The following is a 69517-nucleotide window of genomic DNA, read 5'->3' on the forward strand; positions in this document are numbered from 1 at the left end:
GCTGGGCCAGATGACTTCGGAGGGGAGAACAGAGGACTCTCCACACTGGAAGCGTCCAACGTGTGCCGTGGCAGCAGAAGCGCTGGGCAGGGACCGGCCCAGGGTCACTGGGCTTGTTAGGGGCAGAGCAAGACCCAGAAACCGAGCCCCCTGATGCTATCAAATCCACCCTACCCTGCGATCTGCAAATTCTATGATTTCCCAGGCTGCTCGCTGGCAGCACTCTCCTCCGGAATCCACTGAGAAATGGGCTCTCGAGACTGTTTCCTGATCTTGAGGCGTCAGTGGTGCCCAACGGTCCCACCTCAGAGCCTTCACACTTACTATTCCCTCTTCTTGAACCTTCCCGCGATGGCTCCCCACCCCCTCCCCCTGCAATCCTGCAGAAGCCTCCCTGGTCCTGCAGGATTTCCCAGCACGGGGCAGCAGTACAGGCGATCCTGAAGGTCAGGACATTACCACTGCCGTACCTCCTTCCACAGCCAACTTGGAAGGACTCCCCAGCCCTATGCCAGGAGAGGCCAGCATGGCTGCCAACACCCACGCTGTGGCGCCACAGCCCAACCCCCCCCTCCCCACCCCATGCAATGGACTGGGCTGCATAGGATAGACCCACCTTTCCTGCTGGGATATATGGCCCAGGCGGAATCCCCCTTTCTTCTTCCTGGCTCAGCTCGGATGTGAGTCAGGGAAGGTCCCGTTGACATTTTTCCTCTGCCCTCCTCCCTGGCTCATGAGGGCATGAGCAGGCACAGCCTTACGGGGCAGGGAGGAGGGGTGGAGCCAGTTAGAGCAAACGCACCCCTGCTTCGCCTGGTAAGGTCATCCAGGAGCCTCAAGCCAACAGGCATTCCTTCCTCCTGTCCCTCAGGCCCCGGCCTGATGCTGGCCCCAGACCCAAGATACAGGCTTCACAGTTAACCCCAGTGTGGTCCCTGCCTCACTCAGGGCCAAGTTCACACAAGAGGCAATCAGGGGCTTAAGTGGCTGCCAGAGAAGGCCAGCCGCCTGGTTATTAAATATTAAGTGGCAAGAGCCTGGGAACGTATAATTGCAAATGAGACTCTAGAGCAGATGTTGCCAACAGCTTGGACCAGTGCTCACAGTTGGGACCAACAGGGGATTTCAAGTCACCAAGCTGGGCTGCTGGCAACGGCTCCACGTTTACTGGGCACCTGCTGGGTGCAGGCTCTGAACTGGACGCTGTCGGCAGAAAGAGTGAGCAGACGTGGTCATTAACTTCAAGGGGTTCCTGGTCTGGTAAAGAAGACAAAGTAAGCAAAGACCTTTGACCTAGGGTGGTAAATTCTGGGCCACGGGTAATCCCAGGGGAGGGGTGGAGGCCCAGGGAGACACCTAGAAGGAGGCGAGGAACAGAGGCTTCAGAAGGGCGATTCTGCAGGATGCATCCGACCTGTTAGTCGTTCAACAAACATTGATCGAATACCTACAGTGTGCCAAACATTGTTGTAGGTTCCGGGAAATAAAGTAGTAAGTCAAACTCTCTCTCTCTCTCTCATGGCACTGAAAACTGAGTGCGACCTTCCCTTCCGTGGATGGGTAAGAGTTTGCATCACGACGAAGAGGCAGAGAGGAGCAAGCCCCACGCCGATTTGGAGGCACGAAGAAGTCAAACAGATTCGAGGTGGGGAGGGAGGTCAGGGTGGCTGGACACACGTGGAGGGAGAGATGGGATGGCTAGCAGTCAGGGCCTGAAAAGCTGCCACGCGCAGAAGTTTGGGTGAGTCCTGGAGGAGATCAAAGTACGGTAGAGTGTCCTCCCTCAGAGACAGTCCGTGGCTCCCGGCGATAGGACTAGCCTTTTAGGCTGCCATCCCAAGAAGCCATGAAAGGAAGGTGGCTGGTTGGCCACCCCCTCCACCGCAGGCTGGGCTGCTGAGTCCCCACGGCCAAGGGCCTCAGAGGAGCCCCACCCTGGCTCTCCTCACACCTGCAGGCTATTATGCCAGCTCCTGAATGGCCGAAAACATATCCTGGGAACATAGGCGCCTTTGTCTCTGAGGAGAACGCAGTCCTAGCGGAAGGTGACAGCGGTAATATGAGAGCCCAGATCATTCAGGAGACAAGTCCTTGCCAACGGAAGATTCCAGTTCAACGTCGCCCAAGAATGTCTCAGCTGATGGGCCTCTCTCTCTCTTTCCGCTGCCCAGCCCAGAGCCAGAGGGTGGACGGGACGAACTTTCAAGGTCATTCCTTGGCCATGATTCTATACAAAGAAAAGCAAGAGAATGGGGAGAAAGAGAAGATCTGTGTTTGAAGGTCCTAAGATCCCAGGAGGATTAGAGTCTGCGAACGTGGTTCGAAGAGGCTGGAGCTGCAGGAGGCTGAGATTCCAGAACCCCGCAGATCTAAAATTCTAGCCTTCTAGAATCCTGTGATCGTAAGACTCTGGCTTGATGAGAGGGAAGCTACCACAGACATCACATCCTCTCCATCGGATTCATGCCTCTGGAGAGAAGCCCGCACCTCGAACTCCAAAACCAAGCAGGCTCGTTTTCCCCTTTCTGCCTTTAAATTGTCTTCATGCTCCTTCGTGTCTGCTCATCTGCACGCCCCCTCCACAGTCCCTCCTCCAAGCCTGGCAGCCCACATTTGCCATCTGCATATAACCCAGTGATTAGCACAGCCGCTGCTTGAGCAGGAGAGGAGGGGTGTGGAGCCCTTGCTGTCTGCCAGCCAGACGGCCTTCCGTAGACCGGGCTGCAGGGACTCACTCCTGGCTCCCCAGTAGGGCTGAACAGGGGAGGGGAGACGCACAGAGAAAGGCCCACGAGCCCACAGACACACAAAGACCCAGAGAGACGTCCACATCACACACAGGCATCTGCAGACCGCGTGCACTCACACACATTCAAACAAGCCAAACGAACAGAGGCGGACACACGACCCTACGGTGACAGCCCCCCTCCCCACCGCCAATACACATAAACACGAAGATCTAGAGAAAGACATGCACAGCACACGTGGGTATTTGCAGGGAAACACACACACATCTATAGAGGCCGAGCCACACAGAGCAACACAATGGCATGCTCACACATATATAGACAGACACACACACACACAAACTCAAAGATGTGTGTTATTTAGACTGAGACCCCCACCCCCCCCCACCCCAGAGGGCCACAGCGCTGTGTTGTTAGTGGGTGCGCCCTCCAAAGGAGAATTGCCAGGAAAGGCATCCTTCCCAACCCCCTCTCATCCCTCCGCCACCGCACTCCTTCAGGGGACGTTACTGGAGACCTACTATGTGCACGGCCTGGCATTGGGCCCTTGGGAGACCCCAGAGCTGTGACCCGGTGCCAGGGAGCGTGGGAGCAGCTGAAACACACACGGGCACTGAGGCCAGGAAACCATCCCCAGAGCCTGTACAACACGCACCTGCCCGGAAAGGGGATGAGCTCCCCGTTGCCAGAGCCAAAGCTGGTGTAACAGAGAGGTTTGCGTATCGGATGGGAGACCGGCTGCTGGGGGCGGTGGGGGGGGGCAACCGATGGCCTTTAAAATCCCTTCTGGCTCTGATAGTCTCTATCGATTCCACTGGACTTCCAAACGGCCGTCTTCAACATTTTGATCATGGTCCCGGTCAGTAAAAACGTTTTAAACACGCACCCCCAATGTGTGCCCGTGTGTGCGTGTGCACATCCTTTTAGAGCACTGATACGCTTCACGGAACACACAGACGCACAAACAGAAAACCCTGAAATAATGAGATGAAACCACATAGATCGCTACCTACAAGGACAGGTAGGGCTGGAGGGAAAGTGATAGAACATTTATTGAGTGCCTCCTGTGTGCCAGACTTTTGATATACAGTCTTTCTTTGAATCTTCAGAATAGCCCCGTGTAAAGAGGCTATCATGGGTTGTTTCTCTCTCTCTCTCTCTCTCTCTCTCTCTCTCTCTCTGGCTCCTGTGGCACAGAGGGTGGCAAGTTTGGGGCCCTCAGGCTGGGAGGAAGAGGCTGCGAAATTTTGTCCAGAGCCTCAAGTGACACCCCGGGAAGATTTAGGCTTGAAACTGAGCAGCAGGTGGGATTGAGGTGGCTTCCAGGAATCCGTCTCCAGTCTCCACCGCCTTCCCTGTAGCTCCTGGGCCCCATGTTGCTCTGAACAAAAGCCCCAAAGCTGTTGTTTTTGCCGATACTCCGGCGTGACTCTGTCTCTCGATTTCTTCTGGAAACTCCATTCCCTGAGCAAGACACTCAGGGCCACACTTCTCCTCCTCGGCAGCTATCACTACCTACCGAGTATGCGGGTGCAGTTCCTCAGCCATGCGCGTATCTTCCACCCCCACTGGAACCCCCTCCCCCCCCAGGCCAGAGCAGGTGTTCAGGAAATACCTGTGACTGAATGAAGACCCGCCATCTTCCCTGGCTCAGCAGGGCTGTGGGCCTGTGGGGTCTGCGGTGAGGCCAGAGGCCTTGCCACTCAGGTCTGGCTTCCTGGGGCCACCCTGATGCTGACCCCTAGGCCTCCTCCCAGGCCCCCAGCCCTGCTCAGCAAAGGGGCACCATTTCCAGGCAGTCGGGGAGCCCCCACTTCTTTCCCAATTGCCCAGTTCTCTCTGGCAATTTCCCTGTTTGAGACTTTAGCCAGAACGCAGAAGGTCTTAACTCCGGGCCATTGCGCCCAAACCCCTGCAACACCTGTTGACTAATCCCAGTCGCTGGCCTGCAGCGGGGGGCAAGGAAAGCCTGAGAGGGTGGTCAGGTTAACTTGGAGCGTTTCCCTCTGACGCTCCAGTCTTGTCTGTTCCGTGGGGACAGTTGCTACTTTCTCGACTGGACAGGGCCTGACGCTCAGGGAGAGAGGACACTTTGGCGGTGGATGTCAGGTGCGAGGCCAGGCACTTAGAGGTGGGACAGGGAGGAGGGTGGGTTACAGGCGAGGAGGACACGTCGGGGGTTTGGTACGGAAAGGCCTGGTTCATCACCTTGCTTGCCACCAATCCCGTGTCACCAATCCCGTGTCACCAATCCCGTGTCACCCAGGCTGGCTCTGCCCCTCACGGAGCCTCTGTTTGTGTGGCCACACAAACGGGTAGGAGGGCGAGGGCCCGGTTCCAGGCAGGCGAGGCCCCCTTCATACAGCACGGCCGAGAGGCTCCCACGGCCTCCCATCCCACCGTCCTCCTTGCTCCAGAGGCCGGGGCCCTGTGGAGGCTGACGTGTCCACCTGCGGCCCCGAGGCCACAGAAGCTGAGTGGAGAAAGTGGTGTATGTTGCTTCAGTTTTCCTGAGAGCCAGGCCGGTTCCTGCCCAGGGACAGATACTTCCTTTCTGGAACAGGAATGGGGCCAACTGGAGTCCCGGCCTCGCTGCCCGGGAAGGAAACCCAAGTTCAGTGAGGACATCTGTTCCTCGAGGAATCCCAGGCCAAGCAGGGCTGTCCGTCCCCATGGACGGAGCTGCTGGCCGCTCGGCTCCCTCCTTCACTTCGTCGACCTCATTTACTGAGGTCCCTGCCCCCTGTAGGCACAGCTCCGGGTGCCGGAGAACAGACTCAAAGGCCCTGCATGGAGCTCCAACTTGAGAGGGGGAAAGCCACAGCAACCAAGAACTATATAGTATTTACATGCTACCAAGAAAGAGAAAGTGGGGTGAAGGGATACAAAATGATGGGGGGGGGGGGTGCCGCCTGGGTGGCTCAGTCGGTTAAGCGTCTGACTTCGGCTCAGGTCATGATCTTGCAGTTTGTGGGTTCGAGTCCTGGGGCGGGCTCTGTGCCGACAGCTCGGGGCCTAGAGCCTCCTTCGGATTCTGTGTTTCCTTCTCTCTCTGCCCCTCTCCATCTCACTCTCTGTTTCTCTATCTCAAAAATAAATAAATATGTAAAAAATTTGTTTTTAAATTTTTTTTTTTTTTTTTTTTTTTTTTTTTTTTGAGATAGAGACAGATAGACACATGCCTGCGTGCCTATGGCCAGTCAACGAGCCCAGGTCCAGATGCCACAGAGGGGCCCGGAAATCACAGAGCCAGCCCTGCGGTGGGGAGGGACACCCAGAGATAGCACCGTGGGGCCCCAGACTCTCAGTAAAGGAGAAGTCAGAATGTGCAGAGGTGGGGAGCAGGGGCTGGGCGAGGAGCACCCCTGGGTTCAAAGTCGAATTCTGCAGCTCAAAAGCTTACTCTTAACCTCTCTATGCCTCAGTTTTCTCATCTGTGAAATGGGGATAAGAATTGCGGTCACGTGAGGCGGAGTGAGGCGCATGACAGAATCCGCTGAAGTCCTTCAAGCCTGGGGGCTTAGCAGGCGCTCCTGCATTTTAGCTAGGTCAGTATTACTGTCGGGCAGAGTCCGCATTTGAACTCAGGTCTCCCGATGCGCGCCAAAGCAATCAGCTTTGTGGCCTGACGCCAGCCCTTCCGTCACCACCCTGCAGGGGACCCCCACCCAGGGGTGTTAAGGAACGCCTGGCTCCGCACAGCTGGGCTCGGCTCCTGGCAGAGCCAGATTCCCAGAGCCTGAGGACAGTGTTTAGGGCCTGACAGCGTGGTCCCACCCCTAAGGAGCTCAGGCAAGCTGCCTGCCTGCCTGCCTGCCTGCCAAGATACTTAAGTCGCTGACTTCCCTTGGAAAGCACTAATTACAGCATGGCTCCCCCAGGCCCCGGCTGGGTGATCTATCACAGCCCCTCAGCTTCAGGGCACTGGCTGCAGTCTCTGAGCCACCGCCCGTGCCCCCTCTGCTCTCCCTGGGCAGGGAGGACAGGAAACAGAGGGGTAGACAGACCCCACCCACAGGAAAGCTGGGACTAGGCTCTGGAACGTTCCTGTCCTGTATTCCGTAGCACCAGAACCACCTGGGGCCTTGTCAAAATGCAAATTCTCAGGCCTTACCTAAGACCTCTGGGGGTGGGGCCCTGGGATTCCTGCATCAACAACCCCTCCGGGTGCTCAGTGGGAAAACCACAGCTCTGATTCCCGTGTGGAAAGGTGAGGTACTGTGGAGAGGCGATTGTAAGTGGGGCTCTTTGACACGCAGGCTCAGAGAGACCCTTCAAATCCAGGATCTGCTGATTTCTCGCCCCGCCCCCTCGGGCGGCTCACTTTTTTTTTTAACTGAATACACATTTGCTGACAACCTACTGTTTACTGTTGAAGGCCCTGGGGCTTCAGTGCTGGGAGAAAACAACAGCAACCAGCAATATCTTTTGCTCTATGAACTCATCCCTTGCAAGAGACCTTTTAGTAGGTACGCTTCCATGAATCGCCAGTCTGGGCAAGTGAGGCACTGTCCGTGCAGCGCTGACGTCTGAACCCCAGGATGTGCGTCAGCCAGGCACTGGACCACGGTGGGCCAGGTTGACCTGTGGCTACTCGAGAAAACGGACAAAATGCAATGAAGACCCCCCAACGCTGGCAGGTCAGGAGGCACGCTAGGGAGACAAAATAAAGCTGGGAAGGGGCGGAGCGCTCTGGGGGTTGGAGAGGTGGCTGTTGTCACAGGGGGGGGCCACAAGGTGACCTGCGATGTGGGCAGAGACCTCCGTCTGCAAAACAAAGGCAACGCTTGGTACCTCTCCTAGGTGTGGTCAGAATATGTCACAGGCACTGGGCCCGGCAAGCAGAGGAGCTGCGGAACAAAGGGGAACCGCTATTAATCCGGGGAACTGAGTTCGAATCCTAAACTGGCTCAGCCGCTCACTAGCTGTGTGTCCCGGGCAAGTCACTCCATCCCCCTGAGCTTTAGTTTCTGCAGCTATAAAATGGCTTCGGGGAGCCTTGGCCATACCCCACGATACAGGTCAGGGAGCAGAGCAGACGCAGGGCAAGGACCCCCCCACCCCCACCCCACCGCCTGCCCCCACCATGCTTTCTCGCCAGCTCCTCAGGAACATCTCTCTGGGGCAGTTGGTGCCCCGGTCCAGGCTGCCCGGGAGTCCTCGCTATTTTTATTTTTATTGTTCTGGCTCCATGGCTGAGGCCTCTAACTCCAAATGGTTCCTGCTGCCCAGAAAACTAGGTGGTTGGCAACTCCAGCCTCCTAACGGGCCCCACACAAAGGCAGCCTGGCCGGCCTGCCCGCTGACGCCAGCCCAGGGTTCTGGGAAGAGGAGCAGAGCCCAGGCAGGGCCACTGCCCTGCAGAGCTGGGTCCCTGCAGGTTCCGGCATGCCCTGGCAGAATGACCCTGGTCCACTTACTCTCTGCCTCTGGGAACGCAGTGGAGTCGCTGGGGCTTCCGTGAGACCGATGCCCGCCAGGGGAACCTCACACGCACAGGGCGCCCCCCCCCAACCCATAGAGGCAAACTCCAGATTTGCTCCCACCATGGCTGCCTTCACATCCCTGCCACACTGACGGCCGCCCCCCATGTCAGGGTCGGCTGGGTTACTCCCATTTCACAGATGAAGAGACTGAGGCTCACAAAACACATTTCATTTCCCGAGTCCTGGACAGCAGGGGAAGGATGACACCTGCCTTCCAGAACGGACGCCTCTGGCTGCTGAGTGGAGAGTCGATGGGAGAAGGGGAGGCCGAGGGTGGAAAAAAGGTGCCCAGGTGGGAGGTGGTGGAGACGCTCAGAAGCGGCTTGGTTCTGGAGGTGGAGATAGGCATCGCTGACAGGTTGCGCACAGGGAGTGACAGAGAAAAGCAAAGCACAGACGGGCCGCCTCTGGCTTCCTTTCCTGAATCTTGCAGTCTTCCCTCAAGTAGCACGTCATCAGAGGCCTTCCCCGACCTGTCTCCTCTTGTGGGCACTCCTGGGCCCCTTCCCTGCCTTGCGGGCAGGGGTTTTTGTCTGTCCCCCCCCCCCCCCCCGCCCCAAGTGCTGTATTCCCAAGCCTAGCACAGTGCCTGGCACACGATAGATGCTTAAAGAGTATTGGCGAGTGCATGAATGAATGGCATACGTAGGAAGGAAGTTCGATTTGAATCCAGGGCAACCCAGGAGGCCTCCCGTGGAGGTGGCTGGTTCACCTCAATGATCTGCCACAATCGCTCGGGGTGACCTCAGGCAAACTGTCCCCCGACCCCAGCATACCCAGCTGCCCACTGGTCTGCCCACTCCCAGCCCTGACCGTCAGTCAAGGGTGATTTTTCTGTGGTCTCTGGATTAGGAGAACAAGGCCAGACCCCCCCGCCACACACCGCTCCCCGCTTCCTGGGGCAGAAGGGGGGATGAAAGGGGCCCCAGTGTGGGGAAGGCCTGTTGACTGTCTTTGCCAAAGGTGCTATACATAAATAGCAGGTGGTTCAATTATTATCCTTCCTTAATCCGCAGTTTCTTAATCCCGGGGAGGTCTGCGTGTGCGTCCCGGGGAACGGTGGATGGCAGAGCCTTCTGGAAGCCCAGGCCCGGAGACCGCCTCGTCGCTGACCTTCAAGCAGCAGCTTTTGCTCTGCCTTGTACCCCAGATAGATTTGGGTGATGGATTTTTCCAAGAGCCTCAGCTGGTCACCTTCATGGTCTCTGCCCGATGTGGCCTGTGGAGTTAGAGACTCTCTACCCCCCACCTCAGACATGAGGAGGCCCCCCAACACCACCTCCTCACTGGCGTCCCGATTCCACACTCCCCTCCCTCAAGCCCCACCATCCACTCTCCACCAGAGTGGCCTTTTAAAACACATAAATCAGACCTTGGAGCTTCCCCTCTCTGCACTCTCTGGTGACTTCCTATCTGCAGAAGAAATGCAGGTTTTTTTACCAAGGGCCGCGAGGCCACCCGGCCGGACCACTCTTCCCCATCCTTGCTCTTTCCCTTCCAGCCAAGTGGCCCCAGGGCCCTTATACATGCTGTTCCCTCTTCCGGGAACAGCAAACCCCCAAATCTTCACCTTGCTGCCCCATCTGGTGGCTCAGCTCCCAGCCTCTCGGAGAGGCCCTGACATCCGAATGAGCCCTCATTTCTCACTCTCTACGCTCACTCTTCTGTTGTACATGAATTATTTCCACTTGTCTACTTATCCGCACCCCCCCCCACACACACACACTCGCATGTAAATTCCTTGGGGACAGGGACCTTGAATGGGTCATTGCTGTACCTCCCCCGCCAAAGAAAAGAAAATCCCCTTGTACTTCAGACACGGCTCAGAACCCCGTGGGGTCCCAAGGACTGTCGCCAAACAGTTTACTTATTTATCAAATGGTATCTAGGACTGGGTACTCACTAGACACTTTTCGAAGTACTATACACAATGAATTCATCTCATCCTCACAACAGCCTTTTTAGGTCCATTCTCCTGTTAGTGTCACTGCCGATGAGGAAGCTGGGCCACAGAAATGACAAGGTATTTTCTCAAGTCCACACCGTCACAAGCGATGGCTGGCGGGATCAGAACCCCGGGGGCCTGGTCCAGGCCCTAAACAGGTATACCCTGCCTGCCCGCCTGCCTTACTTAGCACAACACCAGGACCAGGCATTTGACGAGGAGGCTGGGCTGGGGGTGAGGGTAGGGTCACCCTGCGAAGGTCTTTATTTAGCCTGGGAACCGGGAATTAAAATCTCGTTTTTTTACCCCAGGCCTCGCCGTGTGGCCTTGCACAAGTCCCCTCCCTCTGTGGGTCTCAACCCCCTCTCTATTTGCAGGGCTGGTCAGTCTTCCACCGTGCTTCATTCACGTCCTCTGAAGGGCCTTATTTCCAAGCCCCAGTCCCTCCGTGAACAGAGGGTCTTGGAACCCTCGTCCACCCACCTTTGCCAGGTGACCAGGGCACCCCCGCTCTCTATCGCTGGCCTGGCTGCTGTTGGGAACACAGCTTTCCCTCAAGGAAAAAGAGAGACAGAGACAGAGAGCCGGGGAAAGAAAGAGAGAGAGAGAGTAATTGCTTTTTCACCAGGAGGCTCTGTCCTCTGTCTCCAGGCCTCTAGCCCCTGCTCTCCTTTCCCCTCACCTTCCCCCCATCTGTCATTTTCCTGGAGTCCAGGCCTTCAAGTCCCATCTCTCCCCCACACCCCTGCCTGGGCCTTCCCCACCCTCTGAATCGGCCCTGCCTGACACCGAGGCACCTGGCGAGAGAGCCTACTGCCCCGGGAGGCCCCGACGCATCCCCTCCGGTTTCTCGGCCACAGCCCCCCTTCTCGCTCCCTCTCCTCCCTGCTTCCCTGCGCCTCTTTTCCAGGCGGTACTGAAGTCCTTCCTACACACACGCTATTTTTGTACCATCACTCTCTCCTTCCTCTCCCCCTTCCCCCTACATTCACTTACTTCCTGCTTTTCCTTCACCTCGGCCCAGCTCTGAAAGAACCGGGGCCCTCGGGCGCGCGCGCGCCCACCCTCCCCCCCCCCCCCCAGAGGGGCCTTGAGCTTTAGGGCACAGGGGCAGGGCCACTCGGGGAGGGGCAGAAGGCAGACACCCTCTCCCCTTCCCGCCCCCCCCCCTCCATCCCCACTCCCGCGCCGCCTCCAGCCGCTCGCCAGCCGGCGGGAAGCGGGGACTAACCGCGGCCGGAGTCCCGGAGGCGAGGGGAGGGAGGTCGGTCGCAACTTCCCCAGTCCACCTTAAGAGGACGATGTAGCCAGCTCGCGGCGCTGACCTTAGAAAAACAAGTTTGCGCAAAGTGGAGCGGGGGCCCCGGCCTCTGGGCAGCCCCGGCGGCGCTCCCACCGCCTCCCAGCCGTCTCCGGCGGCGCAGGTCCGAGCTCGGCGGGCGGACGGAGCGGAGAGGGGGCCGGGGACAGGGGAGCCGGGAGGGCGCCGCGCGGGCGCCCGAACCGGCACAGTGTTGCAGCCGGCGGCCCGTCCGGTCCCGGGGCGCTCGCGGGGACCGCTCCCCGGGCTGCTTGCCGCGCGGGCCCGGCGGGGCAGCCGGGGCCGCGGCGCGGGCGAGGGGGCGACGCGGCCCTCCTCCTCCCCCTCCTCCCTCCCCCGGCGCGCGGCTGGCGGGCGACGTGGGGCCGATCGGCCCGAGCCCCGCAGCCTCCCGGGGCGGGCGGGAAGGAGGGAGGCGGGGAGGGCGAGCGGGAGGGGGGGGGGCGGGCTGCCGGGAGGGCGGGGGCAGCGGCCGGGACTGCGGGCCCGGAGCGAGCAGAGCCGAGCCGCCGGCGCCGCGAGGAGCCCGGGCGGGGCAGGTGGGCAGCAGCGGGGGCGGCGCGGCGGGGCTCGGCGGGCTGCCCCTCGCCCCTGCGCGCGCGGTCCTCTCCTCTCTCCCGCGCTGGCGGCCGCGATCTGCGCGCCGCCTCGCTCACTCCTCTCCCGCTCGCTCTCTCTCTTTCTCTCTCCCCCTCTCCCCGCTTCCCCGCTCCCCCTCTCTCGCCTCTCCGCGTCTCTGGCTCTCCGCCTGGCTCCCTCGGGTCTGTTTCTCTCTCCTGCCGCCTCTCCCTGGCCGTCCCTGGCTTTATTTCTCGCGCGCTTGGGGTCTCTCCCCCTCTCCGTCTCTCGATCTCTCGGGGGGGAGGAGGGGTTCTCCGAAAATCGCGGCGGTGACGGCGGCTCCTAAGCCGCTCCAGGCGCCTGTTCCGGGGAGGTGGGGGGGGGGGGGGGGAAGCCCGGCCGGGAGGGGAGGTGGTGGGGGGGGGAGAAGAGGGGGGAGCCTTAGTCATTTCCCCGCTCCAGCCTGCGCCCGCCCGAGCGCGCACTCACGGCCGCTCTCCCTCCTCGCTCCGCAGCCGCGGCCCATGGAGCCCGCCGGCCCGGCCCCCGGCCGCCTCGGGCCGCTGCTCTGCCTGCTGCTCGCCGCGTCCTGCGTCTGGACAGGTAAGCACCCTTGCCCCCCGCCGCTGCCGGCCGCAAACTGCGGGCCCAGGCCTGTCAGAGCGCCACTGGGAGCCCCTGGGCTAATGTCCAGCGGTGGTAAGGGGAGACATATCTGGAAGCAGGGTTACAGATGCAGAAACTGAGGCCCAGAGAGGGCCAGCCACTTGCCCAAGGTCACACAGCCAGGGATAGGACCCACTCGCCCTGGACTCTGATCGAGCCGGCATTGTGCTGGGCTCTGTGCTGGGCACTGGGACATACCCAGATGAGTTGGCTGACCCGATCCCTGCCCCATCTGATGGGGGAGGCAGGCTGTCAGCGGCTTTTAGAGTTAAGTGCCCCTGGCTTCTCTAGAAAGAGCTCTTTCCCTGGACTTCTGCTCTCCACATGTTTGACTTCAGGGTCTGAGAGAAGGGGGTCGCCGCCAGAGCCGGGGTGGGGGGGGGGTCCCCCAGGTACTGCCTGGGATGGAACAGAAACAGGCTGTTGCAATTAGGGAAGAGTGAGCTCTCCCTCTGGTGCACAGAGTAACACAGTGTTGGTGTGTGTATGGGAAAGAGAGAGGAAGGGAGGCCGCAGTAACTCTGGGATGAGCTGCTGTGATCAACAGATCCTGATGTGAAAGCTCGGCGGATTGTCCTTGTGTTTGCCAAAGCCTCTTGCTGTCCTCTGCCCCCCCCCTTCCTCCTGCCTTCCCCAGGCTTCCAGGCAGCTCCCCGCAGTTCAGGTGCTCTGTGGGGCTGTTACCTGTGGCTCTGAGCATGTCTTTTTGTTGGCCTACATCAAACACCTGGCTGTCTCCAGCAGGCGGGCTCTGAAGGCTATCGTGTGTGTTCGCCAAGGGGTGAGGTCACCATTCAGGAGTCCTGCTTCTTAAAGGGGTTTTGCAAAACCCTGGGTCTCCTGGGAGGGCACGGGGGGCGGAGTAACGGCTTTAAAGGAGTTGGGATTGGGGAGAAGAATGGGGATCTTGTTTTTTGGCTCCTTGGGAGCTGTGTTGTAGGCTGAGGGGTCTGCACCAGCCGCCTCGAGGAGGGAGGTAAAGATGAGCTCAGTACCCACCTCCCCCCCACCACCCGCCTTTTGCATTTGCCTAGAGACTGGTAACCATCTGATAGCAGTGAGGAAGGGAGAACTAGCAAAGAGTGGGTGGAGAGAGAAGGGGGGGGGAGACAGCAGCTTCTCTCTGCCCTGCAGTTTCCCCAAAACCCCAGGAATCCACATAGGCATCCCCCCCCCCACCCTGGGTGTTCCCGTTACGTTTGGGTCCTGGCCCCGGGCGAAGGAAGCCCTGATACATTTCATGTCTGTCCGATCCGCTCCTTCCCGCAGGAGCCGGCCATTTATACCCTGCACAAGTCCTGGTTCCTGCCCCGCGTCCTTCCTGGCCTGGCCTGGACATGCACAAGTGTCTCTCACAAGTGCTTCATTTTCCTGACATAGGGAACCGGGCCCAAGTCAATTTCTAAATGTCTATCCCAGACCCTTCTTCAACCAGGACCCTGTGGTTCGGTTTCTGGCAAATGACCAGTGACGCTGATTAACAAGCATTCAGATGGGCGGCCTGCCTTTCCTGGGGCGCCGGCTGGGAACACCAGCCCCCTTCTTGTGAGCACATCTCCCCTTTTTGCCTATAAAAACAATCTATAAAATGGCAAAGATTAGGCCATAAAACTTCCGTTCCAATCCATTCAGCATCAATAGCCTGAAAAAGTGGGAGCAGCAGAGGGGCCAAGATTAACTTTGAAATAAATAAATCTTAGGAGGTAGGAATAAATTTCTTAGCTGAGGGTGGTGGGAAGGGGTGGGGTGTCGCCGTCACATCGCGGAAGCCTCGCGGCATCCTTCACTCTGTGGCCTACGGGGCTCCCGGCCACACTCTGGGCCCCAGGACGGAATCACCTGGTCTGCCCGAAGGATGGGGCTTCGGGCCCCTCCCTCGATTTCTCCCAGCATGGAATTTATGACAAAGCAGAAGAGAGGCAGGACAGAAGGGCAGGAAGGTAGGAAGGAGGCAGTTGGCCAATTTTCCAAGAAAATAGATTTGTTTGAGTGAGAAACTCAAATGTCAGGCATAGGAAGGCGGCGTTAGATTGAGTGACTATTAGTGTCTCAGGCAGCACTGTCAGCCCGGGAGGTGTCACATGATTGCTGGGGCTGCACATGATCACTCTTTGCAGGGGGCCGGTCATGTGAATTATCTGGGTTGGGGAAGGCAGGAGAAGAAGTTTCTAAAGATTGCTTTTAGCGCAAATGCTGCCAGAGGGAAATTCTAAAAAGACGCCAGTGAAGTCACCAACCTGTGTTCTTGGAGCCAACGTGAGGCCTGTTTCCTGAAACGACCTGAGCTGAGGGAGATTTGGGGACTGGGAGCAGGGCAAGGGGCTCAGGGACAGCCAGGCAGCCTGACTCTGAACCTTCAGGCTCCCTGCCTTGGCCCCACCGAGGTCATGGGACTTCTGGGTCCCCTGCTGGGCAGACCTGGGCGAGCTCCCACTCGCCCCTCACTCTGGCCTTGGAGAAGGCCAGGCCGAGTTGGGGTTCAGGTGTTGGGGGACAGCTGGGCCCTCTGGTGACTTTCTGATTCCTTGGCAGAGGGGGACATCCTGGTGTCTCCCGTGTACTTTCCTAAATGGTGACGGTAATCTCACTTCCTCTTTCAAAAGAAGAGAAAGGGGGCGGCAGGCACTTTGGCCCCAATGGGCTCGGGCGGTTGGAAGTTTCTTTAAAGCCATGGTGTTCTCTGGGTACTTTCTGCCCGTTAATTATTCCTTTACCAATTCCTTGGAGACCTACGGTGTGACTCATTCCTGTACCTGTCGTCATTCAGCACATATGAAGTCCTGATTGGAGCCACGCGTTTGAGAGAAGGGAGGCGAACCCATGCCTTTGAAAGTTAACTGTAATCCAGGCTGTGTGCCGACTGCCTGTCTCTGCCATCATATCAGTCAGCAAAAGCAGAGCACGGGCTGGCCGCTAGCCCCCTTTTGCAGATGAGCCAAACCGAGCCCCAGACTGGAGAAGAAACTTGTCCCCGGAGTAAGCGGCAGGGGGCTGGGAGTTTGAATCCAGTCCTCCTGGCTGGGCAGCCTCTGAGGGAAGAAGCTCACTAACTCCATCAGGGCGACTTAGGCCAGGCTGGGGGAAGGGAGAGGAGCCCCCTCTGGGCTTCGACAGAGGACGTGTGAAGGGTTCCTTCTAGGGCAGGAGTCCTCCACTGAGTCACGGTGCTTTCTCGGAAGGCACGCTGAGGATGGAAACACCAAGCGACAGCCCTTTGCAAGTGACAGCTCACGGGAGTGACACGGCTTCCACCAGAGCCCCCCCCTCCCCTGCTCTGGGCTGCCATGCTCCGGAGCCCCCAGAGCTGCAGTCTTCCTCCTTGCATTTTCCTGGTGCCCTTTGAGGCAGATGGAGAGGGGGTGTGTGAGAGGAAAGGAGTCTAAAACTGTTGTGTGGAGCCCACACACGCTTGCTCCCTGCTTCCAATGGCTCCGTGCGACAGGTTATTTTCTTATTTGTAGAGTCTTGGACTGATGGAAGGTTCTCCCCCACCCCCTCCCTCTGTTTCAAATGTGCTCAGATTTCTGGCCTGTCAACACAATGCAGATCATGTCGCTCCCGCCTCAAAACTGTTGAGTGGGTCCAAGTTTTCTCCAAAAAAAAAAAAAAAAAAAAAATCTAAAAGAAAAGAAGCGTGTGACAGCGCTGGGCTCCCTCCCTGACAGGCCTGGTTTCCCAGCCACATGTTTTCCAAAGCGCTGACCCGAGGGGCTGCAGGAGAACCTCGCGTCCTCCCTGCAGACCGCAGCTTTCCCGGCCCCTCAAGCACGTTAGCTAGCACCTAAGGCCCGAGGAGTTGTAGGATCCCAAGTTGGACCCTGTTTACTCCAGCGTTCCCCAAACATATGAACACGAGGCGGTTGGCTTGTGTATCGCTCGTTACCATGCGGCCTAACCCAATTTGGTAAACGCTTTGGTACCCATCCATGCCCTCAGCTCAACTCACTCATCTCTGCGCCTTGGCTTACGCTGTTCCTGCCGTCAGAGATGCCCTTCCCTGCACCTCCTGATCGTCATGTGTCCAAACCCGTTCCTCCCCCTCGGTGCGTGCTGGCCTCGTGATCCGAGGGAGCTCTTCCTTCTCCGGACCTCCCCCCCCAACCCGGCCCAGGTTCCATCTGCCCCTCACTGAGGCTACTTGTTGCTTTCTCCTCGTTTTGGCTCCTGCTGCATACATGGCTAACCCTCGCTTGGCGCGGTGGTTCTGCAGCCGTAGCAAGCGGAGCCCGGGTGCGCAGTCGCAGGCTTGGAGCCAGAGCCCTGGGTGTGAATCCCAGCGCCACCGCGTACTGGGCGATTCACTGTGCTCTGCGTGTCCGTTCCCGCATCCGTAAAACAGAGCTGCTCTGTTTCTGTCGGTAGGTGCACGGGTAATGCTTGAAGCCGTGCCTGGCGTGCAGGGAGCGCTCAGCGCGTGGTAGCCAGCCTCGTAGCCATCATTGTCTTGTTCTGTTTGGATTTCCTCATCATTGCAAACGCGGGGCTGAGTTTCGTCAAGTGCCTAGCACAGCTTCCTGCGCCCGGTGGGTGCAGAACAACAAAAGCTTCCACGGGAGTGAATGCCGTTCGGTCCGGGGTTCTTTTCTTTTTCCCTGCGGCTTTTGTGCCGTTCTGGGGAATGGACAACTTGAGCGGAAACCCAGGCGAGTGTGATTTAATAATCGTCTATTCCTGGGACTGAGGCTGTGGGCGCGGGCTGCCTCTAGGTGTCTCTGTCCGGATCCACAGGTTTGGAATTGTGCATTCCCGGACCCGGAAAGCCGGCAGAGGCCTGGAGGGGGGCAGTTCGTGCTCTCCCGGAGCGCCTCCCTCTGCAGCCCAGAGAGAGCAAAGGACTTGTGGGCTCACACGGCAAGAGCCACTGCAAGGCCTGGGTGGGACGCCAAGCGCCCTCTCTTCCAGGCCAAGGCTTTTTAAAACTGGGCTGAGCTGGAAGTTTCCATCGTTAAAGCCAGAAATCTGACGGGATCCCGAATTCCGTGGAAAAATACTAAAGTAATAATAATGGGAACCATTGTTTCCAGCCACTTACTGGGCTCAGCACTTGGTGCGTTTGATCCCAGCGGTACGGACAGTTAGCCCGGGTGGGGTGCACAGTTATCAGAGCGGTTCGACCCAGGGGGAAACGGGGCGCAGAGAGGTCGAGTGACTTGCCCAAGGCCTCACCGTAAGTGGCAGAGTTGGGATCACAACCCAGAGCAGCCTGACTGCAGAGCCCCTGCTGTTAAGTGGGTATCCCTCCGCCTTGTTTGACCGGTGGGGAAACTAAGGCCCAGGGGTGCTGGCATCCTGCCGTCTTGGTGCTCGTCTCGTATTTCTGTCAATCAGCGTATCCTCCCGGGAGGCCGAGGTGGCGGGTGTTCCCAAGACGGGTTTCCGTCCCATCCCGGAGAAGGAAGCATCTATTTTCACAGCTGAAACTGCTTTCCTGTTAACTTGGGCGTTGCTGGGGCAGGTCTTCTGACGGAGCCCCCGGCAAGATGGATTTTCCCGGCCAGGTGTCTTGCCAGGCCCTCGGTCCAGAGAGATGCAAAACAGCCGAGGTGGAAGTCAGACATGATACAAATCGGCTCTTTGTGTCTGTGAGATTTCCTGGCACATCCATTTGGGGGCGCAGGGTGTTAGATGGCCGCAGATTGGCGCCGGGAGCCGGGAGGGGATCAGGAGGGAGACAGGGAGCCAGGAGTGAGCGGTGAGCCTCAGCCTGGAGAGCCGACCAGAGTGGGGGGTGGGGGGGCCGGTGCCAGGCCCGTGTCTGTGGCCGCCGCTCTTGAGAGCCAACAGTGTCCTCCAGAAATGGTAGAAGGAAACAGTGCAGTATGTGCTTAGGGATGAGCGGAGCCTCGAATCCGTGCTGTCTCTTCCTTAGCTTCTTCATTTGGAAAATTTCAAACCTACACAAAATGGGAAGGAGGGATGCCTCCTGGCTTCAAGGCTGGTCTGTGATTCCTGTCTCACCTGGCCCTCACTCTCCTGGGGGTGGGGGACCGGGGGCAGTTTGGGGGAACAAATGCTGGGCATCGGGTATCATTTCAGCCATCACTACTTTGCCATGCATCTCTTGACGTGCCCCGCTGTCTAACGCTCCCAACGTGCCAAAAGGCGTGGGGGTCCTTCATCCACATTTTACAGATAAGGAAACCGAGGCTCCCCAAAGCCAAGTTGGGCTCCTCCCAAGGCCACGTAGCCAGCGAGAGTTAAAGCCAGATCCCAGCCCCGGTTTACTCTTACCCACTTTGCAACTCTTCGCTATTCTCGTCACAACCCTTTTAATTATAAATATTCATTCAACAAATATTTTGGAGCATCTACTATGTGCCAGGGTGGCTCGACTTGCTGGGTATACAACCGTGGATAGACAAAAACACCTGTTCTCATGGAGCTGACGTCCTAGTGAGGAAGGAAAACAGACCCAAGTAAATACTGCATTAGGTAGAGACAGGTGCTGTAAAGAAAGTAAAGCAGGGCAGGGGAACAGAAGATCGAGTGGGGACAGACGGAGGGCCTCTCTCAGGAGCAGAGGCCCGAATAAAACTGAGGGAGCAGCCATGGGGATATCAGGAGAGTGAGCCGCGCAGAAGGAATGACAAGTGCAAAGGCCCTGAGGTTGCAATGAGTTATCTATGTTCCTGGAATAGCAAGGAGGCCAGTGAGGCTGTAGTGAAGGGAGACAGGCAGTGTGGCGATCGGGAGAGGTCAGGGCCAGACCAAATGGGGTCTGGTTCATCGACCACCTTGACATCGAACACGTCAGGCCATTGGGATAAGATCATTACTCTTTGCATCACCGCATTAAATTCTCACTACAGTTCCGTGAGATGGGAACTATTATTATACCTATTGAGCAGATGAAGAAATTGAGACTCAGAGAGGTGAAGTGACTTGCCCAAGGTCACACAGCTTGTCGGTGCAGAGCTAGGATTTGAGTCCAGGCCCTCGGTGCCCTTGAGTCTGCATCCCTGCTGTCCTGCTTCCACTCCTGCCCCCTCCAGTCTTGTCACCCAGAGCAGCCAGGTGAATCAAATCCTCTTTGTTGCTGCTCCAAACTTTGAACGAAATCAAACCCTTGCCGTGATCCACGGGGCAGAGCATTTTCTGGGCCCCGTCTGTCTTGTGACCTCATCTCCTACCACACTCTCCTTTCTCTGTGGGCTTCAGCCACAGCAGCCTTCTTTCCGGCCTCAGGGCCTTTGCACACGCAGCTCTGTCCTCCTGGACTACCTTCCCTGGTTTTGCTTCCTTCGGGTTGCAGCTATAATCTCGTCTCCCCAGAGATGCCCTTCCCAACCACCCCATTCTAAAAGCGGTCCCCCCTTCGTAATCTCTCCCATGGCGACAAGTTTGTTTCCGAGCCCTCCTAGCCATTCTGTATTTGTGTCATTATTTCAGCCTTCTCTCCCCCGACTAGGATGTAAGCTGTGTCTGTCTTAGTCCCTGCTGCGCCTCCTGGGACCTTAGCACAGGGGCTGGCAGCGGTAGGCAGGTTAGTACGTACGGCTGAAGGAAGGACAGGTGGCTAGTAAGATCCCTGTTTTCGAGAGAAGGCTCCGAGCCACGAGGTCACCCGGGCCGTAACCCTGGTCTGAGAGCGGAGTTGTGCCCTCACCACGACGCGGTTCCGCTTCTGCGTCTGGCTCCCTGGCCGCGCCACAAACCCCCGCCCCCCCTTGCTGTCACAGGGACCCCCTAAAACATCAAGAAGTCCAAGATGTCAGTGGCAGCCGGGGTGGAGGGAGGTGGCCAAGAGACCCCAGAATTTGTGCTTATGAAAATTCTGGCTATCCTGAACCGCTCACCCCGGTGTGGACACCGTGATGGATGAGCTGGCAAACCATGAAACGCGACACAATTAGTGCCTCCAGTGTCGCGGCCGGGTGGGATTTGGAGCGCCCATCCTGGGGCCAGCGTCTCCCAAAGAGCCATTCGTCTCGTGAGGCCGCCTGGTGCGGAGGGTAAGGGTGCCGGTGGAGCGCGACTGATCCGCAGCCCCAGGACCTGGGCCAAGGGGCCGTAGCTCCTTGAGCTTCAGTCTTGTCGTCTGTAAAATGGGAGTAGGGACAGCCCTGTCTTGCTGGGTTCCTGTGGCGGTTTGGCAAGGCCTAGTGAGGGCTCCTGGTAACGCGGGTGTTTGACGCTTTCCAGCCGTTGTTACTGTCACTGTTACTGCTGCACGGCCATCATGTCATGGTTGGGGGCTTGAAAGAGCATCCTTCGTCAGCAGGACGACCTGAATGAAACCCACCACGCTGCCCCTGTCAGCCCCAATTTCTCCTCCTGGGAAACAGAGGCTCACGTCCTGCGGGCTCCTTCCGTCCAGACCCCCCTCTCTTGCCCTTTCCCCCGATGGATGCCCTCGGGCCCCTCTCTAGCAGTAGAATGGGCTCCGGGGCACATTCCTGAGTTCGAATCCAAACACAGGCCACTTACTCTGGAAGCATGTGCTCCGGGGCAAGTGCCTTGCCCTGTTCTGAGCCTCAGTTTCTCCATCCGCAAAATGGCAACTGTGCCACTGTTCCCTCTCGCGTGGGGACTGTTGAGGGTTAAGGGAAGTAAGAGCTGTGGAAAGTGCTTTGTGAGCTGCAAAGAGCGCTATAAAAGGCATCAGTGAATAGTGTCAGCGTGGGGAAAAATCTCATCCAGAGGCTGTCTGCTGTCGGCAGCAGGGTGTGCTGAAACCTTGGCAAATGTCGTTTAATAAATGCGTGTCGCTTTTAAGGGGGCCTTTATCTCGGCTGGGGAAACGCGTGCGCGTCCTTGGCAGCCTGAGAATCCAGAAGCCTGAGCTGGAGGGGACCCCGTCGTGGCGGGGAGAAGCGGTCGCACACAAGTTTCGGGAGCAGCTGTCTGTTTGAGTCCTGCCTCTGCCCCTCCTCTGCCTCTCAGGGTTTCAGCTTCCTCACCTGGGGGAGGGGGGTGGTGACAACAGCCTCACCGGGGCTGTCATGACAGTTTAGTGAGGGCTTCCCATTACCTGACCTCATGCACACTTTGCACCCGTGAGAGCGCGGCCGGGGGGCACCCGGGCCTGGCCTGGAGGAACAGTGGGGCCTGCGGGGTGGGTTCTCAGCCTTTCCAGGCCCCACCTTTGGGCCTCAGTTTCTCCCGCTGCAACATGGGAAGGTAAGAAGAGGGCCCTTAGGTCATTCTCCCAGCCTCATCTGGTCCACCCAGGCAGGGTGAACACAAAGGGGGGGTCAGAGCACGTGTATTGATAGTTCCTTCCCTGCTGCTTTGCAAATGGGGCCACACTGCAAGCAAATTGCTTCAGCACCTCCCTGTCCAGTCTACACCCAGCAAACACTCGCTGAGACCTTTGGCCCTCCCCCCCCGGCCCCCCCCCCCCCACCGCCCCCCCCCCCTCCCCGGCCTCCTAGTCAGAAGGAGGCCCGGCCCGCCTGGTCACAGGTGCAGCAGGGAGTAGTTTCATGCGGGTGTCGAGGCAGAGCCGGGTCTGGGCTGGAGAGAGTCCTTCGCTTCTCAGGCTTAAAGCTGTGATCACCCATCATCCCCCCCCTCCTGAAATATCGGCTGCACAGTAACGGCTGGCCAGCGCCGAGCGCTTTCCTCTCTGCCGGGCACAGTGCTGAGCTCTTCACGCGCAGTAGCCTGCTTCCTCCTAGAATAACCCTAGTGTGGTCATTATTATGGTCATCCCCCGTCTACAGATGGGAAACCACAGGGCCAGAGGGGTGAAGACACTTCCTGGGGTCTCGTATGTGGCAGAGTTGGAATCTAAGCCAGAACATGCCTGCGACAAATACCAGGCAGTGGCATAGACTTGGAGGATACAGCAGGGCACAAAACTGAGGCTCTGCCCTCCAAGAGCTTATAAGCGGAGCTAATGAAATTGACAAATAACGGTGTAATACGTCAGGTGGTAGGTGATATGTAGGAAAATAAAACAGACCAAGGGACCTTGAAGGGGGCGGCATTTCACACAGGGTGGCCAGGGAGGCCCTCTCAGGTAAGCCTGAAGGAGGCAAAGGAGCCAGAGTGTAGATATCTAGGGGATGAGAGTACCGGGCAGAGGCAGTGACCAGTGCAAAGGCCCTGAGGCGAATCTGATGTGATTGAGAGCCAGCTGTAGGGCCCTGGCGGCCACCAGAAGGATTCTGTGAAGGCTGCAGGAGGGTTTGGAACAAAGGAGGGATGTTACCTGGCTTAGTTTTTAAAGGCTCCCCTGGCTGCAAGGGGAGCGTGTGTTCTCTCGTGTGTCTCATAGCGATACGACTACAGGAAGGTCAGTTTGCATCCAGGTAAGGGAAGGTGGTGCAGAAAGGTGGCCAGAAGAGATCAGAGTCCGGCCAGATCTTGGCACGATCGGCACGAATCGGCACGAATCGGCCAGAATCGGCACGATCTGCTGGTGGATGGGCTGCAAGGACATGGTGGGGAAGGGGGACCGTTCTCAGTCCAGTTTTCCAACCACTACCATCTGCCTTGGGGAGAGAGACAGTGGTACCCCCTTTTTTACAGGTGAGAAAAGGGAGGCTTGGAGAAGAGTGACTTTGCCAAGTCACCCCTGTAGGGACGAGACATACAGGTCTTCTGGCCCCGGAGCCCAAGCCCAAGCCCAAGCCCAAGCCCATTGTTGGCACCTCAGGAGTTTCCCTGCTCTGTGGAGCGGGCTGCTGGGGTCTACCCTCTCCCCGCAAGGATATGGCACCATGCCCAGTGCTCAGAGTTGCCTGCAGTGGGGGTGGAGGAGAGAGTACCCTGGGCACCCTGGGCACCCTGGGCCCACCCCCATTTTATTTACAAGGCCACGTGCACCCCGTTTGTGCTGGCTCTAATGCGACTGGTAGTGCCCGCCACGGCATCTGGGGAGTCTGTCCGATGGCTTTGCCCAGCGGTGCCAGTCGACTGCTCCCGGCGATGGTCTGCTGTTCAGATGGCGACTGAAGCCATCCTTTAAGGTGCGAGGTTAGCCCAGTCCCAGGCTAGCCCTATCCCAGCTTGCTCGTGGTCAAATGAGCGTGTCCCAAGGACTCCGCTCCGGTCCCTCGATTGTGCAGACCCCTTTTCCTCTCCTCTGCGCCTTTGCTCCTGCGGATCCCCTTCCCTGGAATGCTTTCCCTTCTCCCCAGCCTCTGTCAGCCTTCCCGGCCCGGCCCGGGGGCCACCACCTCCAGCGAGTCTTCCCACATCCCACCCCTGTCCCGAGACCCCGTCCCCAAGCCCCTTTTTCACCCACTTATCTCTCTCTAGGTGGTCACTGCCCATGTCCAGGACTCTGCCCCACACGGACAGGGACCCATCTTGGTGTCCTGTCATCTAGGACTGGGCCTGGCAGCTGAGCGAGGTTCGAGAGGGCTCGAATGAATCGGGCCACCTCGAGAGAGAATCAGGGCCTCGCTGCGGCTGTCGGAGCCCCAGCACACTGGCATCGAGCCCTGAGCTCCCCTCTTTAACTGCAGGATCCACAGCCATCCACGCAAGGCCCCCTGTGGATCAGCCCTGGGGGGCGGGGAGGGGGGGGCGTCTGCTCCCTGCCCCGGGGCACGAGTTCAGGGCTAGCACGGAGTAAGCGGGTGCTCAGCACGGTTCGAGCCCCCGGTCAAGGGCAGCACCCTGGACCAGCTGCCACGCCGGGTCGCCCACCAGCAGCTGATGGCAGGGGTGAGGGGAGCGGCTCTCCCGCCCCTACTCTTAGCAGCCTTGCGTATGGAAACTCACGCCGGCACCTGCACAGCTGGGCACGTGGGCACACAAGCGTTACACACACAGTGGTCCCCACACACGCCGCCATCCCTGCTCCTAGCACTCTGCCACCGCACACACTCATGTTCACACTCGTATGCACACTGCTCCCATCGCGCTCATGCTCCCCCCCCCCCCAAGAGTGTGCATACCCACAAGCACACGCCCATGCACACGTCCTGGTCCTGTGCCCCCCTGCCTGCGGGCACATCCACACCCCCATGCTCACCCCATGCTCACCCATCCAGCACCCCCGTGCTCACACCCCTCCCCCCGACATCTGCTCACACCCCCTGGGCACAGACATGCCCTCTCACGCCGCCGCCACGCTCACGCGCACCCAGGCCACCTGCGACTCAGCAACTCTCCCGCACACAGTCCACACCCCCTCACCCCACTTCTACACACTCTTGAGCAGCACTGTGGCTCCCTCCTGCCCACGCTCCCTTTGTACACGCCCCCTTGGGCCCACACGCATCCATGTGAGTGTGTGTGCTTTCGCCGGGCACACTCGGGCACACATGTGCACGCTCCAGCGGAGTCTGCTCCTTCACTCCTCCACACGCCCGCACTGCACAGTCTCACACACGGCCCGTAAATCGTAACCCGGAAGATGCCAAAGGCAGCGCCTGGCGAGGTGTGTGTGTGGCATCATAAACCGGCAGCCGTCCCCCAAGGCGGGTGATGATGATCGCGCTCAGGGAGGGGGTTGCTGAGCTCCAACCCCGCTGTGGGGGCCGGGTGTTATTTGGGCCTTAGCGGGGTACTTAGCCCTGGGCCCTGCCAGAGCTCTGGCCGTAGCCCCCCAGGCCCCTGGGCTCCTTGAGTTTGTGGAAACCTGCTTCCGGGGATGGGCAGGCCGCCACGTGAGTGGCAGTGAGCACCCATGTGGGCAAAGCCTGTCCCTGGGCGAGGCACCTCCCAGCTCTGTTCTCGCGCCCTGATGAGGCAGGCTGGGGAGGAACCCTAGGCAAGTTTCAGTTCTACGTTGATTTGGTTTTTCCCATTAGAAAGCATCCATTCTTATTTTTTCACTTCCAATGAAAATTGTTTTCATCTTTGCTTGATCTCAAAAGCCATAGAGGAATGTCGTAAAAAAAAAAAAAAAAAAAAAGAATCAAATCTATTTTTGCGAGCTCGACGGTCAGGTCTCCGCCCCCATCCTACGGCCTCCCTCATACCATCCTGACTTATTTGTGGGGGACAGACTGGGGCGGCGGGAGCAGCAGGTCCCTGGGAGGGGGCGGGAGATGGGGTCAGAGAGGCCAGCAGGAATCACTTGTCTGAAGGGCTGGGGCTCATTCCAAATGTGATCATTTGAGTTATTTCTTTGAACTGTATCTTCTCCACTTGTGTGCGGACTCCGTGAGCCCAGGGACGTTGCACAGCCCTTGCTCGGGGCCTGGTGCACAGTAGGCTCCAATCATTCACCGCTGACCTGCACTATGCTGTGAGCCCCCCCATGTCCTGTGGACACTGAGTCCCTCCTATAACACGGGGCCGTTAGCACCCATTGTGCACATTCTCCTGCTAGAAAACTTTATTTTTTTTCCAAAAGGGGTAAATGTTCGCTAAAGGAGCAGATTTCAATATATTGTTGACTAGGAAGCGAAAAAGAAAATGTGCCAACCGCTGGCCTCCTTTCCCAGAAGTAACTCACCACAGCATCATGGAGATTCTCGTCGCAGACCCTTTTCTCTAGACATTCCATTGGTCAGTCACTATCTGCAGATTTTTTGTAATGCTTATTTATTTTGAGAGAGGGAGAGAGAGCACGGACAGGAGAGGGGCGGAGAGAGAGTCGAATCCCAAGCCGGCTCTTTGCTACCAGGGCAGAGCCGGACACAGGGCTCGAACCCACAAACTGTGAGGTCGCGACCTGAGCTGAAATCAAGAGTTGGGCGCTTAACTGACTGAGCCACCCAGTCGCCCCTCTGCAGGAATTAGTTGAGCATCTAGTCTGTGCCAAGCACTGTATCAGATGCTGGGGGAAAGTAGCAGTGGAAGGAAAGGAAAGGGAAGGAAAGTTCTTGGAAGGGAGGTTCATCTAAACAATAAACGTGTACGTAACATGACCAACATATGTATCACACGTGTACATTTTTCCTATTATAAAATAGAATACTGTAAATGTTTAACATTCATCTAGTAACATACCCAAAATAGAAGGAAAAAGCCTTCAGGTTTAGATGCGTGATCCAAAGAGAGTTGCATTTTACAGCCTTGTATATAGGACCTTGCTGTTGTTTATTTAGATAATAATTTTATTTTATTTTATTTTACAAAGTCATAATCGTACTGAAAGCATAGTTTTTCCTACTTTTTTATGGCACAAGTCGTGCGAACAGAAAACATGAAAGCAAAGTCCCTTGTAAATCTAAGACAGAATTAACCACTGCTAACCTTTAATATATATTTTTTCTTTCAAAACCTAGAAGTCTGAGATCTCACTGACTATGTTCCTGAGTGACTCTGATCTCATAATATAGTTTTGCATTGATAATTGTAATTCTACGCCGTCATCTTTCAAAACGTGTTATGTATTTATTTTGAGAGAGAGAGAGAGAGAGAGAATGAGCAGGGGGAGGGGCAGAGAGAGAGGGAGAGAGAATCCCAAGCAGGCTCCGTGTTGTCAGCGCAGAGCCCGATGCAGGGCGGGAGATCATGACCTGAGCTGAAATTGAGAGTCAGACGCTTCACTGACTGAGCCACCCGGGCACCCCTAACCCATCATTTTTTAAAGATTTTTTTAAAGTAATCTCTACAACCAGAGGGGGCTCGAACTCATGACCCCGAAATCAAGAGTCTCACTGTCTACTGACCGAGCCAGCCAGGTGCCTCTACACCATCATTTATAGCGGCTATAAACTTGGTCATCATGTGAATTCACCGTCACGGGATCGATTGGTCTCCTTCTCGTGGACATTAGGATAGTTCTGATTTTTCATTTTTATAAGAACACTTGAGTGAATGAAGTAAAATGTTTTCTCATAGCCTTAGTTATCTGCCTATGATTTCACATCATTTTATTTACTCATATTTATAACTATTTTATTCACTCGTATTGCAGTTACCTTTGCTGGTATTCTGGGAGATTATTATTGTGTTTTCATACTTTTTTGTTGTCTCTAAATGCTTTGCAGTGAACAGGTTTTATTTGCATAATCACAATATCATTTAAAATTATGCCATGCAAAACTGTCCAGATTACCAGTTTCCACGGCGATGGCTTTTTATTTCTGTCCGCGAACTCCGTGTAGGGGATAGGCCGTAATTCACTTAACCATCCCCTCTCATTGGCCGTTTGGGTTTTCCCCCAACTTTTTCAAGCTCGTCATGTGGGAACCCCACACCGTGTTTGGGGTTATGTCCTCATGGAACAGCCCCACAAAGGCTGGTGAACAGCTTTCACACCTCTGGTACTTCCTGCCAAACTGCTTTCCCGAGAGGATGTTCCAATTTCCACCCCCACCAGCAGCGTGTGAGAATGCCTGTTCAGCCGCCCTCCTCTCCCGGAGACGGTTCAGGCCCCTGGACGGTGGTTCTCCCTGCCAGGAGGGCAGGGGAGAGCAGGAAATGGTTTTGTCCGCGATGCCAGCACGATGACCCCAGGCCCAGAACCGCAGGAGTGATTTTTAACAAGCCCGGTTCCCAGAACAGAACCTGCAGAGAAGAAGAAAAGCAGGCAAGCGAGAAAAAAAAAAAAAAACCCTCTCTGCTGGAAAAAACACACATATACACAGATTAAAATAATATTTGGCACTTACGTCCCACTTTTAAAATTCTTCAAACGCTTTATAAACACTAGCTAATTAATTAAGCTGCCTAAATCTGGCTGCAGTTGGTAGAGAGCTCAAGAGAAGCTAAAAAAAAAAAAAAGGGTTGGGGGGGACCAGCCCTACCCAACTCCAGATTTTATTGTCGCCTGCCCGGGGTGTGATTACAGGCCTCCGGCTGCACCCCAAGAATAGCCCTGCTCCAACACGTTGCGCGCCTGATGCTGTAGCCCTCTCCTGCTCGCGCCGCTCCCCTCCCCAGCTGCTGACTCACAGCCTGCACGGTGTTATTGATAAGGATAATAATAACTGGCAGCTATTCTGCGCGCCCCGGGGGCCAGGCGCGGTCCCGGGCTCCTGGCTTCGCTCGCACCGGCTCCTGGATGCACCCACGGCAGCGCCATTCGACACCCGAGCAAGCGAAATCCCTCCTTCCTTCCTGAGTGTGTTCTTTCAACGTGTGGTTATTGGGGGCCCCCTGTATGCCAGACACGGTTCCAGGCAGGGGGTTGGAAGCAGTTCCTTGTGGATGCTACCTCCCGGCTGGGGGGAAACCCCACAATCGAGTCTGTAAATGTTATGTCTGTGGGGATGATGGGAACAGAATCTAAAATTTACCCAGCACCTACGAGGCCGGCACTCAGGTCCCACCGTGCCCCAGTCCTCATGCCTGCCCTGGGAGTGGATGCTCATACCCCACCTTATGGATGATGGAAGGGAGGCCCAGGGAGGGCGGTGCTGAGCTGGCGAGGAGGGGAACCCGCGCCTGTGCTCCCCGCCCCACCCCCAGCCTGCATTTCTAGCACTTGCTGGGAGAACCGGGTGACCCCTGGCCTGGGGAGTCAGGGCTGGGACGACCGGCCCAGGGGGCTGAGAGGCCTGTGCGGAGGCCCTGGGCTCGCCAGCAGCGAGGGCAGCCTGGAGTCCAGGGCCTTCCCTGCTTTGGGCGCCCTGCCCTTGCCGGTGGGTGGCACCAGGCCACGGGCGGGTGGGCAGACCCCCAGGTCTCTCTCCTGCCCAGTCAGAGCCGGAGGGGGCTGCTCAGGGCGTCGGCTGCACCCTGTCTGGTGTACGAGGCAAAGACGTACCTTTGGATGGGGACGAGGCAAAGACTGTCCCCACCAGGACAGGTGTCAGGGCGGGGCAAGGTCATACCGCAGGTCGGCGAGTGACCAGGAGGAGACACGTGGCCCGTCAGCACCTACACCAGGCTGCCGCCACTCCGTGTCTGCATTTCTTATTCTCCCTTCCCCCACTCTGTCCCCCTCTTTCGCTGTCCCTGTCCCTGCCTGCCTCTCCCTCGGCCTGTGTCTATCCCCCTGCCCTCTCTGTCTCCCCGGCTCTGTGTTTCTCCAGGGGCTTATTATGTGTCCTCTCTCCCCCGCCCCCACCTGGCTCAGAATCAGGCCCGGGCTGTGACCTGAGTATCTCAGCGACTTCTCTCAGCCACTTGACCCTGCCTTGTCACTTCCAGACTGTGTCCCCCCCCACCACGCCCCCACCCCGTGTCTTCTGCCCCACTGCTCTCCAGTTTTTAAATTTATTTATTTATTTTGAAAGAGAGAGAGAGAGAGTAAGAGCAGGGGAGGGGCAGAGAGAGAGGCAGAGAGAGAGAATCCCAAGCAGCCTCCACGCTGTTAGCACAGAGCCTGCTGGGGGGCTCAAACTCACGAACTGGGAGATCAGGACCTGAGCCGAAATCGAGAGTCAGGGACTCAACCGACGGAGCCACCCAGGCGCCTCTGCTCTCCAGTTTAGGAGTCGGGCCTCCCCCCGCCCCCACTGAGCCCGAGGAAGCCTTCCAGCTCCCTAGCCCGGGAGCCCTTGAGGCCTGACATGCGTCCAGCCCGTGTGCCCCAGCGTCCAGTACGGTCTGGCCTGGAGACACATCAGCCAGGGTGGGAGTGAAGTTCACACAACAGACCCTTGCTCACTTTCCTGTCACGGAATGACACACGGTAGCTTCCTGTGCCCCGCGTGGTGCTAAGTCACTTCTCTGTGTCATCCTGTTTTCAGAACAGAGCAGAGGGCTAGGGGGTGCCCCAGCCATCTTGTAGATTAGGGCACTGAGACTCAAAACCCGTGGATAAACTCGGGTCATGTGTGAGTAAAAGGCGAGCCAGATTTCAGACCAGGTCAGGTGGCTCCAAAGACCAGATGCTTCTTGTCCACACTGTCCCTGGCCGAGGCTTATTGTGTGGTGCTGCCGGGGATCCATCGAGATGGGGTCATAGTAACTGTTAGGCAGATGAGGAAACTGAGGCTCGAGAGCCGTGAAGGCGCCCGCTCGAACTAAGGCCGCCACTCCCATCCACGAGGAGCTGGGCAGTCAATCCCTTTTGGATCTCCTCGGTGGCCCAGGTGATGGCTGTAGTCACAAGGCAGTAAGGCCTGAGCCAGGATTCAAACCCAGGTCCTCCGGCCTCACGGCTTCACAGCCCGGATGAGCCCCAGCTGCCGAGTGTGGCTTCCTGGCTCGGGGCCTGCTTCCTGGGCCAGGCCCAAAAGAGAATCTAAGCTCCCCGTGGAGCCCCACGCACACCGTGCTGCCCCCCACCTCTGGGCCGTTGCCCAGCTGTGCCCTCTGTCAGGAACACGGCGCCCCTTCATCCTGGTGAGCTCAGAGCCCAGCTCAGACGTGACTTCTCCGGAGAGGGGCTCAGGACCTCCAGCCTGCTCCCAGCTGTTTCCTCGTCTGCAACAGGGTCCCGTGTCACAGGCTCGTCGCCAGGGCTACATGCCGTGTACACGCAGCGTGCTGAGCTCACGGTGTGCACTCGGTCGGTGAAAGCTGTTGTGGATAAACACTTGCGCGGACGGACAGGATCGCACAAGGATGCTAAATAGCTGTTTTGTTCTCCCCCCAGGTGTGGCAGGTGAGGCGGAACTGCAGGTGATCCAGCCCGAGAAGTCGGTGTCTGTCGCGGCCGGACAGACGGCCACTCTGCGCTGCATCCTGACCTCCCTGCAGCCCGCTGGGAAGGTCGAGTGGTTCAGGGGCACAGAGCCAGGCCGGGAGTTAATCTTCAGTTTCAGAGGAGACCCTCACTCCCCTCGAGTAACAAATGTTTCAGACGCCACAAGGAGAAACAACATGGACTTTTCCATCCGCATCAGTAACATCACCCCGGAAGACACGGGAACCTACTACTGTGTGAAGTTCCAGAAAGGGAACCCCGATGTGGAGTTTAAGTCTGGACCAGGCACCCAGGTCACCGTGAGCGGTGAGTATCGCTCCGTCCCCTGGTTGTGACGGCAAGTCAGTAAGAATGCCCTCCACTGTCTGAGCAACAGATAAGGATCAGGTGCTCTTATGGGTGCCCCTGAATCAGCCCCTTCCACGGATCAGGAAAGTTGAGGCCTGGAGAGCTTGTGCTATTTGCTGAAGGCCCCACGGCTGGTAAACGGTGGGAAAATCTGGAACCGCGGTCTGCAGGTTCCCAGCTCTTCCTTTTTTCAATCCTGACCAGCCCTCTGGCTCCAGCAATGAGGGACTGAAAGTCTGAGTGACTATCCCAGTCACAAGGCCCAACCACACCCCTGCCTCCGGAGAGACCTCCACTCGATGTGGCCAGGGTTCTCTTTACTGAGCACTTACTAAGCACCTGCTGTGTGCATTCTCTGTTCCGGGTGCTTTGGAAGTCGCAGGGAACAAAACAGGCGAAGGCTTTTCTCTTATGAAGCTTACGTTCCCTTCCGGTACGACAAGTGCACCCAGGGCAGGGAGGGGGAGAATGCAGTTCTTTATTTCATTTTCAGAAGCCACACCGAAAGAAAGTCCTGAGAGGCACAGGCTCGCTGTTTACTCTGACACCCTGGCTGGAGGAGATGCCAGAGGTTGGGGATTTGCTGTGGGTCTGTTCAGAAATCCGTCACCGGATTCAGAGACCCACTCAGGCGGTCACTGAAGACTGCAGGCAGAGCTGGGGCATCTCAGAATGTCCACGTTAGGAGTTGCCTCCTTGAAGCAGAAGATGATCATTGGGGGTTTCCTACCGGAGGCCTAGGATCCAAAATCCTAGGAGGTTGGCACCTGAGGGGCCCATCCCGCCCGATCCCCCATGTACGGATTCAGAGCCTGAGGTCACAAGGTGACAGGGGCTTGCTCATGCTCACGTGTCCCGTGAGGAAGGAGCGCATTCCAGAACCCATCTCATTCCAGGCAGACTCCTTCCTGAGCCGGCTTTGGATTCGGTTTCCACGGAAGGGCCTAGCACATAGTAGGTGTGGCCTAAAACCAAGTTACCGTGAACCTTTGAACAGTGAGCCCGCGTTTTTCCTTTTTATCATTTCCCCCAAAGGTTCCGAAACGCTACAACCCTCTCCTTGAAAATCGTGCCTTGTTCTGTTCGTCAGCAGTAAGCATGAACAAGAAAGAGTCCTTGGGGGGAGGCGGGGCTAGCATTACACCCCCAGATCAGACAGATAGGCAAACGTCTCATGAAGTGTTGAGCCTGTTCCTGGAGGACACGCACCCACACACGTGAGAGCGTCAGGAGTCTTTCCCTGTTGTGGGATGTGGCTCCTTCGCTGAGCAGCCTGGGGCAGGGGCCTGGGCGGAGCAGGGGGGCCCCCGCCATGCCAGCGACACCACCCAGACACCCCATTCCTGGCTCTGCAGACTGCGGGTGACGGGGAGGCAGTTCATAGAGACTGTCCGGAGCCCCGTGAGCAAGAGTTCATTTTCTAGACTCTAGCTGTCCTCAGAAATGAGCTGTCCTCATTTCTCTCTGCCTCAGTCTCCTCATCTGCAAAATGGTCCTAATCGTGGACTCCCTTTAAGAGAGCTGAAGGATTTGAGGCGCTCTGACTGCGTCACCTGACACGGAGGAGGTGGCCCCTCAAGGTTGTGACCCGGCTCCCTTTGCTGGGCTCCGTTTCCTCACCTGCAGGAAGTGGATCATTAGACCAACCTCGGCAGGACATGAGGGGGACACAGTGATCCGTGTGAGCAGACAGACCCTCAGTGAGCCCTGGGTGCTCCTCCCAGAGCTGTCCGATCCTGGGCCAGTCTCGGCATCCCTCAGGTCCTCTGTGTCCCATCTGTGCTGTGGTGATAATCGGGCTGCTGGTCAGTGGTCTCAGGATTGGAGAGGAGGTCCAGAGAGCCCCGGATGTGGGGGTTAGGTGATTCTTGGGTATCTGCATGCAGCAACTTCGGAAGTGGCCGAGCCCCGCTGCCTGGGTTCCCACCTAGCCCTGCCTTCCAGCTCTGTGATCTCTGATGAGTCATCCCCACATCGGGCCCCGTGTCCTCATCTCTGTGTGACAGCACAACCCCACTGCAGGGACTGAGTGAGCGAATGCGGATAAGGTGCTAACAGCAGGGCCTGGCACGCGGTCAGTATCCCATGAATGTAGCTATAATAGGACCTTGGCTGGGTCCCTGTTCCTCCCAGGCCTCGAGTGTAAGGGGGGTGTGGGGACGGTGGTGGGTGCCTTTGAACCTGGGCTGCTCATTGGGATCACCTGGGAAATGCTGAAAAAGATCCCCAGACCCTGACTCCACCCTAGAAATTCTGCTTTAATTGGTCAGACAGGAGTCTGGGCAGGTGAATTATTTAACGACTCCGGGGGATGCTCACTGCCAGCACAGAAGCGCCCTGAGCTGGATGCTCCCCGAGGTCACAGAGGAAACGCTGAATTTCTTCTCCCCCTGATAAGGGTGGCTCCCTGTGCTGCTGGGGCCGGAGAGGAGCTTCTCAGTGGGTGGGTGCTTCAGAATCACCCGTGCGCGTGACAGCTCCTTGGAAAATGAGCCTGATCGGGGTGGCCAGGGCACCCTCCTGAGGAACATGCCTGGGGCTGAGTTGCCTCCTGTCCTCCGGCCCAAAGAGGGGCTGGCGACACCCTGCTCAGATCCGAGCTGCCCCGCCAGGGGACCTTCCCATCTTTAACCACACGTGTGTCTGAACGGGTGCCGGAATCCGCGCAAAGCCTCGCTGCTCAGCCCCAGAGCCCTCTCTGCCTCGACACACCAAAATGTCACGGACAAAATCTGTCCTCCCTCTTTCAAAACGCTCCCAGCTCTCTGTAAATAGCTAATCTGCGGGAAAACGCCTGTGATCTCGTTTGTGTTTTGAAAGCCAATTCGCCAAACTTGTTTCCTGAGGGGATTATTAAAAGAAGAGGGAGAGAATCATAATTTGTTGGTTTCTGCTGCTTTTCTCATTTGGGGTTTTGCATGGCAGCTGCAGGGAGCTGGCTTTGGGACTTTTCTTGTGTTTCTGCTAAGCTTTTGTTCTGCTCTCTTACTGCCTAACAAACAAGTCGTTTCAGACGTAGGCACGACCAGATCTCACGATAATAATCATAGGTGTTGTTTATTAAGCACCTACTGTGTGCCAGGTTCTGTGTTTTACATACATCCTCACATGTTACCAAGGTGGTATTTTGATCCGCGTGGTACCCAAACAGACACGGAGGTGTAGGAAGAAAGAATAGCGAAGCTAAAACTAATCATTCGTGTGTGCCGGGAGATGAGCCCCGCCCTTTGCTGTGTGCCCTCGGCTAGCTGCGTTCCTCCCTGAACCTTGTCCCATAAATGGGATCATACTGGGCCCCCCTCCAAGGCCTGCTGGAGGGATTAAGGAGCTGAGGGGAGGAATCAGCCTGGTGTCAGGTGCCCAAAATGCTGTCTGCAACCGGTAACTGATCACCTTGTCCCTGTAGGGCATCCGGACTGCTGGTGTTTTCATGTCTTATTTGGTGACACCTCCTTTCTGTGTCCCCAAAATGTCTGATGAGTTTTCGAAAGCAAGTTAAATATTTACAAATGTAAATATTTGTAATATTTCCTATGTTTGTTATGGAAGGCATTAGGTAATAATTAACAATTTGGAGACCCCCTATAGGACCTTCTGAAATGCCCTCCCTCTCGAGTCACTGATGTGTGTGTTCCCAGGACACAAGAGGGCTTCTGCCTGCTCCATAGACCGGTGTCTCTGTCCTTGAAATTGATTCACGATTGAAAAATTAACCATCTTTGGCTTTCTCAGCACTCCGTGATCTTGGTGTTCAACCCAACACCGACCCAAGAGAAGAACGCAGATTCAGAAAAACAACCCCTCGTTCCCTCCCTCTCAGACTCAGGGATTGGAGATGAGACCCTACGGAATGTTTGTGGAAAGAGTGAAAACTAGAGTAAATTCACAAATACCTGAAGGGAGAGCTCCAGGTGTAAGTTAAGTTTGGGATAAAGACAGATCCGAGTTTGGTCCTGGAGAAGCATTTTCAGTGTTAAATTCAAAGCGAAACTGCCTGTATTTGCCTCACGTGCCCCTCACTCCCACCCGAGTAGGAGAAAGGCCTGCGGTCCCCTCTCACCGGGGGCGCTGGGCTTGGCCACATCCAGGCCTGCGGGCGACTGGCCACCTGGTTCCGGCTCTCCTCGGGGCCCCCTCCACCCCTGCAGGGCTGGAAAATAATCCGTGAGGGTTCTGCACAGTGTCACTTACCTGTCGTTGCTGAGGATGACCAGAGTCATGCTTACTCGTAAATGCTCCTCTTGTAGCCAAACCCTCTCCCCCCGTGGTGTCGGGCCCCACGGCCAGGGCCACACCTGAGCAGACTGTGAGCTTCACCTGCGAGTCCCACGGCTTCTCCCCCAGAAACGTCACCCTGAAATGGTTCAAAAACGGGAATGAGCTGGCAGCCTCCCAGACCACCGTGGACCCAGAGGGAGACAGCGCTTCCTACAGCATCTTCAGCACAGCCAGGCTGCCGCTGGCCCCGGGGGACGTTCGCTCCCAGGTCATCTGCGAGGTGGCCCACGTGACCCTGCAGGGGGGCCCTCCTCTTCGTGGGACTGCCAACTTGTCCGAGACCCTCCGAGGTAGATGCCCGTCACCCCCGGCCCAAGCCCAGCTCCGGCCCCCAAGCCTCCCAGCCTGCCCCTCCCCCACTCCGTGCTCCCAGCCTTCCATCCCCTGGAACCTGCCTCCTGACAGACCCTCCCAACCACCGGGCACCCAGGGGTACCGTCACCTCCTCCTGTTTTAACGGCAGTTCCGGGTGAACACCTACCGTGCTAGGTAGTTCGATTTACTTTCCCAGAGCCACTCCAATTATTGAGCACCTACTGTAATCCAGCCACTGTGTGCTCGGTGACTTCATGGATTTTGCTAGTTATTGGATTCCAAATGCATGCTGGGGGCTCGATTTCACTCATCATTACCCTAATAGGAGCTACCAGTAGGTACCTTGAGCACCTACTGTGTACTGGGCACTGTGCTTACGGGATTTCACTCACATGCAAAGCTTACCCTCAGTGTTTGAGCACCAGCTGTATGCCTAGCACTGATCTGGGTGATTCCCTTGCTGCGTGGGGGGAGCTAAGTTCTCGACCCCCTCCCCGGTGACGTGTCTGTTCCATGAGGTCAGAGCTTCTGCTCTGTGCTGTTTCAGTTCCACCCACCTTGGAGGTTGCCCAGCAACCCGTGACAGGGGACCAGGTGAAGGTCATTTGCCAAGTGAAGAAGTTCTACCCCCAGCGCCTCCAGCTGACCTGGTTGGAGAACGGAAACGTGTCCCGAACAGAAACGGCCTCGACGGCCTCGAACCTCACAGAGAACAAGGATGGGACCTTTAACTGGACGAGCTGGCTCCTGGTGAATTTATCCGCCCACAGGGAAGATGTGGTTTTCACCTGCCAGGTGCAGCATGACGGGCAGCCCGCGGTCACCAAAAACCATACCCTTGTGGTCTCTGCCCACCAGAAGGACCAGGAAACGCATACGACCCAGGGTGAGGTCAAGATGCCAACTGACCTGGCACTTTAAATTCTATCTTTTTTCATGTGAAAAGCAGTCATTCATGGCTATAATAGAATAATCTAGAAGTCTATAGATATACAGTCAAATTTCAAAGTGAGTGCCCCTCCCCCATAGCCCACACTCCCAAGAGTGACCACTGGTAAGAGTTTGGTTCGTGTCTCTGTAGATCTTTTGACATAAACGTACATTAAAGAGAGTTGGGAGGGAGGGAGACTGGACTGTCCCTAGCTTCCTGCCACCTGCTCCTTCACCTGCCAGAGCTTAATTCACCAGGCCAGGCCAGCCACCTCCTCTTCCTGTTCTTTCGCACTTCACCTTGATCTCTCTGGCTGCCTTTGCAAGCCTGCACCCCAGGAATGGGGTGGAGGGCCTCAGAATCTTTACAGCTTATCTCAAGTACAATCACTGCTGTAATGAATGACCTTGCACCTGCTCTGTGACGTGTGCAGCTGTTTCTGGGGAACGATTTCCCAAAAAGCATTTCTAGGCCAAAGTGCATATGCCCCTCTAAGACGGCCACCCCCGTGTTGGAGCGAAAGGTGTCAGGGTTTCATTTTCTCAGCCCCTCCCAACGCGTTGTCGGGGTATCTCTCTTCTGTCATCAAATTAGCACCCAGTTGGCGTTCCGGTGCCACTGTGGAATGTTCCATCACTTGCCCGTTCGCCTGGCTCTGCCTTGTACATGGCCGACCTTTCGCATGGGTTACAGTAGAGACCGTTTCTTTCCTCACTGCATCCTGTAAGGGAACAGGGAAGCTTTAGGAGGCATGGGACCCTCCAGGGTGTCCCGTTGATGTCACTGATGCCTGGCTTCCATAGGATGAGCACTATACTAGGAGCTGGGACGCGTGGATTTCGACTCTGGCTCTGTCGCAAACGTGCTGGGTGGCCTCAGACAAGTCAGTGCCTCTCTCTGGGCCTCCTTGCTTGCTTTATGGCAGTATGCAAGAGGAGGCACTTGACCCTTCAGCTTTGAGACTCAGCTGCTAGGGACCGTGGCTGTCTTGTTCGGCCTCATAGCTTTAGGACCCGCACACACCCAGGCACAGAGTAGACAGGAAATGCTTTTAAAACAAATGAAAGAGTGAGTTTGTTGGTTGATTGTTCATTTTGTAAGTTAATCCTCAGAGCTATCCAATGAGGTAGAGGTTACTATTGGCCTCAATAACACAAGAGGAAGTCAGTGTGTAGAGGGAGGTTTGAATGACTCACTCAGGGACACACAACCAGGAGCACTGTTTGCACCCATGTGTCCATGGCTCAGAGCCCTGCTCCTGACTACCCACAATGCTCTAGTGCAGGATCCCCTACCTGTGCCCTGGCACCAGCCCCGCCCACACAGTCTCCCTTACAGGTGTCCCGGGTTCAGAGCTCCTATGCCCAGGTCCCGGGCACAGATGAGTCGACTGCTCCTGAGAGCTCTGTAGAGTAGTTGTGATTCGGAGTTTCACCACTGTCGTGGTGGCCACCCTGTGGCTCGTTCCAGATGAAAGGGAACATGTTTCTGTTCCTTGGGAGTGAGATTTCTGCCCACATCCTGAAGCCAGGGTTCCTCCATAGCAGTCAGCAACAAACATCTTCCCTCCTGGCACATCAGCGTGGTGTTAGCACTGCCCACGGTGGCCCCCGCCAGGAAGGGTGTGCCTACCCCTGAACGTGCCCCCGTGGCTCCCAACACGTACGGCCAGATGTTCTCAGTTCATGATGCCTACCTCGCGGTGAAAAGGGGTGGTGGGTATTAAGTTTCGCTGTTTTTAAGTTGTATACATGAAGCCTCTGTTCCGTGTGGTCCCTAGACAAAAACGAAAGCCAGACCATCTTCATTGTGGTGGGCGTGGTTTGTGCCCTGCTGGTGACTCTTGTGATCGCAGCCCTCTACCTCCTCCGAATCCGACAGAAGAAAGGTGCGTGGATTTTCCTCTTCCTCCCCAAGAGTTTGCCCCCCGGGCTGTCCTTCCCAGAGGGCGAGGCCGTGAGGAAGTCCAGTCTCTTCCACAAAGAGCCCAGCAGTAGCTGGTGCCATGGCTGGTGCAGCACCATCACCAGGCTGGAATGGGGGGGGGGGGCCTCCCTCCGCCTCGCCTCATGGGCGCAAGACAGCCGTCACTGCTCCAGGCCTCACCTCCTCACGGGACCACCACCAAGGTGAAGAGCAGGGAGATGCCAGGGTGTGAAGAGGGCCTCCCGAGGAAACAGTATTTGCCGGTAACCCCGGCAAACTCCTGCTTTCCTCTTACCTGTCCAGGTTGACACGTCCAGCCCGTAGGCAGGAGGCTGGAGGGAGTGGGGATCATACCAGCACCTTCCCTAAGACCATTGGAAAGATTAAATGGGTGATGTCACATGAAATGTGAGGACAGTGCCTGGCACACAGCAGGTGCTCAGTAAATGTTGTCAGAATTGTACATGAGCCCAGAAACATGAGCCACCTTCCTGGAAAGCTGTCCTCACGGCAGCAAGGCACACAGCCTCTGGCTCCCCAGCAGGAGGGCACCAGTTCAAATCTAGGACACCATGCCCTTGTTTGAGTGCATGCATATGTGTGTAGTTACTGCTGTGACAAGGCCTCTGACTTTGGAGTCAGACAAACCAGGGCTCCAGACCTTTGTTATATGCTCTGAACGATCAGTTTGGCTTCCATGAGCCTCGGTTTCCTCATCCGTAAAATGGGTAGAGCAGTGCCTCCCTTGGAGGAGACCATTTTAAGCCAGCGTTTCTGCAACTTAACTTGACTTCAAGTTATAGAAATACACTTCATGCCTCAACCCAGCACGTACGTACCACACTCCTATAGATAAAATTGGAACTCTGATATTTGCTTTTCTGTCCTAGTCTATACTAAATTCTCTTTAAAATGCTGCTTGTGACCCACCATATGCCACGGACTGTGAGGTGCAAAGTGCTGTCCCGAGCTGCCTCTCTGCACCCAGACCCCTAGGCTGGGCTCAGATGGGCGTGCTGTTCACACCTCTCCTCTAGCACCCCCTCCCCTCCGGCCCCCAAGTTTCCCTCCTTCCTGGACTGGCTGAAAGCATTTGGCTGTGAGTCCTGGCCGAGCCTTAGCTCCCCATCTGGGAGGCTGGCATCAGGCCCCACCTCTCTGGAATCTGGAAGGGCTTCTGCCAGGTGATCCACCCGGTGGTTTTCCCCTAACGTCCGAGGAGAGCCTTCGCACGGGAAGGGTGGCGAAGCAGAGTCCGCTGCCCGGTGAGGGTCGGATAACATTCGCGGTGGCCGTTAGCGAAATCCCAGCCCCTGGGTGACGGGTCTCTTTGGGTGCAGAGCCCAGCTGTCACACGGAGGCTTGGTGACAGCGACAACTAGCACTCCCTCAGTTCTCCTCATGTGCCAGGCATTGTTCTCACCACAGACTTCTGTAGTGGTGTTACTAACCCACTTTTACCGATGAGGAAACTGAGGCATGGAGATGTTCTAAAACTTGCCCAGGGCCTCACAACTGGTCAGTGGCGGGGCCAGGACTCAAACCTGGTCAGCGGGTCCCCCAGGGACCATGTTTGGGATCACTCTACACATCGTCTCCTCCCCGGTGAGATGACCTTTCCCCTCATTGGTCCCTGGAGGAGTCTGCCCATCCTCCCAATACTCGCGATGAAATGTCCTGATTTCAGCCCTCCTGCTTACCAGCTGTGTGGCTCCAGGGAGACACCGAGTCTCTTTGGTATAAAGTGAGTGGTCAGTGTCCTGTCATTGGACTCCCTGAGACGACCCACGTCCCGGCACTTTGCAACCCATCGGCGTCCATTTGGACATTGGATGCCGGGCTACAGCCTTCCCAGCTGGTACCCGCTCACCTAAAACTCCACCGCCTGTCCAGGCACCAGGCATTCACCCGGCAGGGAGAATTCTCGCCTTGTGGCAGCCTCCAGCCTGTCAAAGCGCGGTGCAGAGCGCGTTTGGTGTGCAGGTTGCTTTTTAATTACAATTTTACAGTGGCATGGGAGTCCAATAGTGGCCAAACCCCAGCAGCTTCTCTGTGGGATGCCCCATATCATAGGCTTAAAATCTCTGAACCAGATGGACCCTTTCTTCCCTCCTAAGATCCTTTTTTGGAAAGTGGTGACATGAAAATAAATGGATGTCCAGCCCAACCCTGTGAGCTGGAGAGCTGAAATCCAAGCTCACAGAGGGGAAGTGACCCACCAGGGTCACACAGTGAGTGAGCTGGGGTCGGGGCAGGGGGAGACATGGGATGCACACCGGCTCCCCCCCCCCCCCCGACGACTAGAGTCTGTTCTCCAGCAGTGAAGGGCCTGTAGGGCTCCTGTAGGGTCTCAGGTAAGGTGTGTGGTGAGTGGAACTGAGGCCCAGACAGAGCAGGGCAGTTGGCCCCTCCTGGGCTGAAGGCTGCTTTGAGATCTGACCTTGGTAACTCCCAGAAGTGGGGCAGTGGGAAGGCCCAGCCCACTGGCCCTCCTGACAGAAGATGATGGAGCACCCCACTGGAGTGAGCATGGGGGAATTCCTGTGGTTCAAAGGAGGTGATTTCAACAATTCCTCACAACCTCCCTGGAGGCAAACCTTTGTCCCCCCCACCAAAAGAGTTACGTAAGAACAGTGTTTCTAGGTTAAATAACTGGTTTTTGTTTTTTGTTTTTTTTCTCTTTCAGCCAAGGGGTCCACTTCTTCTACGAGGTAAGTGTGCCGCTGGGCTAGGATGCCTCTGCAGTGGTTGGTTGCTTGTTGGTTGGTTGCCTGCTGCTTGGTTGGTGGTTGGTTGGTTGGTTGGTTGGTGGGTGGTTGGTTTGTTGGTTGTTGATTGGTTGGTTGGTTGGTGGCTGGTTGGTTGGTGGCTGGTTGGTTGGTGGTTGGTGGTTGGTTGGTTAGTGGTTGGTTGGTTGGTTGGTTCTTGATTGTTTGGTTGGTTGGTGGTTGGTTGGTTGGTTGGTTGTTGATTGGTTGGTTGGTTGGTGGTTGGTTTGTTGGTTGTTGAGTGGTTGGTTGGTTGGTGGCTGGGTGGTTGGTGGTTGGTGGTTGGTTGGTGGTTGGTTGGTTGGTTGCTGATTGGTTGGTTGGTGGTTGGTTGGTTGGTTGCTGATTGGTTGGTTGGTTGGTTGGTGGTTGGTTGGTTGGTTGATTGGTTGGTTGGTTGGTTGGTGGTTGGTTGGTTGATTGGTTGGTTGGTTGGTGGTTGGTTGGTTGGGTGGTTGGTGGTTGGTTGGTTGGTTGGTGGTTGGCTGGTTGGGTGGGTGGTTGTTGGTTGGTTGGTTGTTGATTGGTTGGTTGGTTGTTGATTGGTTGGTTGGTGGTTGGTTGGTTGGTTGGGTGGTGGTTGGTTGGTTGGGTGGTGGTTGGTTGGTGGGTGGGTGGATGGGTGGGTGATTGGTTGGTTGGTGGTTGGTTGGTTGGTTGTTGATTAGCTGGTTGGTTGGTGGTTGGTTGGCTGGTTGGTTGTTGATTGGTTGGTTGGTTGGGGGTTGGTTGCTTGGTGGTTGGTTGGCTGGTTGGTTGGTTGACAACGCCCAAAACCTGAAATGCAGAGTCCACACCCACTGACCCTCACTCCTGTGCCAGGCAACCTTCCCATTTCTCTCCTTTGTCAGCTGCTCTGCCAGGTCTGTTTTTCATGATTGTCTCAAATGAGGCGATTTCTGCACACAGAGGCTCTGGTTTCCTGCCTGCTGTCCATAGACAGCAAGACCTTCATCACATTTCATCTGGGTGGTGGCAGAAAGCTGCCGCACACACACAGCTCCCAGATCCAAGCTGGATACTCTGCCCTTGCCTTCATTCGTTCACTGTGTGTTGACTTCCTTGGCATGGGTGACCCTGGGAATGCCAAGGTACGTAGGGTAGAAGCCTCGTACTGCCCTCTTGAAGCCCAGGGCCTGGTCAGGGGCTACCGTGTGACATTATGTCATAGATGGTACATTAGTTTGCTGGTTCATGTTTGCAGTGATTTTTGCTGAGTCTCTACTATGTGCCAGCTGTTCCGGGTGCTGGAGAGACAGCAGTGAACAAGAATCCAGGCCTTCGTGGGCCTCAGACTCCAGTGAGAGAAGGAAGCGATGTGTAATGTCATGTCAGGTGGTAACGAGTCAGGCCCAGCAAGGGGATGGAGATGAATGGGGGGAGCTAGTTTAGGCCGGGGAGGAGGCCTCCTCTGTTGAAAAGAGGATGTGAGCAGGGACCTGAGCCAGGACGCTGTGAAGGAGGGCTGTCTGCTGGGCCAGAGAGTGGGTGTGGCCAAAGCCAGAGGAGCCGAGGGGCAGAAGGAATGAGGGAGGGCAAGAGATGAGCCTAGAGAGATTCAGGTCTGCGGTTTCAGCCCAAGGCCGTGCAGCCAGGTTTATTACTAAATCAGACTTTTCAGCTTCTAAAGGAAAGCCCCCGATATTCACCCCCAGTGGAGAGATCTAGAGATCCCCATAATCTACCACTTGAATGTACCTGCATGGAAACAATAAATAAATTGCATGGGCATGCCCCGCATGGGCAATAAATAAAAGCCATAAATAGCTTCATGTTGGTTCAGGTCAGGTTTTGCTAACAAATAGGTTGTGCAATTCTTTCTTTCTTTCTTTCTTTCTTTCTTTCTTTCTTTCCCTCCCTCCCTCCCTCCCTCCCTCTCTCTCTTTTTCTTTCTTTCTTTCTTTCTTTCTTTCTTTCTTTCTCCCTCCTTCCCTCTCTTTCTTTCTTTCTTTTTTTCTTTCTTTCTTTTTTTCTTTCTTTCTTTCTTTCTTTCTTTCTTTCTTCTTTCTTTCTTTCTTTCAAGAGCTTTGTGGATTTCTGAATGCAGAGCAGGAACTGAGGTTCTGGGGTGGAGGCCAACGGTCTAGGGTTTTACTCCCTGTGGGATGAGGAGCCATAGGAGGGAGATTGATCTGACTTTGGTTTTAAAAGTACCACCTGACCGCCGTATGGGGAACAAGCTGTAGGAGCTGAGGGTAGAGGAGGTAGAGGGGCCTGGGAGGAGGCTACTGCAGTGGTCCAAGCACGTGATGGTGGCCTGGACCGTGGCAGTGGGATGACTGAGAAATGCTCAGATCCTGGATACGTTTTGGAGGTAGAGTCAAGAGGGCTTGCTGATGGACTATAGAGTCCAGGACAACGCCAAGGTTGGGGGCAATAGGGGCGTTGTGTGTGTGTGTGTATGCCGGGTACACTCTTTTCCAAGGGCAAGACTCGAATTCTGTCCTTTGCCTAAAAACCTTCAGTGGCTCCCTACGGCCCTCAACATAGTCCAGCCGCACTACTGAGGCCCTCAAGCCCCTCGTGGTCTGGCCTTTACTAACTTGGATAGTTTCATTCCTGGCCACTCCCCAGCCCTCGTGCTTGGTGACTCAGACCGGCTGCACTCCCTTCACAGCCTCCCACACGCTGTGTCCTCACTGTCCTTCCAGCCCTTGCGTGCTGGCCTCTCTCCCTGAGATGTGCTCAGGCACCACCCAAGGTCTCTACCGTGCCAGGAGGCAGCAGTCACAGTGGGTTCTGTGAACAGCGCCCCCTGGAGATGTGCCACATGGGAGGTCACCCTTTCATCTGCTTACCTCCCGCCCTTTCTCCCGGTTCGGAGAGGGCATTACCACCCCCCCAGGACGGAAGCCCGTCCTGCGAGCTCTCCTGGGGCCCCTGCACTGACACCTTGGTGGAATATTCAAACTGTCAATGCACGTGCCCCGTGTTCTAACCCACCCCGTGACTGCTGAACTTCACACCATGCCTGGAATGGAGTAGGTGCTCAGTTAAGGTGTGTTGAATGAACAAATGAATGCGGACTGAACGAATGCCACCCCAGACCGTGGTCCCAATCCCCATCTCTTCCTCCCCCGGATCCCTAAAACTCTCCTTCTCCAAGTGCTTCGTGGCCTCAGATACGGATCGCTCTTTTTTCTTTTTTTTTTTCCTTATTGTCGCCATTATTTTTTACTTGTCTGATCTCCCCAGTTAGACAATAAGTTCCCGAAAGAAAGGGGCGGTGTCAATAATAATAATAATAACAGCCTCGGCCGCTAACATTTATCAAGCACTGACTGCGTTCCGGGAACCGATCTATGCCTTTTCCTATAGTAGCCCGTTGGTGATTTTAATTATAGCAAAACCCCTCTGATTTGCAATCATCCCGTTTTAATTGAACAGAGCTTCTCCACCTCAAGTGTGTGGCAGAATTTTCTAGACGGCTTGTTCAAACACAGATTACTGGGCGCCCCCGCCCCCGACTTTCTGATGCAGAATTTCCATTCCTAACGAGTTCCCAAGTGGTGCTGATGTTGCTGCCTCCAACCCAGACTCTGAGAACCCTTGTTCTAGAAGCTTCTTCTTGGCCGTGTGTGTGTGTGTGTGTGTGTGTGTGCGCTGGAAGAAACCGGGGCTCAGAGAAGTCGTGGGACATTCCCGAGGTCCCACAGCTAGCAGGTGCCAGAACTCTGAGGCCGGCCCAGATACCTCTGACGCTGAACGCTGGTGCTCTGATGCTCTCCTTCCCCAGAGAAGCCAACCGTTTTCTGCCTGTTTTCTATTTTTCCAACGTGAACCTACCAAGGGAGCCGTCAGATTGCTCTCTCCCTTTCATCTCTCTAAACCAAAGCGATAGCTGGTGAGAGGTAATGGTAGTTTCCATGCAGCGCTGGCTTCAGTTGGCTGGCTGGGATCAGACGCTTTCCAGAGGACGCTGGCGTGGGTAACAACCGAGCACCTCGGGGAGGGTGCCGAGGGAGGGGCGGGGGGAGGCCGCCGCTTTGAGCTCAAAGGGCCCTTCAGGTTGCAGGGATGGTGAGGGCCTGGGTAGCTGTCACTCCCTGGGTTGGGAGCGTGCAGGTAGAACATTGTCTGTAGTCTCCCCCAGCTCAGACGAGAGAAAACTATGTCTCTGCTCCCTTAATTGGGCACTGGGGTTCCTTCGGGCGGCCATTTGTTCACTTGTCAGACATTCAGTGCGTTTATTCTTGGAATATTTAGGGCTTCTCTGATTCTTTCATTTATTCATCTGAATTGAGCCCAGCTCCATGCCAGGCCTTAAGCTGGGGGATTGTGAAGGAGAGCGAAACAGACACTCTCCCCGGTCTCGTGGCCCTTTTGATTCCGCGTTCATTCATTCATTCATTCACTCACTCAACAAATACTTTGGGGGCGCTGCCAGTGTATGAGCCCGTCACCGGGTGTCGGGGCTCCAGCGCGGAGCCCACGGTCCATCAGGGGGCAGGTCACAAAGCAAGGTGGGGGGGAGGTTAATGCACGATGTGATGCGGGCGCTGACTAAATAAAATACAGCTGGGCACGGAGCAGAGCAGGGGGTGGGGTGCCGTGGGCGGTCAGGGCAAGCTTGTCTAAGGAGGGGACATTCAGAAGGTAGCTGAAGGACGAGGAGGCTCCCGCTGCGGGAATATCTGGGGCAAGAGTGGACCAGGCAGAGGGAACGGCCAGTGCCAAGACCCCGAGGCAGGAGCAGTTGGAAATGTTCGTGGAACACGGAGGAGGTCAGAGCAGCTGGCCTGGAGTGGGCGAGGGGAAGAGATGGGAGGCTAGAACATTCCGGGGGGGTGGGGGGCGGGGGCAGCGATCGCGCGGCCGCACCATCCTGGATACAGACATGGATCTCCCTGTGTGCTGACAGTGGGTTGAGGGTTTGGAGCGGAATATGACGAGGAAACGAGGGAGCTAGGACGGTGGGGGAGGCTGAGTGGCTGGGAGTTTGGAAGCAGCGTCAGCAAGCACTGGGATGGGTTAACATGGGTTGTAAAGGAGGACAGAGGAGGATCAGGGTTGACTCCCACTTCTGTAGCCTGCACACAGGGGTGGGTAACAGCAGTGCCATTCTCAGACACAGGACAGTCGGACACAACCAAATGGATGATTACTTCCAGTCCGCTCTGAAAGAGAGGAACCCAGTGTTCTGAGACTGGAGTTTGGGGTTCAGTGGAGGTTTCCCCGAGAAAGGACTGTTTGAAACCACATCTGAGGGAAGAGAAGCAGTGAAGCAAATGAAGAGGCAAGGAGGGCTGCATGTGCAAAGGCCCCGGGGCAGTCTATCTTCATGCCAGGTCACTTTAGGGCACTTGTACCCACGTGCTGAGGAAGCGTGGCAGGCAGGTGGCAGACAGACACATTGGAAAATAGGCAAGGGGGCTTGGGGCTGTCACGGAGGGGCAGTCTAGACAGTCCACCACTGTCACAGAAGCTTTCCCAAGGAGGGACCCCACAGTTGAGTCTTGAAGAGTGCACAAAAGTTCGCCAAGAGACAGAGCGGCGGACGGCAGCTTTCCAGGCCGTTGTGGACGCAAAATGCGTCTCATCGAATAACCCTCAGGAGAGACTTGGTGGGTGGGTAAGTGGGTCACTGAGGTCAGGAGCGTGAAGGGGCCTGGGGAGGTCAGCAGAGGCCAGACCGTGCGCGGCTGACGCGCAGGGTGATGAGTCTTACTTGAACCAGAGGCAGCGGGGGTTCCTGGAAGGGTTGGAAGCAATAGGGGTGTGGATAGACCTTCGTGATCTTCCTCCGCAGCCAGCGTCCCTGCTCCCAGAGGGTTGTTTCTGTGGCCACGTGGGGCTTGTCATGCCCCAGAACTGCTTTCTGAGCCAAGAGCTCATGCCAAATCCATTAATAACCCTGCTGCCAAGCCCCATTGCTCATTTCTGACATTATCCAGGCTAACATCCCTGGAGTTGCCGGCCTGAGAATTTACACAACTCCTACAGAACCAGTGGCTCAGGGTTGCTCACCACCTTGACCATGACCCTGCAGTGAGCCAAGCGATGGCCTCCAATTACAGAATCAAGTGCATGAACAGCTTCTTTGATTAACCAGGACACCGTTCCGCCTCTCTCTCTCTCTCTCTCTCTTTTTTTTTTTTTTTAATGCTGAGACCTAGATGTGTAGAATAGAGAACGTGTGGAAAATACGGGAACGAAATGGAAGAAAAAAAAAAATCCCTCCCAAAGACCACTGCGGTTAGCATTTTACTACGTTTCCTTCCCGGTGATCCACACAATTTTGTAGGCTTGGGATCATTCCAGAGAATGTTGCCTTTTTGCTTATCATTTTAATGTAATCATTTGTAATAAAAAAAAAAAAAAAGCCCTTCCTCATAAACCTTTTAAGTTTTTATCTATGAGTCTATCCTGATTTCCTTAACCAGTTCCAACTGGCAGAGCTCTAACATGGAAACCTTCCTCCCTATCCCGCTCTGTGACAAATGCCTCTGTACAGCAAGCTTTTTCTATATTTTGAATTCTCCCAAAAAAATGTGCACTTATGAGTCAAGCTCTCGATTTTGCCAAGCTGCCTTCCCAAAAGGGTGTGGGTTTAACCTTCCCGTCAGCAATGCGTGAACGTGTCTGTTTCACCATACCTTCCCCAGCACCCGGTATATTAACTTTTGAAGATCCTTGCTGGGGAAGAGTGGGTTTAAAAAAAAAGGGGGGGGGGGAGCGCCTTGCTGAAAGTTCCTCTTTAGTGAGATTGATCCTTTTGTCCAAACATTTGATAAAGCCGTTGTGTTTCTGTTGTGACTTGCTCCGCCCATATAGGAAATGGAACCGAAATGTTATTCTTACCAATTTGCATGAGCACTGGAGATAGTGAGGATATTTTTATCTGTGTGTCTCTTTCCTTTTTAGGTTGCATGAGCCCGAGAAGAATACCAGAGAAATAACCCAGGTACAGTCCTTGGTGAGATGCCCTTCCTGGTACTCTCACTGGTGCAATCTCCTTGCATCAACCAGAGTTGCAGATTCTGTTCTAAATTAAGACTCTTTCCCCAGAGTGGGGGAAGGGGTGGGGTGGAGAGAGTGGGGGGATGCTCACAGTCCTCTTTTCCCCCTTGTCCTCTGCCCCAGCCAGGAGAAGGTCACCACCTCCTTGACCCAGGGCACCCAACACACAACTCCAGGGGGCACCGCTCACAGTTTGTTCACCGATCGCCTCATGCAAGGGCATGCTCCCTTTCTGGCACTTTCTCCGCAGCACTGCCGGGGCGATTTCACGGGCAGCCTGGTTGGCCTGATTCCGAGAGACCTCGCCCTGCTTCTCACGGGCTGACGCTGTCAGACCTTGGAGGCCGAGGGTTCCTCTGTCTCTTGTAATGAGACAGGCCCTGCCCTGAACCCGCGAGGAGAGAGCACCAGCTGTCCTTGACATTTCCCGGGGTGTTGTCATCGTTTCAGATGCAATCTGTTGCACAGAGTCGGGCTGCTGAGAGGCACGGTCTTTGTAAAGCCCCAACTGTGGCCTGCTCTCCCGACCCGGGACAGCCCCGCCCCCGGCGGCCCCGGGCACAAGCCCGAGGGGTAATTACAAAGCGCGGCCTTCTCCCCAGTCATTGTTACCTCTGGACTTCTCTCAGGAACTTTCAAGGGAAAGGATGATGGTGAGAGGTGGTCACTAAAACCTGCACAGAATTCGCAGCCGGCCACGACTTCCTGAGCACCTACTATGTGCCAGGCCCTGGGCAGTGACCAAGGCAGCCACAGCCCGGCCCTCACGGAGCTTCTTACAGCCTTGTGTCTCAAATCCCCAGTGCTAGGTGCCGACCCCTGCCAGGGAGGAACTTTAAATGCTGTTGCTGTGGGTTTCCCAGAGAGAAGTGAGTGAGTGTGCAAGGCTCGGGACAGAGGGGGCCGTGCGGTGAGACCACAGCTGTCGGGTCCAACAGACTCTGGATCCTTTGCAGCTGTGTGACTTGAACCAAATTGTTTAACCTCTCTGGGCTTCAGTTTCTTCACTTGTAAAGCGGGGGAGGGGGCTCCTAGCGACGGGCTGAGACAGGGCCTGTAAGCCTGCGGGAGCTGCGCTCCGTGGTGCTTACTGAGCACCAGCGAGGAGCCGTGGTGGTGTTTCCCCGCCCCCTTCTACAGCATAGGTGCTGGGCACGGAAGAAGCAAAGTTTGCAATTCATGATGAGTAATTTGAAGGCAGCCGTTGCGAGTGATAAGATTAGCACACGGGAGATGTTCAGATTTGCCAGGCGGTTGATGATTGCTAGCATTTATCGGACACACGGGTTCCCTCGATGTGCGCCAGGCTCTGTTCTGTGCGCTTTACCTGGGCGATCATGTCTGAGCCTCACAGGGACCCTGGAAACAGACACTATCCCAGCCCCGCCTTACAGATGGGGAAACCGAGGCCCAGAGAGGCTTAAGTGGATTGCCCCAAGGCCCTCAGCTAGACGGAGCGGGAGAAGGATTGAAGCCCCAGGCTCCTTACTGCACCTGCAACCTGGGCTCTCGTTCTCACATGCCCCTGTTCCCAGTCTCCCAGACCCCAGCTGCACCCTGAGTGAGGCTGAAATTGCCATCCATTCTTTCGTTCGTTCGCTCATTCCACACCGATGGGGCTTCTTCAATGCCAGCCTTGGGTTCTGCATTATAACAAATAACCTAGTGAAGATGTGTTGAATAAACCAGTAAACGGATGAGTATCTCCACCCACTGGGGGTCGGCACCTACTCAGACCCCCAGACAGAGTCGGTCCTGGGTGGTGGGTGCTGTCATGGAGAGACACGGCTTGAGGAAGCACAGAGAGGATCCCTAGAGCCAGCTGAGGGGAGGGTGGTCTTAGGTTGAAGTGATGCACGTGCTAAAAGGCACAAGATGGAAGGGGTTTCGTTACGAGGAGAAGGGGAATGGACAGCAGGCAGAGGGAAGAACCCTGAAAGGACAGAATGGAACGTCGGGCAGAGGGACAGTGAGGCGGCGCCGTGAGGTGACCCCACTGGCGGGTAGGAGGCTCCTTTGGGCCAGGTGAGGATCGGAAGGGTAAGGCCGGAGGCGGGGAACCTGGGCTGAAGAAGAGGGGGGCGTGAATTAGGGCTGAGCCAGCGGGGCCCAAGGGGAGACAGAAGCATCCAGCCTCGGTACCGATGGGCGGAGGAGTGGCTGGGGGCTCCAGAATGAACTTCTCTCCACCACATTTAGATCCAGGACAACAATGACATCACATACGCAGACTTGAACCTGCCCAAGGGGAAGAAGGCCGCCCCGCGGGCCGCCGAGCCCAACAACCACACAGAGTACGCCAGCATTCAGACCGGCCCGCCGCCCGCGCCCGAGGACACCCTCACCTACGCCGACCTAGACATGGTCCACCTCAACCGGGCCCCCAAGCAGCCAGCCCCCAAGCCCGAGCCATCCTACTCGGAGTATGCCAGCGTCCAGGTCCAGAGGAAGTGAATGGGACCGTGGTCGTCTCTAGGGTCTGTCCCCACGAGCCTTCCTGTCCCGTGTGGGACAGCCGTGATGGGGACAGCCAGCCCAGTTCCCAGAGGGCCGGGATGGTGCAGGCCCTGGAACTCCAGGATGAGGCTGGCTCTTGTCTCCCCAACCCACGTGGCTCTTCGACATTTCCAGGGCAGCCACAGTCCCCCCACATCACCACACGCGGAGGCCGATGTTGCCAGACTAGCCGGGGGACCCACCTGGGAACTGGCCAGAACCACCAGGGTCCAAGAACCCTCATGCCTGTCTCCATCAACATGCGGGTCTCGGTCACGGTCTTGGAGACCCTGATTGCCCCCCTTCGTGCTCTGCAGCCTGATCTTCCAGGGTGAGGAGGGAGAAAACCCCACCTCCTTTTACCACCACCCACCTGGGGCTTGGGGAAGATTGTCCCTTTCGATCGAACTGCCCCGTCCGTGGAGAAGCTGGAAAAAAACCCTCCGGGACCCTCATCCCAAGACTCGGTGAGACTGCTGCCAAGAGTCCTAGCCTCCCCATCCCGGGATTGATGAGGCGCAAGCCCCGGGGGAGGGGAGGAGCCTCCGAGGAACCCCCACACAGCCGCCACCGCCACCACCAAGGACTGAGTAACAAAACCCCCCTCCTCCTGGTGGCCCTCCGAGACTCCTTGAGGACCCGCCGTCCCAACCGTGACGCTCCACACGGCCCCTCCTCTCCTTTCTAGACCCGAGCTTGCTTCCTCCAGCTAGCACTAACTCAGCAACATCTCGCTGCGGACGCCTGTAAATTATCGAGAAATGTGAAATGTGCAATCTTGAACCTGAGGTGTTAGAAAATTTGATCTGTGGTGTTTCGTTTTGTTTTGGTTTTTTTCTTAAAACGACAGCAACGTTCTCTTGGCTCTTTGTCATGTGTCGAAGTACCTGGTCGGGTCTTGTGCGGTCTAAGGTTTACCAGTTGGTCGTCCCGGGGGGGACCCTCTTTACGGCGGAAACTGGGTTCCCCCACATCCCAGACCCCGAGGATGGGGAGGAAGGTTGCAGTGCGGCTGCCCCGTGGAGACGCTTAGCCTTCCCTCCAGGGCAAAATAGGTCACGTTCTCAGCCGAGCCACGTGGCTGGTACTGCGGTCTTCTGTGCCCCCATCGTGCTAAGTCCAGACCCGCTCAGTGCTCCTCCTCCTGGCTGCGTCCTTCACAGTGCAAGCTTGTCGAGACCCGAGGCCTCAGTTTTCTCATCCAGAAAGAGGGGAGAGAAAAGATGCCCCCCTGCTCCCTGGCATCTTACCAGCGCTGGAAGGCCACGCAGGGGAGGGAAGCTATGCCCGTCTGTTTCCCCGCCCCTTAACGACGACCCCATTCCAGCTCTCTGAGCTGGTGCCTGCAGGAGGAATCTTCTACTTCTGCTCTCAAACCCTTTGGGGATCAAACTGGAATAAATCCCAAACAGCCAGGAGGACTGGGCAGCTGTGAAGCCAAGACTGACCCTCCTTCTGTCCCTCTGTCTCAGGAGGTTGGGCAGATGCTGTGACCTGTTGCCTCTGATCCCCACCCTTCCAGTCGGGGGCCTGGCTGGGCCCAGGGCCAGCAGACGTTGCGAGCCCTGTCGATTCGGTCTTCACACGTAACCAACTAAGTCTTAGAGCGGAAAGGTTAATCTTCGTCGCCCCCTGGGTCCGGCCATCCATCGGATGCCCCAGGGATTCCAGGCCATCAGAACAAGAAGCTGAGCCATGCTGCCCATCAGCAGGTCCTACGCATGGAACCCTGGGAGCTCAGCTCAGACCCAGTTCTTTGGGGACAGAGATTTGGCATTTCACACGATGGCATCCAGGAATCGGGTGAGCCAACGGGCCATGTGGACAGTTTTGGCCGATGAGCCAGGGTTTCTCTGTGGCATCTGGGAGCACAGTGACCCAGCCACCTGGCTCGGGCCATTTCCAAGTTCCAAAAGGTTGGCTTGTCAACCTTAGCCTCCCTCTCTGCGGCCCAGAGAAGGCACATGTGCTTGAGTGTGTCCCATGTATGTGCACGCGCACCCACATATGCACACAGAATTTTAAGAGAGTGTTTTCTTGGTGCCATTTTATTTTATCTTATTTTGAATTTTGGAAGGGGAGGAAGGGAATGAGGCCAAGGAAGCTGTGCAGCTTTAGCTCCGGCCTGGCAGCCTGGAGATTCCCATACCTTGTGTATCGAACCCCAGGAAAAGGAAGAGGTCGAAACAACACTACGGAAGGAGCGTGGTTTCAGGAGTTTATTTTAAGACTGCTAGGAAGGAAACAGGCCCCATTTTGTATATAGTTGCAACTTAAACTTTTTGGCTTGCAAAATATTTTTGTAATAAAGATTTCTGGGTAACAACGACCAGTTTGGGTGTGGAGTGTCTTTGTCTTTGGGAGGGTGCCCCTCCCCCTCCCTGCCACCCATCCTCATCCTCGGGAGCCTGGGAGAGGATCGCATGCGGCCCCTAGGGCTTGGGGACTGCAGGGTTTGGACCTCTCTCTGGGGTTTTCTGGACACAAAGACTTTGTTTCCCCTGGCTCAGAGGGAGTCGGTGGAAGGTTGTGCCCCAAACACCTGCGTAAACAGAATTCTGACAGACCACCGCGGTCGCGTCCCCGCTCTGCGACTTTGCAGAGTTGAAACAGCTCACCTCCCAGAGACTCAGGCCTGTCACCGACCCAAGGGGGACAGTACTACCCGCAGCCAGGGTTCCCATGCGGATCAAAGGGGGGCCGGGGGGCGCCGAGCCCCCCGCTTGCCACGTGAACGGCCTTTGCTTAAGTGTCGGTCTTTCCTTCCTGCCCTGGACATCGCACAGCTGGGACCGACTGCCCCTCCCCACCTCTGGGGTCTTGAACAAGTGGGTCACCGCCCCCCCCCCGGGAACGTACCCCCTCGACCGAAGGCAGAAACCCAGTGCTGGGCCTTGAATATCCTCGCCAGAGGATTCACGTCAAGTACTACCCCGTAAGAGGTGTTCACCAAGTGTTGACTTCCTTGCCTCTCCATTAGAATATTAATATTAACGACAGTTATATGACGATGGCTATATGATATTGACAATAAGTAGTGCTTACCGTGTGTCAGCACTCTGCCTTGATCGGCCCCTTCAAACCTCACAGCCGGAGCTAGGTATTATTACTGACCTCACGTAACAGGTAAGGAAGTGGTTTAATCTATCCAGGGTCACACAGCTAACGAGTGATGTCACTGGGACGCAGACTCCGGCCCTCTGACCTCAGTGCCCAGCCTCTAACCCCTGCGTCCTCAACTGGTACAGTCATGTACTGGCATTGACCGTGAACTATGGGAAGTCGCGTGCCAAGTGCTGCACAGTCGTTGGCCTCATTTGGTCCCCCCCGCCCCCCCGCCGCCCCACGACCACCATAGGAGGTTGGCACTCCTGTCATCCCTGTTTTACAGATGCACAAACCGAGTCACCGAGCGGTGAATTCATTTCCCCCAGCGTCCCAGAGCCCGGCCTTGAACCCGGAGAGTCTGGCTCTCCCGCATCATATCGCACTGCTTCGTTCAATTACAGCCGTCAGCAGGGGGTTGTGCCCATTCTGCAGGGAAGGAAGGTTGAGGCTAGGGAAGTGCGGGGGACCTGGAGATCCCACGCGAATGAACCTGTAGTCGAGTTGGGACTTGGCGCTTGGATCCACAGGCCCACGTGGGATCATCCCTGAGCCCTTGGCCTGAGGCACGTGTTCAGGGACCTAAGACACTTTCAGGCAAAGAGCCTCCTGCAGGGTGTAGACAAGTCACCTGCCTCGCAGGCCAGGACCTTGGCTGTGGCAGAAAACTCAGCTCTCAGCCTCCCTCAGGGCCCAACCTGGAAAATACATGTGCCGCTTGCGGGGATGAGGTGTTCAAGGCATGCCAGGCCGAGTGGGTGGGGAAATGCCTCCCGTTTTCTGGGAAGGGCCGGGGGGGGGGGGGGTGATGGACTGCGTGTCCAGGCAAAGAGACTTGCAGGATGGATTTTATGCAGCACCTGGGCCTTGCTTCTCCAAGGCCCAAATCTCCAGGGCTGCGGGCTGGCAGGCGGAATGAAAGTTGATAGGAGCCAAGTGACCCTCTTCCTGCCCGCCAGGAAATCAGTCAAGCAGTTGGCATTTATCGGGTACCTCCTCTGGTTCCGCGTTGTGCAAAGGAGAACCACAGGACTCCATCGACCTCCTCCAGCCCCCTCCAACCCAACCTCCACCACACGAGGACCCAGAGGGCATTTGCGGCCCCCTTCCCCCCCCCCTTTACGTGATAATCAGCAAAATCTCTGCCTTCTCCACGAGATTCTAACGCCCCACTGTGAAAAACCCCGCGTGTTCTAGCATATTCCCACCAGCCAAAATTGGACCGAGGTTTGTTTATTTAATTTTTACATAAGTGCTTTTTTTCGTATCGGCCTCCTCAACTCTGTATAAATATTAACTTATTTAAAATCGATTCACTCCGTCCTCTTAACAAACCTACAAGGTAGGTGCTATGATGATCCTCTGTTTAATAAAGACATTGAAGCACAGAGAGATGGCACATCTTGTCCAGGGGCCACCCGCCGTCCAGGAAGTGGCGTCACTGTGGGTGTGCGTGGGCACTGGGCGGGCGCGACAGGGCCGGGGGGCGCGGGGCGGGGGGGGGGGTTGCTGGAGACACAGCAGGGGGCACAGACGTGTTGGCAGGCACTGGGCTCTGCTGGGAGCCAGGAGACACCACGTGGTCTCTGCCACCAAAACATCGAGTATCAGGGCGGCCCCCGTCGCCTGCCTGGTCAGCAGCCCGTTGACATGCCCTTGGGCTTCCCTGGGGCTCAGCCTGCCGCCAGTGGGGTCTCTCCTGCCCTCCCTTAACCACGGCACTCTGTTTACCAGGGGTCTGGGCTTGTTTTCCGAACGCGAGACTTTGTAATTGAAAACACTGGGGCGCCTGGGCGGCTGGGCCTCCCACTCTCGATTTCGGCTCAGGTCATGATCTCACAGTTCACGGGGTTGAGCTCCACGTCGAGCTCTGCCCTGACAGCACTAGTCTGCTTGGGATTCTCTCTCTCTCCCTCTGCCCCTCCCTGCTTGCCCATGCGTGAACTCTCTCTCTCTCTCTCTCTCTCTTTCTTTCCAAATGAATAACATTAAAAAAAAAAAATTTAGAAAATGCTTTCTGAAAAGACATGTGCCCCAGATGTCCAAAAACAGGCAAAACCTTGGAAACAGGGGTGGGGGGCGGAGGGGGGTGGTGGGGGACGATCCTTGTAGGGAGGCAGCGATGGGAAGGGGTCTGAGGAGCCCTCAGGGTGACGGGAGGTCCTGTATCTCCACGCGAGTGGTGTGATGTGGGGGCTTGTGGACATTAATCTCCGTCAAGTGCATGTTTAACGTGTCTGCATTTCCCCGTGTAGAAGTCAGACCTCACAAGAGACCGGTGTCCCGTCCCCCTGGGGATTCACCCCCCCCCCCAACTGTGGTTGCCTGCCCCGACCTGACAGTCCTGGAGCCCAGCCCGGGGCCTGGCCCCGGTGAGGGCTCTGGGAACATGGAGAGATAGCACCCCAGTGACCAACAGAGCAAGCAGAACAGGAAAAGAAAAAGTACAGCCTTTACAGGACAAGCCATTTATCTGTCATCGCTCTGCCTACGGAGGCTGCCTCCCCACCTCGCCCCACGCCTACGCCCTCCTCCCGCCACCCAGGGCTACACAGGCGCGGGCGGCTGCAGAGTCCTCGCCTGTGACCTTGAACCGGTGACTTCACCTCCGAGCCTCGGTTTGTTCTCCTGGGAAATAGGATGGACCCTTCACCTGCAGGTTCTAGCGAAGGTTAAATAGAGAATAGATCTAAGACCTCGGCAACGGCGTGGGGCAGACAGCAGTCAACACACACACATCCACACTCACCTCCCTCCCCCCCCACACACCGCTCACACATACATTCACATCCACACGCCAAGGCCAGGTTCTCAGAGGAGCTCAACAACGGTGGGTCTCGCCTGCTGGCTGAAATAATCTTACCAGGTCCCTCCCTCCCTCCTTAGCCTGGGGTGGCTCCCTCTTACCAACTTTGGGGAATCCAACACCCAGCCCGGCCTCTTCCTCACGCCCCCCTGACCTCTTTAACGACACCTCCTGCTCCCCCCCTCTCCTGTCTGCCCCCCCCCCGCCCCCGCCAGCCAGACCGTGAGCTCCCTAACACCAGAATATCACTTCCTGCCTTGGAGATCCAGCCCCTGGGAGAAGGGAGACTGAAGCCCACCATGTGCCAGACAGGAGCCCACCCGGGCACCTGAATTCTTCAAGTCACCGAACGTTTACTTCCGCTGGAGATGGGTGCCGTGAGGTCCATTTCACGGATAAGAAAATGGAGGCTCGGAGAGGAGAAGAGACAAGATCACTCATGCAGCCAGTCACTATTTCTCTGGCTCCGGCTGTGAGCCTAGCCCTGCAAACCTCCAGGGAAACCAGGCCGACGGAAGCTAGGCCACACCCTTATGAGCTCACGGGGTGTGCGGGGGCCAGAGCATCTGGACGAGGTGTCCGTGTGTAATTTTCGAGAAGTTACGAAACACGATGGATGCCAAAAACAGAATAGCAAAGCCCAGCTCAGCTACGCTCCTTGTGGGGTCAACTGATTCCACAAAGGTCAGGGACCTTTCTAAACAATGCCCGAGTATGGGATGGAAAGGAAGTTTCACCTTCTTTGCCTTATTTCCAACTACCAGATGCTTTTTCTTACTGGCAGAAAGTTCCCAGGCCTCACTCAGTGTGCATAGGGCAATAAAGGCTTTCACGAGAGGAAACCCTGAGCTGAGGCCTAAAAGACGAGTAAGAATGCACCGGATATGGGGCGCCTGGGTGGCTCAGTCAGTTAAGCAGCCGACTTCGGCTCAGGTCATGATCTCACAGTCCGTGAGTTCAAGCCCCGTGTTGGGCTCTGTGCTAACAGCTCAGAGCCTGGAGCCCGTTTCAAATTCTGTGTCTCCCTCTCTCTCTGCCCCTCCCCTGTTCATGCTCTGTCTCTCTCTGTCTCAAAAATAAATAAACGTTAAAAAAAAAAAAAAAGAATGCACCAGATAAAAAGGGTCCGAAGGAGTCAGGGCTGCGCAGAAGCAACCCTTCCCCGCGAGGACTGGCCCCTGCCAAACTCTGCAGGCCCATCTTGCATCACTTTCCCTATCGCTCCTTGCACTGGCAACACCAGCCTCCTCGTGGTTCCTGGAATGAACCACAGGACCTTTGCACATGCTACGCCCGCCCAATGCTTGGAACACCTGCTGGGCCTATTTCCTGATTGTCTTCCAATGATCAACCTGGGAGCGTCCCCTTGTTAAAACAACACCGTAACGACCCCGTCCAGGACCTCTCTTTGTAACCCTTGTCACTGTTTCTGGCTAGTGACCATGGGATTCCTTGATTAACATCCCCCTCCTCCACTGCCCTGGGAGCTGCCTCAGGGCACAGAGGGTGCTGGCTATGCTCACCAGTATAACCCCTGAGCCTAGTCGGTGTGATGCACCCCATAAATATTTGTTGGATGGATGGGAAGGAGGGAGGGAGGACGAATGGGTGGCTGGATACGTGCAGGGAAGGATGGATGTGTGGGTGGGAAGGAAGGGAGGGAGGGAGGAGAGGAAAGATGAGGAAAGGAGAGCGTGTGGAAAAGCCCAGAAGCTGGAGCCTGCGGGGCATTTTAGGAGAACTGAAAATGCCCCAGCTGGCAGGTTTGGAAGCGGGCTTCAAACCCAATCCGGCTGACTTTTCCCACTGAGTCACTCTGCCTTTCATCATGAGCCCGTGCTCAGAGCCGTCCCTTTTCTCAAAATGGATGCGTGCCCCCCCCCACCCCCCGACGACAGGCAAGGAGCCAGTGACCGCTGTCTGAGCCTTTGATGCCTCCTCTGGGGCCGCGCTTAGAAAACCCGATGAGAGATTGCAGAGATCTCCCTCCGCCCCGAAACTGCACCACCCTGGTGCGGCCGGCCCAACTTGGAAGCTGCTGGGGCTGCTGGTGTCCTCCCGGCCCCCGCTCCAAGGACAAGAGGCCGGGCCCTCGTGGTGGAAGGTGCCATTCCCAGCCACCCGGGCCATCTGCCCCCGCGGGCCCGCTCTGGGCCGGGTCAGCTGGTGCGGCAGCCGGTCGTGGTCGCATGGATCTGGGCCACGGAGCTGTCTCCAGAAGGAGGCCGGGTGAGGGCTTAATGGCAGGCAGGCTGTGGCCCGACAGAGGCTGTGGGCTCCGCTCGGCCCGGTCCCCAGGGGGGCCAGCGAGTGGCCCCCGTGCACATGCAGATGAACACGTTACCGCTGATATCACAGTGGGGGGTGGGGGTGGGGGGGCAGAGGCGCTGGGGCGGCCGGGCCCGGAGCTGCCGTTACCCGGGGACCTTTCGCTGGAAAATTTTTCTTGGGACAATTAAATCTTCAGCTGTCTCCTCACAGGGAGTGCCTGCCTGCATCGTAATTACCCTTAAAAGAGGGAAGTAGGGGAAAGGACACAGAGGCGAAGAATTAAAAAATAACAAATCTGCTTTATAAACACAGCCATCATGTCGCGGGTGCGCATCTACTCAGAAGGCTGCTCCCCCCCGCCCCCCGCCCGCCTCCAAGCCCTTGACCCTTTGCACTCTGGGCTCCCTGGGAAGTTGGAGGGGGAGCCCCTCTCCGGGGGGTGGAGGGGGGGCCGTGTGGGGCAGCAAGGGGGTTCAGGGTGCTGCCTGGCCCTCACCACAGTCCACGAGGTGGAAGTTGCTGACCTTGGTTTACAGATGAGGAAACTGGGACTGAGAAAGTCACAGGCCATAGCGAGTGACGGCAACAGACAGGAGCAAGGTAGTGATACATGCAACATGCGGACGGGTCTCAAAAACCATCGGGCACCTTATGCCAAGATCTAGAACCGGCAAAACTAAGCTCCCGTGACAGAAGGCAGAGAAATGGGTGCCAGAGAAGGGAAGGACATTGGCCGAAGGGGCAGAGGGAACTTCTGGGGATGTGGACATCGTGTCCTTTACGTTGACTGAGGTGGTCCTTACATGGGCGCAGGTGGCCATCAAAGCTCATGGAACGGTGACTTAAAATGAGTGCCTTTTATTGCTTGGAAGTTCTACCTTAATAACGTGGATTTAATAACAAAATAGGGGCACCCGGGTGGCTCAGTCGGTTAAGCGTCCGACTTCCACTCGGGTCGTGAGCTCGCGGTTTGTGGGTTCGAGCCCCGCGTCAGGCTCTGTGCTGACAGCTCGGAGCCTGGAGCCTGCTTCGGATGCTGTGTCTCCCTCTCTCCCTCTCCCTGCCCCTGCCCTGCTCGTGCTCTGGCTCTCTCTCAAAAATAAATAAACATTAAAAATAATAATAATAAAATAATGTGACTTAATGTTTATCTAGACCTTCCTCTGTGCTAATCCCTGTCATAAGCGCTTTCCATGTGCTGAGCTATTATCCTCCACACTGATCTGTAACACAGGCACCTTGAGGGCCCCATTTCCCAAATGAAGAAACCGAGGCACAAGGGAGTTAAGAAAATTTCCCAAGGTGATGAGGCTAGTAAGAGGCAGAGCCTGGGTTCAAATCCAGATGGACTGACTACAGGGCCATACAGTTTTGTTCCATTTTGGTTTTTAATGCTTTTTTTTTTTTTTTTTGAAAGAGAGAGAGAGAGAGTGAGACTTTGAGCGGGGGGGGGGGACAGAGAGAGAGAGAGAGAGAGAGAGAGAATCCCAAGCAGACCCCTCCCCATCAATGCAGAGCCGACCTCATGGGCTCAAACCCACAAACCGGGAGATCAGGACCTGAGCGGAAATCAAGACTCCGACACTTAACCAATTGACCCCCCAGGCGCTCCAGGGCTGTATAGTTTTGAAAGCAAAGTTCAAAGTCACCCAATTAGTTGGTCTTAGAGGCGGGGTTAAATCCCAGGGCCTTTCCAACATGGGGAAAATACATTCATTCAAGAAACATGTACCCGGCGTCTCCTGTACCTTATACTGTGGACACATGGGGAACAATAGAAAAGTCCCAGGCCTTTGGGGGTGTCTCTGGGGGAGGGGATCACCAAATAATCCCCCAAATAAAGGTGGAGTTGCAGTCAGCGACGAGTGTCGGAAGGGGTGGTTATAGGAGCCCAAATGCACCATCCGAAGGGGGAGTTGGGAGTTCCATTGAGAGCACACCCTCCTTTTGTATTCATGTGGAGACAGCAGGGCCCTGGCTTGCACCGAATTCCCGAATTCCCGAGCCATCTGCCCCTAACTTGATTTCCCTTCCAAGCTGTGTATCCCGCTGACACGGAACAAGTTCGAAAGCCTCGTCTTTGAAGAGATGTGACAAAGGCCCTTTGAAATCGCCTGCCGGGCTCTTAGCACCTTGAGCCCCAGGCTCAGCTATTCCAAGAATGGTCCCTGTGCCTTCCCCTGGCCCGGCGGCCCAGGGAGTCACATTCCAGCACAGTGGGAATGCGGGAACGCTGGGACGCTGGAACGCTGGGCTGGGCGACAGCTGGGAGTGCCTGCCCTCCCCACCGCCACGAGGGAAGAGCCTGGCCTCAGGCCAAACACTCAGGCCCCTGGGAGACCCTGGGTGGCCTTGGCTCCAGGAAATTGAAAGCAGCTTTCAGGCGACAAAGGTTACAGGCCGGTTCCCTGAACGTTTACAACTTTGCTGATAGCTACCAGGTGGTGAGGGCCTGAGCGGGGCGCTTTGGGTACAAAGTGACTCCTCTCCTAGCTGTAGACCACCACCCTGGGGTCCCAGGTGAACACGGAGGAGGGAGTACAAATGCTATAAGAACAGTGCACCTGAGCCCCTCCCCGGCCACCCAGGGCTTCCCGAATCTCATCTCAGCCCATCTCCACCCGCTGAGATCATCCCTCTATGCCACCGAGTGGATATTTTTGGGAAGTCGGACGGTCAGGCTGGGGCCACGGCGGGAAGCTTGGGGTTTCTCTTGAGAGAAGTAGGAACCCTCTAGAGCAAGGGAGCAGCCTGCCCCAATATGATTTTTTACAAAACAAAACACAAGAAACAAAAACCCTGCTGGGCAGGAATGGATTGGAGGGGGGAATAATGGAAGAAGGAGGATCGTCATGAACTCCTCATTGATGGAGGTTTGGACCGCATCTATTTATTTCCTCCTTGCAAACAGTTTTGCATACACATCACTGCGCAGAAGTCCCTAGAAGTGGGATGGCCGGACTGAACACGCGGGCATATTTTTCATGATATCCAGATTGCCATCTGGACGCGTTCCGCGCTGTCCCCATCGTATGTGTGGGCCTCCCAGCCTCCACCCCGAACTGCTGCGCCCCCGGCCACACTTTGCCCGACCTCTCCCGCCCTGGCCCAGACCCCCAGAGTCCTGAACGCATTCGGAGCACTCGTCGCCATCTGCAATTACAAGTCGTGGAGGAGAAAATCTTAGAATCAGGCTAAGTGGTGGCTGAAAAGACCGCCCAGGGGCTGCCTTTTCCAGTGCGAGTCAGACACAGGCCTCCAACACCCCGAAGAGGCCAATTTACCCATATTCTTCCAACCACAGAGAAGCTGCTTTTTTTTTTGTTTTCTTCTGTTCAGCCGTGAAAATAGTGCTGAGATGACATTGAAAACAGGCCCTAGGGTTATAAATGACGGAGGGCTGGTTGGAAAACCCTTCTCCTGGCCGCTCTCTGGACACCAGGAAAGGAGAGAGCTGCTGTCCTCCGAACTCTCTGCCTCCCACCCCTCGGGGGCCCCGTCTGGCTTCGTCAGAGTCCTGTGGCCACGGCTGCCACCTGCCAGCCAGCCTCCCGGCTTCCATTCCAAGCCGTCTCCACTGCTAGGTTTCCTTTCCGTAAGTGGCCTTTTAAAAGAGAGCGTTCTCTAGTAATCAACAGCCCCAGCATCTGCAGCAGTGTGGAGGCATGCTTTTCCAATGTTCGTATCATTTCGGGTTTATTTCTGTTTATTTGCAGGGAAGGGGAAGGAGTGCTAAGAGCTCAGCGTTTCACAACCAGTGTGCATGCAGCGTCTGATTTTAATCTTGGCATTTGGAGATGCTTTTGAAGATGGTGTATGTTATCTTTCTAAGACTGACCTGGTGAGTTTCTTGAAAGAGGATTTTGCAACAGACTCTTCTTAATATTTTATCTTTTAAGACAAGGGACTTTTTCTTTCTTTCTTTCTTTCTTTCTTTCTTTGCCCCCATTGCCAAACAGCTGGATAGCAAACTCTGACACAGATAGGAATTATTATTATTCATTAACTGCTTATGAGCTGCCAGCTGCTAGAGGGGACCCGTTGTCTTCTCAGAGACTCTATCAGGGAGGTACGGGTCTTGGTCACATTTTACAGGTGAGAAACCGAGCCATGGAGCAGCTAAGTTACCCAAGAGCCAGTCAAGGGCAGAACCGGAGGCAAATCCAGCACTCCCGGGGCCTTCCCTTTGTAATCACGGTCATCACCCGCCACAGGGCCTCCAACCGTGTCAACCTAGCCAAGCTGGAGCTGTGGGTCCCAGAATTCCTTTCCCCGTATGGTTCCGGGGGTGATGCTGGCCCCGCGCGACATTTTGCTCAAGGTTTCAAAGACACAAGTGAAGAAGCCGCCACCGTTTTATGCTCTGAAGGCCGATGCAGGGCCCAGGCAGAGAGGCCACCCACGCATGTTGTCCCCGAGCTGCTTGCTGTTCAGCTGGGTGGCAGGAGGTGGGGGGTGAGGGGCTGAAGGGAAGGGGGTAGAAGGGTGGGAGGTCCAGCGGTCAGATCCCCAGGATCCCGCAGCTCCAACGGGATCTTCAGCTCCTCCGAGTCCCGGACCAGGTGTACACACAGCTTCCAGGGAAGGGCACCAGGAATCCCTGAAGGTCCCCTCAGCATTGAGGCTTGGGGTGGTGACAGATAGATGCAGGCTCCAGCTTGGCCTTGCTCGCATCCCTGGCAGCTCCCCTTTCTGGGTGCCGGCCCGGCTGGTCCAGAGACACATCTGGCTGCCGCTAGAGGTGGAGGGAACAGCCTGTGCAGATGGCCCCGCCTCCTCCCACCCTGCATGAGGTCACAGCCCTGGGATGGAGCCCTCCTTCCAGGTCACGCCTAAAGGCTCTGCTGCTCTGACGGGCCCCTGACTGATTCAGAAGAGTTCGGGTTTTGTTTGGAAAGTGGCCCTCTCTAGATTTGGCAGAGGTAGCAAATAAAAATATAGAAGAGCCAATTAAATTTGAATTTCTCACACACACACACACACACACACACATACACACACACACACACAGAATACTTTTTTAGTGTGTGTAAGTCTCATGCAATATTTGGGGGCATACTTACACTAAAAGTGACTGGGTGTTCATCTGAAATTCGGATTGAACTGGGCATGGGCACCCTATCCCCATCCCCCAATAGATGCTCTTCTAGGGAGAGCCCCCCTCCCCCAAACTGAGCGTCTTCCATTTGACCGACATGATAAGAACATTTGCGCAAGCACTCGATCGGCACGTGAGAGCCTCGGAGGATGTAGGACAGGCCGCGGTTGGTCCTTGCTGGGCCTCAGTTTCCCCCTCAGGCGACATCGGGAAGCTACAAAGTCCCCAAGGAACCCCAAGTCCACACACATCGTGATCAGCATCACCTGCAGGATAAAGTCCTGGTTCTTTCCTGAGGCGTCCAAAGGTCCAGCCTGCCACCAGACCTCACCTGCTGCCCAGCTCACACAACCACCTAGAAGGACTTGATATTTCCCCAAAGACCATCTCTTCTCACCTGCAGGGCTTTACCTTGACTCTTCTTGCCTGGAACACCTCTCCCTCCCTTGAATGCTACCTAAACTCCTATTCACCTTTAATGCCTCCCCTTCCCAGAAGTCCTCCCTGACCACTGCAGGCAGAGACACTCTCTTCACTTCTCTGTCCCTTTGGGCTTCTTTTTTTTTTTTTTTAATTTTTTTAATGTCTTATTTATTTTTGAGAGAGAGAGAGAGAGAGTGGGGAGGCGCAGAGAGAGGGAGACCCAGAATCCGAAGCAGGCTCCAGGCTCCGAGCTGTGAGCGCAGAGCCCGACGCGGGGCTCGAACCCACGAACCACAAGATCGTGTGACCTGAGCCGAAGTCAGACACTTAACCGACTGAACCACCTGGGCGCCCCTCACTTTGGGCTTCTCTCACGCTTACGTTACAATGGAATCGCAGCTTACGTGTGTCTAATGTCCTCTGAAGAGAAAAGAAAGGTGAATAATTAGAGCACCAGTGGCCCAGTGGGCACCTGCACGCCCCGACTGGATATGAGATGCAGCTGAGAATCTGTTCTCTGGGGCTCAGTCCCCCAGGGTCTCTTATCCTATAACGACCTGGGGATAAGTTTAGACTTCGAAGATTTTTTTTTTTTTTTTTTTAACTAGCGGTACGTGGTGAAGAATGGAAGCTTTGGCAGACGAGACTTGGCCTAAGTTCAGACTCCAGCTCTGCCGCTCACTCCCTGCGTGACTTGGAGCCGGCCGCTACCCCTCTGTGCCTCAGGCTCCCTATCTATAAAATGGGTGTAAGGAGAATACAGTTTCATAAGGGTGAAACCCGCCCACTGGCGTTGCTCTCCGATAACACACCAGGCCCCTGAGCTCAGGGAAGGAACAGCAGGACTGCCCCCGGGCTACAGACAACCCCTGCTGTGCCGGACTCACCGTAGACGTCCCCCACCTGGTGTCTCCCAAGGCTCCGTCAAGTGCAATTCTTACTATACTTGACCTTTGCTTTCCAAGCTGCCTCCGCTGAATGGCACCCTCCGAGGACTGTAACCAGCAGACAGTCCTGGGCCCGAATTCCCTTCCTGCCGGTTCTCCTTGTGTGACCTTGAGCAAGGAATTTCAGCCCTGCTCGTTCCCCCCGGCCAAGTGGAGAGAAGGTACCCGCCTTGCAGGGCTGTGAGGAGTGAACACCTGTGCTAATACATCTGCCACCTGGCTGCTTCTAGTCTTTTCCTCTTCCTACAGCTGTTATCACACTGCGTTGCCTTGTCAACTCACATGTGGTTCTCCCTGACAGCCTGGAGGAGGATGGGCATTAGCTCCAATTCGTCCAGGCTTTCAAGGCCAGTCTGTTCTTGGAACGAAGGAGGCATCCACATATGTGGAAGGAGGGAAGGAAGGAAGGAAGGAAGGAAGGAAGGAAGGAAGGAAAGAAGGAAAGAAGGGAGGGAAGAAAGGAAGGAAGAAAGGAAGAGAGGGAGGAAGGGAGGAAGGAAGGGAGGGAGGGAGGAAGGAAGGGAGGGAGGACAGAAGGAAGGAAGGGAGGGAGAGAGGAAGGAAGGAAGGAAGGGAGGAAGGAAGGAAAGAAAGAAGGGAGGGAAGGAGGGAAGGAAGAAAGGAAGAAAGGGAGAGAGGGAGGGAGGAAGGAAGGGAGGGAGGGAGGGAGGAAGGAAGGAAGGAAGGAAGGGAGGGAGAAAAGGAGGGAGGAAGGGAGGGAGGACGGAAGGGAGGGAGGAAAGGAAGGAGGAAGGGAGGGAGGACAGAAGGAAGGGAGGGAGGGAGGAAGGAAAGAAAGAAAGAAGGGAGGGAAGGAAGGAAGAAAGGAAAGAAAGAAGGGAGGGAAGGAGGGAAGGAAGAAAGAGAGGGAGGAAGGAAGGGAGGGAAGGAGGGAAGGAAGGAAGAGAGAGGGAGGAAGGAAGGTAGGAAGGAAGGAAGGGAGGGAAGGAAGAAAGAGAGAGAGGGAGGAAGGAAGGTAGGAAGGAAGAAAGGGAGGAAGGGAGGGAGGGAGGGAAGAAGGAAGGGAGGGAGGGAGAAAGAAAAGAAAGGAGGAAGAAAGGAAGGAAAGAAAGAATGAAAGAAGGGAGGGAAGGAAGGAAGGAAGAAAGGAGAAAGGGAGAGGGAGAGAGGGATGAAGGAAGGGAGGAAGGAAGGAAGGGATGGAGGGAGGAAGGAAAGAAGGGAGGGAGGGAGTAAGGAAAGGAAGGAAGGAAGGAAGGAAGGAAGGAGGAAGAAAGGAAGGAAAGAAAGAAGGAAAGAAGGGAGAGAAGGAAGGAAAGAAGGAAGGGAGGAAGGGAGGAGGGAAGGGAGGAAGGAAGGAAGGAAAGGAGGAAGGAAAGGAGGAAGGAAGGGAGGGAGGAAGGGAGGGAGGGAGGAAGGGAGGGAGGGAGGAAGGGAGGGAGGGAGGAAGGGAGGGAGGAAGGAAGGGAGGAAGGAAGGAAGGGAGGGAGGAAGGAACAGAGGGAGGGAGGGAGGGAGGAAGGAAAGAAGGGAGGGAAGGAGGAAGAAAGGAAGGAAAGAAAGAAGGAAAGAAGGGAGGGAAGGAAGGAAGGAAGGGAGGGAGGGAGGGAGGAAGGAAGAGAGGGAGGGAGGAAGGGAGGAAGGAAGGAAAGAAGGGAGGGAGGGAGGAAAGAAAGGAAGGAAGGAAGGAAGGAGGAAGAAAGGAAGAAAAGAAAGAAGAAAGAAAGGAGGGAAGGAAAGAAAGAAAGAAAGAAAGAAAGAACAAAAGAAGGAAGGGAGGAAGGAGGAAGGATCAACCCCTTTCTCCTCAGCCTTGCCCAACAACAAGGTTATAATCAGAGGAATGGACCAACAACCCCTGTTCTTTCTCATATCTCTTTTCTGGAATCGCAACTTAGGTTTGTAGCTGTCTAATTTATTATTATATGGTGCAGTGCAGGGTAATTATATGCTGTGGAATAATTTGTTATAACTTGGGCTGAGGCCTATAACTGTATAATTTATTATTATACAGTACAGTGTTGAATAATATGAAGAGTGTATAATTTATTTCAGGCTTACGAGCCTAACCTGTAATCCAAATGCAGCGCGCAGTCTACGTGGATGACTTCAGGTTTCTGCAGAAGCCTCAACTTAGGGATTTCTTCATTGCTAAGTTCTCCTTGGGCTTCTCAGAACTCCCAGCCAAGACTTGCAGAGTTCCCAGTGCTGCTTGGAGCAAGGCTCAAGGCAGCCCCAGCCCACGCCGAGGGGGGGCTTCGGCATCGGGTCAGAGGAAAGGAGGGCCCCGAGCTGTCACCCTGCCCAGCTGGGTGTCACCCTGCCCAGCTGTCCGTGAACCTGGGCAGGAGGTGTAGAACCATGATCAGAACCCAGCGTCCTGGATCCCCGGCAGGACCTCCCTGGCCGGCAGGGTCTCCCCAGGTTTATTCGATGACTATTTTTGTTCTCTTCTCGGCACTGGGGATACATCATTGAACAAGAAAAGGTGTCCCCTCGTGACGCTTGCATTCTGGGGGTTGAGGGCTTACAGCCCCCCGGTCCGTTGTTTCTCACAGTGTGGTTCCTGCACCTGCCTCATCTGGGAGCTGGTTGGAAATGGAGAACCTCAAGCCACCTTGAGCTCCCGAATCAGAGTCTGCGTCTTAACAGACCCCCTGGTGATTCACACTTGAGAGGCACTGCTTGAGCTTGCGCACGATTGAGGAAAACCGTTTCCTTCTGTACATCCCCCTTGCCCTGCAAATATATGCCTTCTCCCTGGGGCTTTTTTTTTTTTTTTTTTTTTTTTTTTTTTTGTCCTGGTCACAAGTGTTCATTGTGCAAGCTTTGGAAATGACAAAAAACAAACAAACAAACAAACAAAAAAACAAAAAAAAACCTCACAAAGAAGAAAATCAAAATTACCCAGGATTCCACCATCCAGAGATGGCTCTGTTAATACTTTAGTGGCTAATTCATCAGATGTTTTGCATTCATAGATTTTTTTTTTTGAACAAAATTTCAAGAAAAGAGGCAACAGTGTAGAGAGAGCTGTGGTTCTCCAAAACCAGCATGTATCCGCCTAGAAAGCTCCCTCAGACACACATTGCTGGACCCGACCCCAGAGCTTCTGCTCTGAAGGGGATTCGCGTTTCTAACAAGCTCCGGGTAGTACAGAGCTGCTGGTCCAGAGGCCACATTTGGGGAGTTCCTGGTGTGGCTGTTAAGGTCTTGGGCTCTGGGTTTTAGCCTTAAAGCGTTGGAAACCTGACTCAGCCACCGACGACTTGCCTGCAGGGAAGTCATGGGCCTCCGTGCTCCTACCTTCTACCTCCACAAGGACACTGCCTGCCTCATAAGATTATTAGAAGGACTAAATGAGTTAATTAAAGAAGTGAGGCACACAGGAAGTATTAATTATGGTTAAAGTGAATATAATTTTATACCTGAGCTTTCTGAGCTCAACCATTGTTCATAAACATTTTTAAGTCATTATTTTTCGGCATATTGGTTTTTTATTTTATTTTTTTCTTCCACATTTTTGAGGAGCAGGGAGGGGCAGAGAGAGGGGGACAGAGGATCTGAAGCAGGCTCTGCGCTGTCACCACAGAGTCCAAACTCGTGAATGGTGAGACCATGACCTGAGTCGAAGTCAGACACTTAACTGACTGAGCCACCCAGGTGCCCCTACATATTTGTTTTTTTAAAGTCTGCAGAGTTGTCTTTCAAACTGATCCGTTTATCAAGTCCCTGTTTTTTGACTAATAGAATATCCACAGGGC

At 55.8% G+C, this 69517-nt stretch overlaps 1 protein-coding gene and 1 long non-coding RNA gene across 3 annotated transcripts; one reads left to right on the forward strand and one right to left on the reverse strand.

Moving 5' to 3' along the window:
• Positions 1 to 8777: 8777 nt before the first annotated feature.
• Positions 8778 to 10203, reverse strand: LOC122237243. Its single transcript, XR_006215552.1, has 2 exons — positions 10137 to 10203; positions 8778 to 9452 (listed from the first exon to the last, which is right to left on the reverse strand). It is a non-coding gene; the product is annotated as an uncharacterized LOC122237243 (long non-coding RNA).
• A 1199-nt stretch (positions 10204 to 11402) lies between these two features.
• Positions 11403 to 53471, forward strand: SIRPA (signal regulatory protein alpha). 2 transcript variants are annotated; one of them, XM_042980757.1, is made up of 9 exons: positions 11403 to 11602; positions 12576 to 12663; positions 31070 to 31426; positions 35716 to 36036; positions 36609 to 36947; positions 38773 to 38880; positions 41605 to 41629; positions 48551 to 48602; positions 50846 to 53471. In XM_042980757.1, the coding sequence occupies exons 2-9, from the start codon at positions 12585 to 12587 to the stop codon at positions 51098 to 51100; spliced, it is 1536 nt and encodes a 511-aa protein (XP_042836691.1). In that variant the 5' UTR covers positions 11403 to 11602; positions 12576 to 12584; the 3' UTR covers positions 51101 to 53471. The 2 variants fall into 2 exon arrangements, with proteins under 2 accessions (XP_042836691.1, XP_042836692.1); XM_042980758.1 differs by having other exon boundaries at positions 11405 to 11602; positions 48551 to 48590.
• Positions 53472 to 69517: the final 16046 nt, after the last annotated feature.

The sequence above is a fragment of the Panthera tigris genome, chromosome A3 (genome assembly GCF_018350195.1).
Source record: "Panthera tigris isolate Pti1 chromosome A3, P.tigris_Pti1_mat1.1, whole genome shotgun sequence".
NCBI classification, from domain to species: domain Eukaryota; kingdom Metazoa; phylum Chordata; class Mammalia; order Carnivora; family Felidae; genus Panthera; species Panthera tigris.

Coding starts and splice junctions, on each gene's coding strand:
- SIRPA (XM_042980757.1), top strand. CDS start 12,585: ATGGAGCCCGCCGGCCCGGCCCCCGGCCGCCTCGGGCCGCTGCTCTGC. Junction 31,427..35,715: donor CACCCAGGTCACCGTGAGCG/GTGAGTATCGCT, acceptor CTCCTCTTGTAG/CCAAACCCTCTCCCCCCGTG. Junction 41,630..48,550: donor GGGTCCACTTCTTCTACGAG/GTAAGTGTGCCG, acceptor TTTCCTTTTTAG/GTTGCATGAGCCCGAGAAGA.